Source organism: Lactuca saligna, chromosome 2 (assembly GCF_052625555.1).
Source record: "Lactuca saligna cultivar CGN05327 chromosome 2, ASM5262555v1, whole genome shotgun sequence".
NCBI classification, from domain to species: Eukaryota; Viridiplantae; Streptophyta; class Magnoliopsida; order Asterales; family Asteraceae; genus Lactuca; species Lactuca saligna.
Window position 1 is genome coordinate 90770503 of NC_136418.1, and position 72089 is coordinate 90842591.

At 39.7% G+C, this 72089-nt stretch overlaps 3 protein-coding genes across 3 annotated transcripts; 1 reads left to right on the forward strand and 2 right to left on the reverse strand.

Annotated features, from left to right (window-relative positions):
* The first annotated feature begins 21535 nt into the window (after positions 1 to 21535).
* VIP5 (plus-3 domain-containing protein) lies at positions 21536 to 24444 on the forward strand. The gene is made up of 2 exons (XM_078979679.1): positions 21536 to 21779; positions 22267 to 24444. Exon 2 carries the CDS (start codon positions 22308 to 22310, stop codon positions 24204 to 24206), a length of 1899 nt encoding a protein of 632 aa, XP_078835805.1. The 5' UTR covers positions 21536 to 21779; positions 22267 to 22307; the 3' UTR covers positions 24207 to 24444.
* Positions 24445 to 24684: 240 nt separating this feature from the next.
* LOC145031169 (SET domain-containing protein) lies at positions 24685 to 27048 on the reverse strand. The gene is made up of 4 exons (XM_078979680.1): positions 26287 to 27048; positions 25974 to 26170; positions 25662 to 25899; positions 24685 to 25538 (listed from the first exon to the last, which is right to left on the reverse strand). The coding sequence occupies exons 1-4, from the start codon at positions 26677 to 26679 to the stop codon at positions 24879 to 24881; spliced, it is 1488 nt and encodes a 495-aa protein (XP_078835806.1). The 5' UTR covers positions 26680 to 27048; the 3' UTR covers positions 24685 to 24878.
* Positions 27049 to 28084: 1036 nt separating this feature from the next.
* LOC145031170 (smr (Small MutS Related) domain-containing protein) lies at positions 28085 to 31497 on the reverse strand. Its single transcript, XM_078979681.1, has 5 exons — positions 31284 to 31497; positions 30127 to 30843; positions 28682 to 28992; positions 28527 to 28596; positions 28085 to 28430 (listed from the first exon to the last, which is right to left on the reverse strand). The coding sequence occupies exons 2-5, from the start codon at positions 30759 to 30761 to the stop codon at positions 28346 to 28348; spliced, it is 1101 nt and encodes a 366-aa protein (XP_078835807.1). The 5' UTR covers positions 30762 to 30843; positions 31284 to 31497; the 3' UTR covers positions 28085 to 28345.
* Between the last annotated feature and the right edge of the window lie 40592 nt (positions 31498 to 72089).

The following is a 72089-nucleotide window of genomic DNA, read 5'->3' on the forward strand; positions in this document are numbered from 1 at the left end:
AAGTTAAAACACCAAGAACATAACTAAAATTTTCTAACAGCTTTCATCAGAAAAGTTGGACTCCATTCACGGACTGTTTTGGACAACTTAAACATTTTATTTTTCAAAAATGTTTTAGGTTCAAGTAGTTCCAACTCTTAGCTTTAAAATGACTACTTTCACATCTCCACATGATTTTTCTACTATTTATGGTGATTTTTACAAAACAGCCTATCTTTTCAAACTCAAATCCGGACTAGTCTATGAATATGAGCGTTTTAATACAAGTTAAAGACTTCCAAAAATAATGATAAAAATTATGAGTAAATTAGACTCATTTTAGGAACTCTTAGAATTTACATATTTAGCTTACGACTTCGTATGATTTTTCTTTGACTTTTGTAAAACAACGCAGAAAGGTTAAAAACTAGATATCAGCTTACAACTTTCAAAACGCTTTGTAACATGTTGAGCAAAGTGTTAAATCTTTGGTGAGTTCATATATTACAAGTATTTCTTGTAGTGGTATAATTATATAATAGCAAACACTCACTGAATTGTAAGAATCCTCCATCATAACCATTAGTACAAAACAAAGCAAGATAAACATAGCTATATTGTACTATACATTTGACTTACATAGAAAGGGTTCTTATACACCACAAATAAACATACTAAACTATAATAGGTATAGTTTATGATCATTTACATTACAAAAAGGTTTTCTTTATTAAAATTGTTTTATCAAACCGTTTTCAAATCATTTTATAAACTGACCTCAAGTCATCTTTTCTTTGTTATTAAACTTTTCAAAAGTTTTACAAAACTTCTTTTATACTTTTATATTGTTAAATACATGCCTACATATGTATAGTTATATAAGTAATGTTTAAAGGACTTAGAACGGCTAGCTCGCCTTGTTTCCTCCTCGTTGAGATGTGGATTGATGGGTATCGATTATCCGTTCGAAGGTCGTCTAAATATCAGTTATATATTATGTATACATATATAGTCATAAATTTTCCATCAGTCAATTCAGTACCTTTGGGTAGCAAAGGCATACTTCCGATTTTGCTCGTACATTACTAGTAAATATAATAGGTATAGTTAGGTGATACTACTTGCCATTCCTAGTACAAAGAATCACACCATAGTCAGTTCATTCATAAGTTTAAATCAAAAGGGGTACATTACAAAGTACTAGGTTTTTATACAAAAAGGGGTACAGATACAAAGTACCGGGTTTTTATACAAATAGGGTACAGATACAAAGTACCGGGTTTTTATACAAAAAGGGGTACAGATACAAAGTACCGGATTTTTATACAAAAGGGGTACATATACAAAGTACCGGGTTTTTATAAAAAAAGGGTTACATATACAAAGTACCGGATTTTTATACAAAAGGGGTACAAATACAAAGTATCGGGTTTTTATACAAAAGGGGTACAGATACAAAGTACCGGGTTTTTATACAAAAAGGAGTACATATACAAAGTACCAGGTTTTTATTACAAAAAGGGGTACAAATACAAAGTACCAGGTTCACATAAAATAGTTATTATGATTTTAAACTATATTTCATCTAGAATTGTTAGACTTCAACTATAATCGCTGAGTGTATATGCTTGAGTCGTATAAGAATTCAGTCTCGATTGGCTTAGAATTGGTGGGCCCGCCTCATCTCCTGTTCCTCGTTGGGTTGTGGACCTAGGGCAGACCTACTATATTCAACATTTTATCTAACTTAAATCTTATATAACTTATATACGCTGGACGATTATAGGAGAAATCTACGGGTCATTCTAGGGTTCATTAACACATCATATAGGAATATTTTGTTTACACTTAACTAAGAAAATATTGGATTTTCTGGAAATCAAACTCTATCGATTTTACAAGGAAAACGATTTCTTCCTCAAACTAAACTCTTATGAACTCACCAACTTAATTGTTGATACTTTTTCAAAACTACTTGTATTCTCAGGAAATCAGTGAAACAGGAAAACTTCAGTGCTTTGAGAATGGGACGTTAAACCGTCAACAATTTATTTTGTCATCATAATGTAATTGATTTTGAAACATGTAAACACATACTTTGGTGTAACTTTTTCAATTATATTTATGATGGTTGTATTTACTTTGAGTACTATTATACACGTTGTTGTGATACTGTACATGAAGTCCTCCACCCCCAGACGTTTTCGCCATCCTTGGTTTGGGGGTGTGACAAAATCTAGTTGGGTGAGACCCGTGGGTGAGGCCCGTGTATTTATAGCAGTGTAGGTGGGACCTGGTAGAGACCGTAGGGTCGAGGTAGGGGATCGAGGATCCCAGGGCTTATAGAGCCATAGTGGCAAGCTAGATAGAGCAGTTTTAGATAGTCGAAGCTTCCCTTGGAAGTCGTAGAGAGCGACTGAGAGATGCATTTTGAGTTCGGTAACTGGTGGGAGTCTGGTAACCAAGGTGATGGCAGATTAGTTGGGACCAGGGTGGTCTCGATTCACCCGGAAAGCAGATAAGAGATAGCAGGATCTTCAGGCAGGGGTAGCAATAAGAGAATTATTGTATGGAGCAATTAGTTGACCGAGTGGTGTGATGCCTCTCATAGCAGGGTTAAATAATCTCAGAGGGAAGGATTTGATTATGTTGCGCAGCTCTCGTCTGAGTCTAACCGTTGCAGGAATGAATCTTTTACTCAAACGATTATCTGACCCATTCGTTGGGTTGGGCGTTCAGCACTAAGGCGTGATAAGAGGAAGCATTCAGTGAGTAGCAGCAAAGAGACAACACTGGGAGTGACTGGAGATTAGTTGCAACGACGGATCTGTCCTTCGCAGAGATAGGAAAGGTTGTCACTTATGTACATTAGCCTTGGGAAGGCCATCGCAGGGTAATGGTTAGACCTCGGGAGGTCAAGTGTAGCGGTCTTTTGGGGATCGGATTGAGCATACAAGATTAAGCGTTGTATAAGGATGGTTGTAAGCATTCAGGCTAGCTTGGAGTGGCTACTATGACTGAGGAGATGTACCCGAGATAAGTATCCGTGGGAGACTTCGAGGACGAAGTCTAATTTAAGTGGGGAAGAGTTGTAACGCCCCATTTCGGCTCGTTTCCATTTCAGGGTGATGATCAAGGAGTGGGCATTATTTAAGTTAGAACCATACTAGAGTTGAGTTTGTGCATTTGGAGGTGGATAATGTATTTGGAATGATCCAATTATTCGGTATGTTTTTTGGAGCCCAAAGGTGTCGGCAAAGGCGTTGGTTCGGACCATTTATGGATTTTGGATTTAATTTCGGTTGGATTTCAGGTTAAATAAAGTTGATAGATGCGTAGGGCTTCTCGTTAGCTTTTCGTGGATATAAACAACGTCAAAATCGGAGTTACAACGAAGAAGTTAGGGTCATTTAAAGTTATAAGGGTTTGGGCCAAACCGGGTACGTGGGGCGTACGAGATATGTACACATGGCGTACTTGGGTGTTATGGACGTGGATGCACATAGGAACACCCTACGTTCGTCTGGGCAGACTAAGCCCTAATTTTCGGGTCTTGGACCCTATTTAAACACCTTAACTCACCTCCAACCCTCATTTCCTTCAGCCTCCATCCTATCTAACCTTAAGAACAAAACCCTAAGCCTCCTACATGCATTTTGAGTTTACCTTGAGCATTTTGGTGTTATTTGGGGTGATTTAAAGAAGAAGGTGTTTAGAGAAGAAGCAAGAGAGTGGAGAGCTTGTAGATCCAGAGGTTTTACATCATTTCCAGCATATTGAAGGTATAAAGTTTTCATCTTGGTGCTTCTACATCATAGATCTAGGTTCCCCTGGTTATTGTCCCTTTTTGGTTTCAAGAATGGATTTTTATGTTTCAAATCCGTTTCTGGACTTAGGGTTGCCACCCATGAAGCTATTTGAGTCCCTTAGGCAGGAAAGATGCCATATTTAAGGTCCTAATGGGTCCATGCAAGAGTTGTGTCCATCTTTATGGAAGTTGATCGCTAATTCTTTAGATTGGGACTTTTGGGTGCATGTAAAGTCATCATGTCCATGACTTTATGATTTAGGAGGTCTTAAACAGCTTGGATCTATGTTTGGATAGCATGGCTTAAGCATTAAGTGCTTAATGGCTAGTTTTTGGAATCAGGGCATGGACGCATTGCGTAGGGCTCGGGGAACGCGCTACTTTCCAGTTGAGACTCGCGACCAGGATTGCGAAGGAATGCCCAACATTCCACAAGGGAACGCCCTGCGTTTGTAAGTCAGTGGTCCTTCTTGGGTCATTTCCTTGGACTAGTTGATTATGGGGCTTAATGGACCATTCGGTTGGATTGTTATTAGGCTATATTATATGTTGGGCTTAAGGGAAGGCCTATTAGATAAGTTAGGCCCAATTTAGAAAATTGGGCCATAAGTGGGCCATTAGTGGGCTTGGAAAGACTATATGGAATTGGGCCCTTCATGTAATGGATTTGGGCCTAGGTCATGGACCAAATTAGATCAGGGGTAAGATTGTCATTTTACCCTAAGGAAACTTAATGGTTTTAGACTAAGTGTTATGTTGGTATTGATAGCTCGGGGAGTCGAGAGATCAATAATTCGAGGATCTGCCAGCTAGCAGCGAGGAGTTATACACAGTATTCTACAGTCATCTTTGCGAGGTGAATTTTCCTCCAGTAGGAACGGGTCTAAGGCACCAATGCCAACCCATTTAAGTAGTAGAGTATGACGGGGTTAGCCCGATGCAGTTTATGTGTTTCCGGACTTCGGTCCGATGTCGGGGCGGTCCCGAGAAGTAGTTATAGATGCTTGAGTCTTTGTGATTCATGCATGTTTATGTGTTTGTGATTCATGCATGTTTATGTGTTATGTGCTATATGTACCGGGCTTCGGCCTGATGTCAGGCAAGCCCGATGCAGTATATATGATTATGTTTTATGTTATCTACTCCGAGGTAAGCCCGATGTATGTTAGTCATTATGCCATGTATTTGTAACACCGTAAATTTCAAAACAAATTTTTCAATGTTTATAAAACATAATACCATCAATATTCATCAAACAACCATTTTAATTATCCAAAATAGGTCAATACAAAATCCCAAGATCACAATGTAAAAACTCCGAGCGTGTGTGTGTACGGATCAAGTCGGTGCCTTCCCGCGATCGTCACTAGTACCTGAAACAATAACATCAAACATTGTAAGCACAAGGCTTAGTGAGTTCCCCAAAATACCACATATAACAAATATTAGCCACTCGAGGCTATAACTCTGTGGGTCCGCGCACCCAAACTCTGTGAACCCTCAGGTTCTAGCTCTGATAAACATGCACTACATAAATCACATAGAAATAATGCAGTACAACACATAACATGCATAGCATACGATACTATATCACATAACTCAGGTTACCTACTCAAGGTAATATAGTATAGTGAGAAGACTCACCTCGCGTATCTCGGTATCTCACGAATCCTGGAAATCCCTCGTGCTCGATCCTCCGAGCTCTAATCCTCCTATAACATTATATGCTTCTAATTAACACTTTATATCTCTAAGGTTGACTATCAATAAGGAGTCAACACAGGTCAACTCTGGTCAACGGTCAACGGTCAACTCTGATCGGACTCGGCGAGTACCAAGGCGACTCGGCGAGTCTAGACGTTTTTACCAACCCTCTGAAATCCTCTTACTACACGTCGAGTATCCCCCCCTTTACTCGACGAGTTTCACCTGAATGAATCGCGGGGCCACCCCGACTCAACTCGTCGAGTCTCAAGGACAACTCGGCGAGTCCAAGGTTGACTCAGTCCACCCGTCACCCTCCTCCAACTCACCCTGACTCACTGAGTCTACCCATGACTCGATTGGACCACTCGCTGAACAGTCCCAAGGCAATCTTCAAGATACTCGCCGAGTCGGATGAACAGACTCGGCGAGTCCATGCCATGCAACCACTCCAACTCGCTTCTAAGGTCAGATCTGCTTCCAAAAACTATAGATCTGGCCTCCCTCGACTGATTCATCATGTAAAGTTCCCATCTTGGTGCTCATAACACCCCCTATAGCTCCATAATGGAGTTTTTGACCAAAGGCATGAGGATTCCAATCCAAAGCCTCCATTGATCCCCAAAAAGCTTGGGTAAAGGGACACTCTGGACCTCTAAGGGTCCAGATCTAAGGTTCCAACCTCATAAGGGACCAAAAGGGCACCAAATCTAGCCATGAAAGGGTTCAACAAACCCTAAATCTAAATAAACAACAACAAACAAGAAGGTAACTCGGATTTATTACCACAAAATGATGCTCTGGACTCCTAACCCACAGAAATGGCTGCTTCTTGCTTTCCCTTTGGCTAGCTCTTCTCTTCCTTGCAAAAATGGCACCTCCAAGGTCAATAATGGCCTCCTACTTAGCTCCAAGTGCTCACACACGATTAGGGTTTCACTCAAGGGGCTGGTGGGCACAAATGACGGCCATTAGGCCCTTTAAATAAGTCTCAAACCCGAGAAATTAGGGTTTCATTACACAGCGCGGACTCGCCGAGTCCAGGCGCGATCCTTCGTCCAAATCCGCGTCCCTACTCGGCGAGTCTGAGCTCCAACTCGCCGAGTCCCCCTCACAAATCAACAAAATGCAATTAGCATGATACCTGATAAAAGTCCGGATGTTACAACTCTCCCCCACTAGAACTAGACTTCGCCCTCGAAGTCTCGCTCTAAAAACAGCTCCGGGTGCTGCTCCTGCATCATACGCTCTGGCTCCCAGGTCATCTCTGATCCCCTCCGGTGTTGCCACTGAACCAACACCAGAGGTACCTCCTTGTTTCTCAGAACCTTGATCTTCCGATCCCTGATGGCCACTGGTCTCTCGACATAATTCAGGCTTGCATCTACCTGAATATCCTCTAGCGGAACCACTGCCGATTCATCGGCTATACACTTCCTCAACTGCGATACATGAAAAGTATTGTGAATCTGTCCCAACTCTGCTGGCAACTCCAATCGATAGGCTACCCGGCCTACCCTTGCAATCACACGAAATGGACCTATAAACCGGGGCCCCAACTTGCCCCTCTTCCTGAACCGGATCACCCCTTTCCAAGGAGAAACCTTCAGGAGAACGAAGTCGCTGACCTGAAATTCAAGCTCGGACCGGCGTCTGTCCGCGTAACTCTTCTGTCGGCTCTGGGCGGTCAATAACCTCTGTCTGACCTGCTGTATTTGCTCTGTCATCTGAATCATGATCTCTGTACTGCCCATTACCCTCTGCCCAACCTCACCCCAACAAATGGGAGTCCGACACCTCCTACCATACAACAGCTCAAAGGGCGACATACCGATGCTCGAATGATGGCTGTTATTGTAGGAAAACTCTGCCAAGGGTAAATACGTATCCCAACTACCCCCAAAATCCAATACACATGCTCGAAGCATGTCCTCAAGCATCTGAATCGTCCGCTCACTCTGGCCGTCTGTCTGGGGGTGATATGCGGTACTAAAATGCAGCTTAGTACCCAACTCCTCATTAAATTTCTTCCAGAATCGGGAAGTGAAACGCACATCGCGGTCCGAAACAATCGCGATCGGCACCCCATGCCGAGATACAACTTCCCTCACATAAATCTCCGCCAATTTCTCCGCCGAAGAACTCTCACTGATGGCAAGAAAGTGAGCGCTCTTTGTCAACCTATCCACAATCACCCAAATTGCATCGACTCCTCTGGCAGTCCTTGGCAATTTGGTGATGAAATCCATAGTGATCTGTTCCCACTTCCACTCGGGAACCTCCAATGGCTGCAACTTGCCATGCGGTCTCTGGTGCTCGGCCTTCACCCTTCGACAGGTCAAACACCTCTCGACAAACCATGCGACGTCCCTCTTCATACAAGGCCACCAATACTCTTTCCTCAAATCCAAATACATCTTTGTAACCCCGGGATGGATCGAAAATTTTGATCTATGAGCTTCCTCCATCAATGTAGTACGCGTACCGCCCACAAACGGTACCCAAATCCGGCCCTGATAAGTCATAAGCCCTCAACTATCCGACACAAACTCAGAAACCAAACCAACGACCCGTTCTCTCTTCTGCATCTCCGGATGCACAGCCTCGGCCTGTGCCCCACGAATGGCGTCCAGAACTGGAGCTATCACGGTCAATCTCAAACATACATTTCGATGTGGAGTACTCTCCGCCCTGCGACTCAATGCGTCGGCTACCACATTAGCCTTGCCCGGGTGGTACAAGATCTCGCAATCATAATCCTTGACTACATCTAACCACCTCCTTTGCCGCATATTTAGGTTAGGCTGATCCATCAAGTACTTCAAGCTCTTATGGTCCGTGTATATCGTACAACGAACCCCATACAAGTAGTGCCGCCAAATCTTGAGAGCGAACACCACTGCCCCCAACTCCAAATCATGTGTGGGGTACCTCGTCTCATGAGGCTTCAACTGCCTCGATGCATATGCTATCACATGTCCCTTCTGCATCAGCACCGCTCCCAGCCCTAAAATCGATGCATCACAGAATACCACAAAATCTTCCATCCCTTCCGGAAGAGCTAATACCGGAGCTTCACACAACCTTTGGCGAAGCGTCTCAAAGGAGGTCTGCTGCTCGGGACCCCATAAAAATGTAACACCCTTCCGGGTCAATCTGGTGAGTGGCACTGCAATCTTGGAGAAATCCTTGATAAACCTCCGATAATACCCCGCCAACCCAAGGAAGCTCCTGATCTCAGAAGGTGACTTTGGCACCTCCCACCTCATCACCGCGTCAACCTTGGCCGGATCGACCAATATCCCTTTCTGATTAACGAGGTGCCCCAGAAACTGGACCTCCCGCAACCAGAAATCGCACTTGGAAAACTTTGCATAAAGTTTCTCCGATCTCAAAACTCCAAGAACCTCCCTCAAATGCTCCTCGTGTTGCTCTCTAGATCTCGAATATACCAAAATATCATCGATGAACACAATCACCGACCGATCCAACATCGGCCTACATACCCGGTTCATGAGGTCCATGAACACAGCCGGGGCATTGGTGAGCCCAAAAGGCATCACCACAAACTCATAATGCCCATAACGCGTCCTGAATGCTGTCTTCTGGACGTCCTCGTCCCGCACTCTCACCTGATGATAGCCCGACCTCAAATCGATCTTGGAGAACCAAGATGCTCCCTGCAACTGATCGAATAAATCGTCGATCCTCGGCAACGGGTAACGGTTCTTGACCGTCAGCTTATTCAATTCTCGGTAATCAATACACATGCGATGCGAGCCGTCTTTCTTCTTCACAAACAGAATGGGTGCTCCCCACGGCGAGCTACTCGGCCGAATAAACCCCTTCCCCAGCAGCTCCTGAAGCTGCGAGGATAACTCTTGCATCTCGGGAGGTGCAAGGCGATAAGGCACCTTAGCGATAGGCGCGGCTCCCGGAACCAAATCGATACCGAACTCCACTTGCCTCACGGGAGGCACACCTGGTAACTCTTCGGGAAAAACATCTGGAAACTCACGCACCACCGGAACTTCATCCACTGAACTCGGTCTCTCGGAGATCACTTGCGTATCCATCACATACGCCACGAAACCCTTACAGCCCTGCTGTAAACACTGCCTCGCCCTAGCGGGCGAACAAAAGGATGATCCAGAACGTGTACCCTCGCCGTAAACCGAAAGAACTCCCCCACTAGGATCGCGTATGGTCACCAGCTGACGCTCGCAATCGATAACCGCGCCGAATCGGCTCAACCAGTCCATGCCCACTATAACACATACATCACCCATCGCAATAGGAATCAGGTCGATCGGGAACTCAACCCCAAAAATCTCTAACACGCATCCCGGAGGACCTCCGTGGCACAAATCACTTTGTCGGAGGCTATGGAAACCCGCAGAGGCCGACTCAATGCCTCACGACTAACACTGATATGCTGACTAAAGGCCAAAGATACAAAAGACCGACTCGCACCCGAGTCAAATAACACTAAAGCAGGCACAGAGTTCACAAGGAAGGTACCTATGCATAGCATAATATAAGCATAATATCTCAACACCAAAAATAAATATATAAAAGGAAACGTACCAGCCACAACGTCGGGTGCCACGCGGACCTCTTCCGCAGTCAGCTGAAAGGCTCTCCCTCGAGCTCTCGGTGCCTCGGCCTTCACGGGCCGACTCTCTGTAGCTCTGATGGCGGCGGGAGCAGATCCCTGAGACGCTCCACGCAGCAGTGGACACTCCGCCTTCCGGTGTCCGGTCTGGTTGCAGTGGAAACACACTGCAAACCCCTTGGGACAGTCCTTGGCCATATGCCCCTCCTTGCCACATTTGTAGCAAGACCCTGCTCGACAGACTCCATCGTGACCCTTGCCGCACTTCCCACAAGTGTGGCCCTTCTGGCTTCCAGGTTTGGGATCAGCGGGCTTGGCCCGCTTGGCTGCCAGCTGAAACTGTGCCAGCCGCCGATCCCTCCCTAGAGACTCCGCCTCCTCCCTAGCCTGAGTCTCAAGCTCAATCTCCCTCTTCCGGGCATTTTCCTGAAGCTCAGCAAATGTCCGATACGAGGAGTTCGCAGCGAACTCCCGAATATCCCGTCTCAGAATGCTCAGGTAGTGGCTCATACGTGTCTGCTCAGTGGACACGTGCTCAGGGCAGAACATCGCCCTCTCATGAAACATCCTCGTGATCGCTGTAACTGACTCGGTACCCTGCTTGAGGGTCAGAAACTCCTGTGCCAGACGCTCCCTCTCCACCTGGGAAACATACTCATCTCGGAACATGGTAGTGAACCTCTCCCAGGTCACTGCCGAAAGCTCAGTAGGCGTGAAGTGCGCCGTCACAAACTTCCACCAGTCCTTCGCTCCCAAGTGAAGCTGGTTCAGCGCGAACCGAACCTTCAAATGCTCAGGAGATGAGCAAGTGAAGAAGCACCCCTCCATGTCAGATATCCACCTCATAGCTGCCACCGGATCCTGTGTACCATCAAAATCTGGTGGTTTGGTGTTGCTGAATTCCCTAAACAGTGACGCATCACCTCCCTGGGGTCTCGCCGCAGCGATCGCTGCGGTAGCCGCTGCAACAGCAGCCTCAAAAAGAGCGGCATAACGCTCGTCAAATGTCTCAATCAACGCGGTCTTAATAGACCCGAACATCTCTGGTATCTCAGCTCTGATGACCTCAGCCACCTCCTCATGAATGATCTGTCGAATCTCCTCATCACTAGCTCCGGCATCCTCCGGCATATGACGTGTCCTCACTATGATCAACCTCTGAAATACAACATGCGATAAATTAGAATTCACTCGAACACTCTTACATTCGACAATCCACCCCTCCTTGATTCTTGGTATCCCAAGATTCTTATTTGGACTGTGTACCGCCCCGGTGCTTTTAGTAGTACGGGCCCAATACTACTGTCCACACCGTCTCAGTACACACCCCAAACCTTCCTCTTCGGATCCCAATCCCCAAGTACTCTATCATGCATAAACCACTTTCTAACAGATCTCTCATAAACCCCTAGCTGCTACCTACTCACTCTCAGCATCTTATAGCAGCTCACCCCTCCCTAGGCTAAGGCATCACAAATCAGGCCACTCTAGTCCTATTAGCAATACCTAGCCTACTCTAGCATGCAAACACATCATATTAATATTAATTATCACGTAATATAAAGGTATTTTGGGAATTCACCGTTCGGGCGCTGACTGATCGTACACACGTTTCTTCCTGGAATTTGTTTCCTTTTCAAGAAAATCTTTTACTCTTAGAAAATTTTGGTTTTTATTTTGAAAATACCTTTCCAATTCCTCAGTTTGAGTTCAAATACTCCCGAAGGTGTACCCGAATCCCTCAAACCAAGGCTCTGATACCAATTTGTAACACCGTAAATTTCAAAACAAAATTTTCAATTTTTATAAAACATAATACCATCAATATTCATCAAACAACTATTTTAATTATCCAAAATAGGTCAATACAAAATCCCAAGATCACAATGTAAAAACTCCGAGCGTGTGTGTGTACGGATCAAGCCGGCGCCTTCCCGCGATCGTCACTAGTACCTGAAACAATAACATCAAACACTGTAAGCACAAGGCTTAGTGAGTTCCCCAAAATACCACATATAACACATATTAGCCACTCGAGGCTATAACTCTGTGGGTCCATGCACCCAAACTCTGTGAACCCTCAGGTTCTAGCTCTGATAAACATGCACTACATAAATCACATAGAAATAATGCAGTACAACACATAACATGCATAGCATACGATACTCTATCACATAACTCAGGTTACCTACTCAAGGTAATATAGTATAGTGAGAAGACTCACCTCGTGTATCTCGGTATCTCACGAATCGTGGAAATCCCTCGTGCTCGATCATCCGAGCTCTAATCCTCCTATAACATTATATGCTTCTAATTAACACTTTATATCTCTAAGGTTGACTATCAATAAGGAGTCAACACAGGTCAACTCTGGTCAACGGTCAACGGTCAACTCTGACCGGACTCGGCGAGTACCAAGGCGACTCGGCGAGTCTAGACGTTTTTACCAACCCTCTGAAATCCTCTTACTACACGTCGAGTATCCCCCCCTTTACTCGACGAGTTTCACCTGAATGAATCGCGGGGCCACCCCGACTCAACTCGCCGAGTCTCAAGGATAACTCGGCGAGTCCAAGGTTGACTCAGTCCACCCGTCACCCTCCTCCAACTCACCCTGACTCACTGAGTCTACCCATGACTCGATTGGACCACTCGCTGAACAGTCCCAAGGCAATCTTCAAGATACTCGCCGAGTCGGATGAACAGACTCGGCGAGTCCATGCCATGCAACCACTCCAACTCGCTTCTAAGGTCAGATCTGCTTCCAAAAACTATAGATCTGGCCTCCCTCGACTGATTCATCACGTAAAGTTCCCATCTTGGTGCTCATAACACCCCCTATAGCTCCATAATGGAGTTTTTGACCAAAGGCATGAGGATTCCAATCCAAAGCCTCCATTGATCCCCAAAAAGCTTGGGTAAAGGGACACTCTGGACCTCTAAGGGTCCAGATCTAAGGTTCCAACCTCATAAGGGACCAAAAGGGCACCAAATCTAGCCATGAAAGGGTTCAACAAACCCTAAATCTAAATAAACAACAACAAACAAGAAGGTAACTCGGATTTATTACCACAAAATGATGCTCTGGACTCCTAACCCACAGAAATGGCTGCTTCTTGCTTTCCCTTTGGCTAGCTCTTCTCTTCCTTGCAAAAATGGCACCTCCAAGGTCAATAATGGCCTCCTACTTAGCTCCAAGTGCTCACACACGATTAGGGTTTCACTCAAGGGGCTGGTGGGTACAAATGACGGCCATTAGGCCCTTTAAATAAGTCTCAAACCCGAGAAATTAGGGTTTCATTACACAGCGCGGACTCGCCGAGTCCAGGCGCGATCCTTCGTCCAAATCCGCGTCCCTACTCGGCGAGTTTGAGCTCCAACTCGCCGAGTCCCCCTCACAAATCAACAAAATGCAATTAGCATGATACCTGATAAAAGTCCGGATGTTACAACTCTCCCCCACTAGAACTAGACTTCGCCCTCGAAGTCTCGCTCTAAAAACAGCTCCGGGTGCTGCTCCTGCATCATACGCTCTGGCTCCCAGGTCATCTCTGATCCCCTCCGGTGTTGCCACTGAACCAACACCAGAGGTACCTCCTTGTTTCTCAGAACCTTGATCTTCCGATCCCTGATGGCCACTGGTCTCTCGACATAATTCAGGCTTGCATCTACCTGAATATCCTCTAGCGGAACCACTGCCGATTCATCGGCTATACACTTCCTCAACTGCGATACATGAAAAGTATTGTGAATCTGTCCCAACTCTGCTGGCAACTCCAATCGATAGGCTACCCGGCCTACCCTTGCAATCACACGAAATGGACCTATAAACCGGGGCCCCAACTTGCCCCTCTTCCTGAACCGGATCACCCCTTTCCAAGGAGAAACCTTCAGGAGAACGAAGTCGCTGACCTGAAATTCAAGCTCGGACCGGCGTCTGTCCGCGTAACTCTTCTGTCGGCTCTGGGCGGTCAATAACCTCTGTCTGACCTGCTGTATTTGCTCTGTCATCTGAATCATGATCTCTGTACTGCCCATTACCCTCTGCCCAACCTCACCCCAACAAATGGGAGTCCGACACCTCCTACCATACAACAGCTCAAAGGGCGACATACCGATGCTCGAATGATGGCTGTTATTGTAGGAAAACTCTGCCAAGGGTAAATACGTATCCCAACTACCCCCAAAATCCAATACACATGCTCGAAGCATGTCCTCAAGCATCTGAATCGTCCGCTCACTCTGGCCGTCTGTCTGGGGGTGATATGCGGTACTAAAATGCAGCTTAGTACCCAACTCCTCATTAAATTTCTTCCAGAATCGGGAAGTGAAACGCACATCGCGGTCCGAAACAATCGCGATCGGCACCCCATGCCGAGATACAACTTCCCTCACATAAATCTCCGCCAATTTCTCCGCCGAAGAACTCTCACTGATGGCAAGAAAGTGAGCGCTCTTTGTCAACCTATCCACAATCACCCAAATTGCATCGACTCCTCTGGCAGTCCTTGGCAATTTGGTGATGAAATCCATAGTGATCTGTTCCCACTTCCACTCGGGAACCTCCAATGGCTGCAACTTGCCATGCGGTCTCTGGTGCTCGGCCTTCACCCTTCGACAGGTCAAACACCTCTCGACAAACCATGCGACGTCCCTCTTCATACAAGGCCACCAATACTCTTTCCTCAAATCCAAATACATCTTTGTAACCCCGGGATGGATCGAAAATTTTGATCTATGAGCTTCCTCCATCAATGTAGTACGCGTACCGCCCACAAACGGTACCCAAATCCGGCCCTGATAAGTCATAAGCCCTCAACTATCCGACACAAACTCAGAAACCAAACCAACGACCCGTTCTCTCTTCTGCATCTCCGGATGCACAGCCTCGGCCTGTGCCCCACGAATGGCGTCCAGAACTGGAGCTATCACGGTCAATCTCAAACATACATTTCGCAGTGGAGTACTCTCCGCCCTGCGACTCAATGCGTCGGCTACCACATTAGCCTTGCCCGGGTGGTACAAGATCTCGCAATCATAATCCTTGACTACATCTAACCACCTCCTTTGCCGCATATTTAGGTTAGGCTGATCCATCAAGTACTTCAAGCTCTTATGGTCCGTGTATATCGTACAACGAACCCCATACAAGTAGTGCCGCCAAATCTTGAGAGCGAACACCACTGCCCCCAACTCCAAATCATGTGTGGGGTACCTCGTCTCATGAGGCTTCAACTGCCTCGATGCATATGCTATCACATGTCCCTTCTGCATCAGCACCGCTCCCAGCCCTAAAATCGATGCATCACAGAATACCACAAAATCTTCCATCCCTTCCGGAAGAGCTAATACCGGAGCTTCACACAACCTTTGGCGAAGCGTCTCAAAGGAGGTCTGCTGCTCGGGACCCCATAAAAATGTAACACCCTTCCGGGTCAATCTGGTGAGTGGCACTGCAATCTTGGAGAAATCCTTGATAAACCTCCGATAATACCCCGCCAACCCAAGGAAGCTCCTGATCTCAGAAGGTGACTTTGGCACCTCCCACCTCATCACCGCGTCAACCTTGGCCGGATCGACCAATATCCCTTTCTGATTAACGAGGTGCCCCAGAAACTGGACCTCCCGCAACCAGAAATCGCACTTGGAAAACTTTGCATAAAGTTTCTCCGATCTCAAAACTCCAAGAACCTCCCTCAAATGCTCCTCGTGTTGCTCTCTAGATCTCGAATATACCAAAATATCATCGATGAACACAATCACCGACCGATCCAACATCGGCCTACATACCCGGTTCATGAGGTCCATGAACACAGCCGGGGCATTGGTGAGCCCAAAAGGCATCACCACAAACTCATAATGCCCATAACGCGTCCTGAATGCTGTCTTCTGGACGTCCTCGTCCCGCACTCTCACCTGATGATAGCCCGACCTCAAATCGATCTTGGAGAACCAAGATGCTCCCTGCAACTGATCGAATAAATCGTCGATCCTCGGCAACGGGTAACGGTTCTTGACCGTCAGCTTATTCAATTCTCGGTAATCAATACACATGCGATGCGAGCCGTCTTTCTTCTTCACAAACAGAATGGGTGCTCCCCACGGCGAGCTACTCGGCCGAATAAACCCCTTCCCCAGCAGCTCCTGAAGCTGCGAGGATAACTCTTGCATCTCGGGAGGTGCAAGGCGATAAGGCACCTTAGCGATAGGCGCGGCTCCCGGAACCAAATCGATACCGAACTCCACTTGCCTCACGGGAGGCACACCTGGTAACTCTTCGGGAAAAACATCTGGAAACTCACGCACCACCGGAACTTCATCCACTGAACTCGGTCTCTCGGAGATCACTTGCGTATCCATCACATACGCCACGAAACCCTTACAGCCCTGCTGTAAACACTGCCTCGCCCTAGCGGGCGAACAAAAGGATGATCCAGAACGTGTACCCTCGCCGTAAACCGAAAGAACTCCCCCACTAGGATCGCGTATGGTCACCAGCTGACGCTCGCAATCGATAACCGCGCCGAATCGGCTCAACCAGTCCATGCCCACTATAACACATACATCACCCATCGCAATAGGAATCAGGTCGATCGGGAACTCAACCCCAAAAATCTCTAACACGCATCCCGGAGGACCTCCGTGGCACAAATCACTTTGTCGGAGGCTATGGAAACCCGCAGAGGCCGACTCAATGCCTCACGACTAACACTGATATGCTGACTAAAGGCCAAAGATACAAAAGACCGACTCGCACCCGAGTCAAATAACACTAAAGCAGGCACAGAGTTCACAAGGAAGGTACCTATGCATAGCATAATATAAGCATAATATCTCAACACCAAAAATAAATATATAAAAGGAAACGTACCAGCCACAACGTCGGGTGCCACGCGGACCTCTTCCGCAGTCAGCTGAAAGGCTCTCCCTCGAGCTCTCGGTGCCTCGGCCTTCACGGGCCGACTCTCTGTAGCTCTGATGGCGGCGGGAGCAGATCCCTGAGACGCTCCACGCAGCAGTGGACACTCCGCCTTCCGGTGTCCGGTCTGGTTGCAGTGGAAACACACTGCAAACCCCTTGGGACAGTCCTTGGCCATATGCCCCTCCTTGCCACATTTGTAGCAAGACCCTGCTCGACAGACTCCATCGTGACCCTTGCCGCACTTCCCACAAGTGTGGCCCTTCTGGCTTCCAGGTTTGGGATCAGCGGGCTTGGCCCGCTTGGCTGCCGGCTGAAACTGTGCCAGCCGCCGATCCCTCCCTAGAGACTCCGCCTCCTCCCTAGCCTGAGTCTCAAGCTCAATCTCCCTCTTCCGGGCATTTTCCTGAAGCTCAGCAAATGTCCGATACGAGGAGTTCGCAGCGAACTCCCGAATATCCCGTCTCAGAATGCTCAGGTAGTGGCTCATACGTGTCTGCTCAGTGGACACGTGCTCAGGGCAGAACATCGCCCTCTCATGAAACATCCTCGTGATCGCTGTAACTGACTCGGTACCCTGCTTGAGGGTCAGAAACTCCTGTGCCAGACGCTCCCTCTCCACCTGGGAAACATACTCATCTCGGAACATGGTAGTGAACCTCTCCCAGGTCACTGCCGAAAGCTCAGTAGGCGTGAAGTGCGCCGTCACAAACTTCCACCAGTCCTTCGCTCCCAAGCGAAGCTGGTTCAGCGCGAACCGAACCTTCAAATGCTCAGGAGATGAGCAAGTGAAGAAGCACCCCTCCATGTCAGATATCCACCTCATAGCTGCCACCGGATCCTGTGTACCATCAAAATCTGGTGGTTTGGTGTTGCTGAATTCCCTAAACAGTGACGCATCACCTCCCTGGGGTCTCGCCGCAACGATCGCTGCGGTAGCCGCTGCAACAGCAGCCTCAAAAAGAGCGGCATAACGCTCGTCAAATGTCTCAATCAACGCGGTCTTAATAGACCCGAACATCTCTGGTATCTCAGCTCTGATGACCTCAGCCACCTCCTCATGAATGATCTGTCGAATCTCCTCATCATTAGCTCCGGCATCCTCCGGCATATGACGTGTCCTCACTATGATCAACCTCTGAAATACAACATGCGATAAATTAGAATTCACTCGAACACTCTTACATTCGACAATCCACCCCTCCTTGATTCTTGGTATCCCAAGATTCTTATTTGGACTGTGTACCGCCCCGGTGCTTTTAGTAGTACGGGCCCAATACTACTGTCCACACCGTCTCAGTACACACCCCAAACCTTCCTCTTCGGATCCCAATCCCCAAGTACTCTATCATGCATAAACCACTTTCTAACAGATCTCTCATAAACCCCTAGCTGCTACCTACTCACTCTCAGCATCTTATAGCAGCTCACCCCTCCCTAGGCTAAGGCATCACAAATCAGGCCACTCTAGTCCTATTAGCAATACCTAGCCTACTCTAGCATGCAAACACATCATATTAATATTAATTATCACGTAATATAAAGGTATTTTGGGAATTCACCGTTCGGGCGCTGACTGATCGTACACACGTTTCTTCCTGGAATTTGTTTCCTTTTCAAGAAAATCTTTTACTCTTAGAAAATTTTGGTTTTTATTTTGAAAATACCTTTCCAATTCCTCAGTTTGAGTTCAAATACTCCCGAAGGTGTACCCGAATCCCTCAAACCAAGGCTCTGATACCAATTTGTAACACCGTAAATTTCAAAACAAAATTTTCAATTTTTATAAAACATAATACCATCAATATTCATCAAACAACTATTTTAATTATCCAAAATAGGTCAATACAAAATCCCAAGATCACAATGTAAAAACTCCGAGCGTGTGTGTGTACGGATCAAGCCGGCGCCTTCCCGCGATCGTCACTAGTACCTGAAACAATAACATCAAACACTGTAAGCACAAGGCTTAGTGAGTTCCCCAAAATACCACATATAACACATATTAGCCACTCGAGGCTATAACTCTGTGGGTCCATGCACCCAAACTCTGTGAACCCTCAGGTTCTAGCTCTGATAAACATGCACTACATAAATCACATAGAAATAATGCAGTACAACACATAACATGCATAGCATACGATACTCTATCACATAACTCAGGTTACCTACTCAAGGTAATATAGTATAGTGAGAAGACTCACCTCGTGTATCTCGGTATCTCACGAATCGTGGAAATCCCTCGTGCTCGATCATCCGAGCTCTAATCCTCCTATAACATTATATGCTTCTAATTAACACTTTATATCTCTAAGGTTGACTATCAATAAGGAGTCAACACAGGTCAACTCTGGTCAACGGTCAACGGTCAACTCTGACCGGACTCGGCGAGTACCAAGGCGACTCGGCGAGTCTAGACGTTTTTACCAACCCTCTGAAATCCTCTTACTACACGTCGAGTATCCCCCCCTTTACTCGACGAGTTTCACCTGAATGAATCGCGGGGCCACCCCGACTCAACTCGCCGAGTCTCAAGGATAACTCGGCGAGTCCAAGGTTGACTCAGTCCACCCGTCACCCTCCTCCAACTCACCCTGACTCACTGAGTCTACCCATGACTCGATTGGACCACTCGCTGAACAGTCCCAAGGCAATCTTCAAGATACTCGCCGAGTCGGATGAACAGACTCGGCGAGTCCATGCCATGCAACCACTCCAACTCGCTTCTAAGGTCAGATCTGCTTCCAAAAACTATAGATCTGGCCTCCCTCGACTGATTCATCACGTAAAGTTCCCATCTTGGTGCTCATAACACCCCCTATAGCTCCATAATGGAGTTTTTGACCTAAGGCATGAGGATTCCAATCCAAAGCCTCCATTGATCCCCAAAAAGCTTGGGTAAAGGGACACTCTGGACCTCTAAGGGTCCAGATCTAAGGTTCCAACCTCATAAGGGACCAAAAGGGCACCAAATCTAGCCATGAAAGGGTTCAACAAACCCTAAATCTAAATAAACAACAACAAACAAGAAGGTAACTCGGATTTATTACCACAAAATGATGCTCTGGACTCCTAACCCACAGAAATGGCTCCTTCTTGCTTTCCCTTTGGCTAGCTCTTCTCTTCCTTGCAAAAATGGCACCTCCAAGGTCAATAATGGCCTCCTACTTAGCTCCAAATGCTCACACACGATTAGGGTTTCACTCAAGGGGCTGGTGGGCACAAATGACGGCCATTAGGCCCTTTAAATAAGTCTCAAACCCGAGAAATTATTTCATTACACAGCGCAGACTCGCCGAGTCCATATCCTGGACTCGCCGAGTCCAGGCGCGATCCTTCGTCCAAATCCGCGTCCCTACTCGGCGAGTCTGAGCTCCAACTCGCCGAGTCCCCCTCACAAATCAACAAAATGCAATTAACATGATACCTGATAAAAGTCCGGATGTTACAGTATTATTCATTCGGGGCAAGCCCGGTGTATGCTAGTTTATGTGTTATATGTTCCGAACCTCGGTCCGATGTCGGGGTAAGCCTGATGTAGATTATATGATTATGTTATGTGTTTATGATATATGTTATGTTGTATATGTGTCGGGGTAAGACCGATGTCGGGGTGAGCCCGATGCCCGATGCGGTCGGATGCCGGGGTGAGCCCGATGCCGGACAGGAGTCCAATGCCCGGTAAACCGATGTCAGGATTCATCCCGATGCAGTTAGGAGTAGTCCCAGAGTGATATAATTGTTATATGTGCTTGTATGGTATGTGGTAGTTTGGGGGAGCTCACTAAGCTTCGTGCTTACAGTTTCAGTTTTGGTTTCAAGTACTTCAACTAGCAAAGGGAATAACTCAAGTTGATGGCATGACACACACCATAGTTTTTCCTAGCATGAGAGTTACTCTGATAATTTATATGAGACTGAGATATGTTGACAGATTTTATAAGATTTTGGAATACATTTTTATGATTTTATACTATGGTGATGATATTTATGTTTGTTAAATGATTTTGAAAACGAAATTTTTGGCTTGTATACTTTGGATGTTTTAAATACTATGGTTGGTGTTGTCTTTTAACTTTTGCTATGAGACCATTTGTACTGTCATACCCCGTGTTTCCGCTTTAGCGGGGTGCAACATGAATGCCCCATTTCGGACCAAATAATTATTTTGCCAAAAATATATTTTTTTTTTATTTTTTTCAAATCCACACTAAAATGTGGTTAGATTTCTTAGTTTCCCTTTAAAAAAAGTAGTAGTATTTTTTCATTTTTTTATAAGTTGTCCTCTTGTAATTACTCAAAAACTAAGACTATACGGTATTGACCATTTTTTGGTCTTGGTCGCGTGATGGTTTAGATAGCGGTCATAATACCGTCTTAACGCAATGAACACCACCCTCCATTCTCGTTAAAGGGGTGTTATCTTATATCTAATTGTAACGAAGACCGGATAAAACACTTATTTTCATCGGCTATTCGTTCATCCCCAATCAATTTTTTTTCGTTTCATGCCCTTGCCCATTACCAATACTCTAAAGAGTGGATATAAAACATTTATGAAAGTGATGTGCCATTTTATGAATTTAACAACTTTATCAGCATCCTATAAAACTCACTTCCATCTCCGACGTACAACACAGATCACCTCTGCACCTGCCGGACGGCTGCTGATACTATCTCAGGCAACATCTTCTTCACACGGAGACGCGCTCCTACCGCTATTCGTTCTCTGAACTCCGTTCTCTTAAAACCAGGTAACGCTCTAACCCTAAATCCCCAATCCGGCAATCCCTCACCTGTACCTTTTTTCTTTTCCTTTGTTGCTCCGTTAACCGTCAAACTATGACTTAATGTATGAATTGGTGATTTGAAACTTTAGTCGGTGTTATTCGAACAGCTAAATGTCTCGAATCCTAAAGAGTAATCGTGTATCTGTTCTGATTTAGGGTTTGTGATTTGTTTTTTTTAGCTTTTCATTTGTTTTTTGCGGTTAGTCTGTATATGATTCAGATAGTGGTATTCAACTATTTCTTCTTAGAACGTATTGAATCCGCATGATTTGGTTATACAATCCATGTGATTTTATCCTTGAATTTCTCTTGTGTATGCAATTTCTGTTTTCTAAAGTTATCATATGATTCATCCCTTTGTTCATGTGTAAAAATCCGCTCTCTTTTCATCGATGAGATTTGCAGCAATTGATTCTAAATGCAAAGTTACAATTTGCTACAAACCATGCAGGAAATTTAAAAACAATCAGTCTTTGTAACTGATCAACAATCATGGCGGATTTAGATGAGTTGCTTCTAGAAGCAGCAGGAAGAACAGGAAGAAACCAGCATTCCACAGCACCATCAAGAAGACAACGAAAGGGTTCATATTCCGATGACGGAAGTGATTCAAGAGATGATGATTCAGATGATGATCGCGGGTATAATAGCAGAAAGCCTTCTGTCTCTCAAGTTCCTTTAAAGAAACGAATAGATTCTTCAGAACATGATGATGAACACAGCAGCAGCCGTGAAGACAATGAAGATGATGATGATGATAGATATGATCGTGAAAGAGACAGTGATGATGACTCAGTTGGAAGCGATCTTTACAAAGGCGAAGAAGACAGACAAAAACTCGCAAAAATGTCAGAACTCGAACGAGAACAGATCCTCGCTGAACGCGCCAATAAAAAAAACGATAAAGACTTGAAGAACAGAATCAAGAAACAAACGGAGAAATCCAATCAGAGAAAAGACAGCCCCCCAACTCACACGGTCAACCGGGCAGTCCGGTCATCTGCCCGGTCAGCCGACCGGGCAGCTGCAAAAGACGGCGCATTGAACGAACTCCGTGCCCGGAAACGACTCCGCCAGCAGGATCCGGAATCTAACTGGAAACGAAGAGACACAGAGTCTACAGTCAAACGAAAGACCTTCACTCCAGCTCCTTTAAGCAACTCCAGCCGTAGTGACAGCGGGTCCCACAGTGAAGATGAAGACTCAACGGGCGAAATGGGCGATAGTGATGACGAGAAAATGTCAAAAGAGTCCTCGATTCTTAAATACGAAGACGTGAAGGGAATCACAATCCGAAGGTCAAAACTGGCAAAATGGTTCATGGAGCCGTTCTTTGAGGAGTTAATCGTCGGTTGTTTCGTGAGGGTCGGAATCGGAAAGTCCAAATCCGGTCCGATTTACCGCCTTTGCATCGTTAGAAACGTGGATGCCGCTGATCCCGATAAACAATACAAATTAGAAAATAAAATGACTCATAAATACTTAAATGTCGTTTGGGGAAATGAAAACTCAGCCGCCAGGTGGCAGATGGCGATGATTTCGGATTCCCCGCCTTTGAAAGAAGAGTTTGACCAGTTGATCCGGGAGGTTGACCGCCACGGTGGACGGATGCCTAGCAAACAGGAGGTGTTGGAGAAACGTGAAGCCATTGAAAAAACCAACACTTTTGTATACTCTGCTGAAACAGTCAAACAAATGTTACAGGAGAAAAAGTCAACGATAAGAAGACCGTTGAATGTTGCAGCTGAAAAGGATCGATTAAGGAGAGATATAGAAGTGGCTAAAGCGAAGCAGGATTATGCGGAAGTTGAAAAGATTGAAGCAAAGCTTCTAGAACTAGAAGCTTCCAGACAGACACAACAAAAGGATAAAAAAGCGATAAGACTCGCGGAAATGAATAGGAAAAATCGAGTTGAGAATTTTAAAAATGCTTCTGAGGTGAAGCCGGTGGCTACGGGTTTAAAAGCGGGTGAAGCGGGATACGATCCGTTTTCGAGGCGGTGGACCCGGTCGAGGAATTACTATGTTCCGAAGCCTGGTGAGGGGGCGGGTGAAGGGAATGGTGGGCAGGCGGCGGAGGCGGTGGTGGGTGGTGGTGTGGTGGCGACGGTGGCGGCACTGGAGGCGGCGGCGGATGCTGGGAAGTTGGTGGATACGAGTGCTCCGGTGGATCAGGGGACGGAGTCGAATATGTTGCATGATTTTGAGCTTCCGATTTCTTTGGCTATGCTTCAGAAGTTTGGTGGGCCCCATGGGGTACAGGCGGGGTTTATGGCACGGAAACAGAGGATAGAGGCGACGGTTGGGTGCCAGGTGCCGGAGAATGATGGGAGGAGGCATGCGTTGACACTGTCTGTTAGTGATTACAAGAGACGGAGAGGTCTCCTTTGATATGGTAGTAAAATGGTTTATGTTCTAAAAATTTACGCCTTTATGAACTTGAATTATGCTATAGCTATGGTTGTGTTGTTTTTCTTTGGGCTAATTGCAAAAAATAGCAGCGTACTCTCATTTATTTGTAATCTGAAAAATGTACCAAATTATAGCATTGTTTTTCCCAATGTTTTTTTAGGATATTGTACTTTGAAAACTCTACCACATTATAGTTCATGATATTTGTACTTTGACACATCATTTTGTTTCTGATTATGATCATGTACCTCTTTTTGTTAGTTTGGATGGTATTTGGTACATAATTGCTATTTGCATCAGCCATCATGCTTTACTTTTTTTTTTTGGCAACTGATGGTTGATATGAACTTGAATTATATACTTTGGTTTTTGGATGACATTCTTAGATAGAATGTTCAAAGTATAATAATGTTGTAAGGATAAAAATAGGCCAAACCGAAAATAGAATTGGAACCTGTTTGTTTAAAACAGAAAGGATTTATAAATTAAAAATAAGTCCTAGTCGTATGACCAAAATTCATCATCGAAATTATCAGTTCAATAAAAAAAAAAATAAATAAATAACAAAACTGGAATACACTGAAAAGCTAGCAACCACTTTAACTTCCTAAATTCCCTCCATAAACACCAAAAATGGCTCTGTCATCTCTTTTATACATTCTTCTTCATGGTAGATCCATTACAACCATTATTAATCCACCTTCCACCTCCACCTCCACCCGCATACCCCCTAAGCTTCTCCAAAATCCGCCTCTCACTAACCCGCAACACCAACGAATGATACAACTTTTTCTCCAAAACATTATCACAACACTTCCTCAATGCTTCAACATCATCTTCCATTGATCTCAACCCATAACACCTTTCCCTAATATCCGCCACTGACAACAACCCACCTCGCACATTCTCGGTCAACAAAACGTCCTTATTCGTTTCACTCACCTCACCCAATACAATCCTTGACTTACCAAATTTCTGACCATTTGAAACCCCGTGATATAACTCGTTGTACTCTTTTTCAGGTAGTAAGATTATGAATATCAATTTAAGCAGCTCGAGTTCAGGTTCACCATCGTAAGATATTTCAAAATATTCGATTTGCTGGTTTTGGGATTCGGGATGATGTAAATGTAATAATGATTTCCAAAATGAAAGACGAGTTCTGGTGTGACGAGATGAAAATAGAGATGAACTCCATTGGAGAACCATGTCTAGATCTATGTTTATGATGTCGTATGGGTTATCTGGCTCGGTGAATCCGTATCTGTGGAGCAATGCAGCATTACCCATTGATCCGTATGTGTTGAACACCTGAAAATGAATTCGGTTTGTTTGGTTGGATGGAATGTAATGGAGGGGGTAATGGAATAAGGAAAACTAGGGAATGAATTATTACATAATGTTCTATGTCACAAGTATGAGAAAGATGCTAACCTCTGCTCCAGCTTTAACATCCCTCACCATAATCATTTCCAGAATTTCAGTGGTTGGGGAAACACCATCATCATCACCACTAAAATCACTTTTTGGTGAGGCAACATTTGATTCCCTTTGAGGATCTCCATCCCTATCATCATCATCATCATCAACCTGTTCCTCCATGTTTTCAGAAGTATCATCATCAGATACAGAGGTGAAGTGTACATCCTCAGCATTCGTTTTGTGATTGAATCTGAAGCATCATGAAGAAAATAAGAACAGAGAACTATAAAACTAAAAGCCACACAAACAGATTCAATAACTTACAGGTCTGCCAGAGGAACCATCCCAAATCCGTAATGATCATCTATCTGAAATGAACGTGAAGAGATCAAACTTTTTGCAGCAAAGTACTGTTCAACACTAAAATCTTCTGGATTTAGTTCTATAGGAGCCGATTCCACAAAAGGCACAATACATGCTTTCCAATCATCGTATACAAGAGCTTTATCTTCCTTAACTGTCTGTCTACACATACCCCACAGTGATCAAAGGTTAGTCTAATAATCTAAACTCGATCAAAATTTGAGGCATCGATAATCTAGAATTGGAGAGTAAAGCCTAAAACCTAAAACCTAACCTTATGAAGCTCTGTGCCCATTAGGAGGTGATCAATTTCATCGAGAGACCAAAGCAAGGGTACGTCGGGGTTGCAGTCTGGCATGAGGTGGAGATAATCATACCAAGGGGAGTTTTGGCCCAAGCTTTTCTCGAACATTAGAGCAACGGAAAGTGCCATATAACCTTCGAGACAGAAATCTTCGATGAGGCGGCAGGCGGCGGAGGATTTGACAGTGAGGCAACTGCGCTTGGGGATGGTGGCGATGAGGTCGCCTTCGTGTAAATCACACAATGCCTTCACGGACACTTGTTGGTCTTCTTGTTGAATTATGAGGTCGAGCGCGTCGCTGTATTCTATTGATTGATATTTCATCCACCGCTTGAATGCTCTCATTCGCCGGCTGCTGGCCATCGCCGGAGGCGTGGTGGCGGTCGTTTAGGCCGTTTTATTTTATCCCCACATCAACCATGATGTTATAATGTCATATTGTCATGTAGGTAGTTAGTGATGTAGCCATGTAGGTTTAGAAAGTAAGTGGGCTCTTTACTCTTAAGTCTTAGCATGCCTACTATTTTGGCCCATTTCTAATTCATCCAGTTAAACCTGTTTGGGCCCATTAACTTTCTCTCCAAAATATGTAAATATCACCTTTTGTATTCAGTTCCCTGTATTATGTTTAATATTTGCATAAGTAAAATGTAAATATCACCTTTTGTCAACAAAGTTTCGATGTCCGATTGGTTGTCAATATTTGTGTATATATCAATATCCAAATCTATAAGATGGGATAAATGGAACAATCTATTTTGTATGTTTGTCCTAACAATAAGGAGATAAGAATCTATAAAAATATATGAAGTTAAAACATGAATATTTTTCTTGCTTTTTTTTTTGAACACATTGATTGTGAGACCGGTTACACAAGATGGACTTATAGATGTTAAGTCAGTTACCATAATGACTACAAGATACTATGAATAATGATACAATATCTTTCATGTTTTTTTTCACATGACAGCCTCCTTTTTCCTCCTAGTGTTCTCTCCAGCCTCTTAAAAATTCAGATTTAAAAGTTAAGGCTCTCAAAATTCAAATTCTAGCAAATAACCACTAACACATAAAAGTTTGAGATAATTTTTAAGTAAAAGAATATGATAACATCAAATTCAGAGATAGTTTAAAAATGAGATTTATAGTGGGGTTGGAGATGCCCTCCTTGAGGCAATGTTTCTTTTTATTTCATTAATAAAATATTGTCCGGATAAATGATGTATGTATGAAAAAAAAAATGTTGTTATGATCAGACTTTTTTAGACCAAATAAACCTATGTTGGTATTTTGACTTTTTTTTTTAAACGTAAACCCAAATAAATAATAATAGATGACCATTTTAACCATTTACACATATAAACCCTCTATTCTTTCACTTTATACATCAAGTTTTTTTTTTTTTTTTTTTTTTTTTTTTTTTTTTTTTTTTTTTTTTTTTGTATTAAGTCAAAAAGCAACGAACAAAATTTAAGTCCATTAGGTAAAAAAAACCAACTATTAATGCATCACGTCACCACTTTTTTTTTTTTTTTTTTTTTTTTTTTTGGTATTAAATCAAAAGGCAACGAACAAAATTTAAGTCCATTAGGTAAAAAAAACCAACTATTAATGCATCAGGTCACCACATTTTATTTAACAAAGTCATGAATACATCTTCAAAGCCATAAAAGTTTTGACTTGACAGCTCTTCACACATATAAATGCCACTCTTTTCCCCCTTTTAACACTACAAAATTTGTGTTAAATCTAAAATCCACATGGTGTATTATCCTTGCAATATTTTATTTATAAAACGTCAATACATAATCAATATCGTACACAATTGACCCAATTTTAAATCTCTAATGTCAAGCCTACTAATTCCCAGAAACATAAATTATACAAATGAATTACCACACTTCTAACACCAATTGTTCTATGTTTTTAACGTTATCATATAACTTAAGAAAAATAAACTTTTTAAATGAATCTAAAGTTAAAAAGTAGTCCATCTGTCCCCAAATAGTCAACTAGTAGTACAAAACCACTATGTACTTGATAGAATAGTTGAGAGTTGACGAAATTTAGGTTGCACTGTTATAACCCCAATCCTTGCCTCATATGAATAATACCTGTTGTCAATAAAAAGGATATTATGTTGTTTTTTTTTTTTTTTTACTTATTTTTATTAACTCCTAAAACTATATAAAAAGACGAAGAAAACACACCCTTTTTCAGTGAGAAAGCTTTTTATTGCTATTGGAAGTGCTGCTTGTCCTCGGCTATGACTACCTTTCCCTTCACAATCACAATTAAATTACATCAATCATTGCTTTTTAACTTCCTAAACAAGTAACATAACACATGAATTTATGTTACTTACCTGTAATGACTTCTAACACTCTTCGCTTAGATAATTGTTGTTTAGGGTTTGTAGAGCTCAAATGAGATTCTATCTTGAGTAAGTGTTGTTGTAAAACTTGCACTGCTTCTGATGCATGAAGACCATGTAAATCCAATTTCCAATCATCATTTTCAGAGTTTCTGATTGCTAAAATTTCATTTGCTGCTTTTGCATTAAGTTTTTCAGAAGCACTCCATTCTTCTCTAGCCTTTAAGGAAAACTCATGTGCAGCTGCATGATCTCTTCTTAGATACGCCTCTTTAGCTGCTTTTGAGTATCGAGAGGCTGACCTGGCGATATAATTATTTTATTATTTGTTTTAATAAATAGATCATCTCTCTTCCTTTTTTTTGAATTATTTTGTGTATGTATCTCAAATATATATAAATTATGCAAGTGATTTTAAATACCAAAATGAGAAAGAGACCAAAAATGTAACTTCCTAAATTAAAAACTATAGGGACGAAAAATGTAATTAATCCATTTCATGATTTTAGAATTAAAAACTACACGGAACAAAATGTGTAATTTCCTAAATTCAAAACTACAGGGACAAAAACTGTAATTAATCCATTTTCTTTTAGCATTGAAAACTATAGGGACCAAAAGTGTAGTTTCCTAAATTAAAAACTACAGGGACCAAACTTGTAATTAATCCATTTCCTAGATTAAATATTACAGGGACCAAAACTGTAATTAATCCATTTCCTTTTAGAACTAAAAACTACAGGGACCAAACCTGTAATTAATCCTTTTCCTAAATTAAATATTACAGGGACCAAAACTGTAATTAATCCATTTCCTTTTAGAACTAAAAACTATAGAGACCAAAAGTGTAGTTTCCTAAATTAAAAACTACAGGGGACAAACCTGTAATTATGGAATTTCCTGACAATTAAAATGAAATTAAAAACTACAGGAACCAAAAGTGTAATTTTCTAAATTAAAAACTACAGTGACCAAACCTGTAATTAATCTATTTCCTGAAGTGAATACTACAGGGACCAAAACTGTAACTAATCCATTTCCTTTTAAAACTAAACACTATAGGGACCAAAAGTGTAATTTCCTAAATCAAAAACTACAGGGACCAAACCTGTAATTAACGCATTTCCTGACAATTTAAAGGTATATATAATGTAATATACAAAAATCATTGATGTTTAAAAAAAAGGGCAATGATATGTCCAGATGAAATGCTTAACCCATTAAGTCAAAAAAAAAAAAAAAAAAAAAAAAAAAAAACATAGCCCCTAAGTAGATGCACAATCGAATAAGAAAGTAGAGCCTAAAAAATATATCATTTGAGTTTAAAAAAAAAAAAAAAAAAAAAAAAAAGTAAAGCATATTTTCAAAAGATCCTAAAGCCCTAAAAAATTGTACAAAACCCTAAAAGGCTAAAGGCCTAATTATTATAAGCATACCTCATAGCCTTGATGGCCTCTTTCCGATGCATTATGTACACGTCATCATCTTCTTCCCATTCAGGTTCCACTGGAATCATACTCAAGCTATCAATAATAAGCCTTAGGGCTACATTATCATCAACAACCACCTTCCCAGAAAAACCATGTTCCTCAATATTCTCTTCTTCCTTCTTTTCCTGCAAACTACCAGGAGAAGTCATCTCTTTCAGTAGAGACGAGGCTTTGTCAATATCATTATCTACAGCTGCTACTATATCCTCTATCAACTTCTCATCAGCCCATGGATGAAGCTCCTTGAGCTTCTCATAAACTTGAGAAATATTGATTTCCTTAGACTTGACAATCACCCTTTCATTGTGATTATTTTCCATTAAACTACTTGGAACATTTTGAATATCATTAGATATCATATCTGGAAGACTTGACGAATGAGTGAGAACAGAGGAGAAAGATCTCCCATTAAGATCAAGATTTCTTGAACGATTTTGACTTTGATGAGATTTAGGAATATTGGTTGAGATAGGTGGGTATGGGTCATTGTGTGTTTCATCATTGGTGACTTGTTTTTGTTGCTTATTAGGGTCGAATGCAGCCCATCCAGGAGTTTTGGCCCTCTTCCAAGACATATTCATGTAGCTTTAACTTTCAAAAACACTCTCATGTATATCAATGCAATTCCTCTCCTGTTTGAGCTTCTAGAACACAGTGGAAAACCTGGTGTAATAAATACCATAGAAAAGGAGAAGATATGAGTTTGATAGACGATATCTGAACATGGAGAGTTATTTAGATTAATGCAACGATATACACACAAGGTGATGAGAAACGCCTTTTATTAAGTTCCTGAGACGCAAAATTCAACATAAACAATATCAATCGCGCTAGCTGCTAGCTTCATAAGTAATCACCAACAATTTAGCTTTTTGGCACTTAAACAAAAAAAATACTTGGTTCCTTATCCGTTTCAAACAAGTCAGCGCCGCAAAAAATAATCATCAACAAATTACATGAGCAATTCATTTAGCTTTCGATAGCAATTTCAATTGCCAACAGTATACGTTTAGGTGAAAAAAATCAAAAAATCAAAAGCTCCGAAACATTTGGAATTGAACGAACTTCTTGTGCAAATCGATAAACAGATTGAAGGAGATTACCAAATTAGGGCTCGTAAGTAGTTGGAAGTTGATGTTCGTCGTCCGTGGGTTGTGGCCGTGAACCTGTGCCTCCCCACGTTCGGTCGTCGGCTGCTTTCGCTTTGTTTCTTCTCAATTTCTTTTGCGCGTTCGTTTGGGCCATTAGGATTTTACCCTTTTCGGTCTGCGGCTATGGTGACGATCACCTTCAATAAAAAATTATCAATATCGTTCGCCCGCTGTCAATCGGAACCTATATAAATGGTAAGTAATTGAAATGCGCACCGAATTGAATATGTTAGTTTACCTAAGAAGAGTATATTTCAATTTTTAGTATAAACTTATTTTTATGTGGATAACAATGGACTAGTTCGGTTTGGTACTTTTTTTTAATCAGATTTTGGTCAACATTTATCAACTTTTTGAAAACCAATCCATAATAAGTTTTTTTTATCAATGGTTTTAAATGTTTAATCAGGCCAAAAAAAACTAAGGACGAGCATCGAAACTAGATATTGTTTTCGGAATTGAAACTTCTGTTTCGATTTTGGTTTTAATTTTTGTACGAAACCGTTAACTGATGGGTATACGTCGGAACCTCTCTCTCTCTCTCTCTCTCTCTCTCTCTCTCTCTCTCTCTCTCTCTCTCTCTCTCTCTCTCTCTCTCTCTCTCTCTCTCTCTCTCTCTCTCTCTGATACATTATTGAGACTAGAAGATATCATGAACAGTGAAGAACATATTGACACAGACCCAGGATCACCAGTTTCTATTGACAGTATTCATCGGGATTTTTAGCAAGTGATGATTTTCAACGGAGGATACAAAGAGATAAGTATGAACAAATTTGAGGGCCATTCATTAAATTATAGCAGCAGTATAGAATTATCATTTCCTACTTTTACAGATGTACAATCATTTTATTTCAAATATGTAATCATTTTATAAGATGTGTAGTCGTTTTCTACTTTATATAATTTGTACTATTTGTCGATCGAATATTTTGTAATTGTAAATCTTACGCTACCCTTGGCCTATATAAAGGGTTGCAGACGATTGTAAAATGCATCGAATATCCATAATAAAATTTTGGTTTTATCAAAATCCTCCATGTTTCTCTAAACACTCTCTTTCCGATTCTCTTAGTCTGTCTCTTACATTCCTAGTTCTTTATATATATATATATATATATATATATATATATATATATATAAAGAAGTTACTACTACACATATAACTCTGGTTGCTTCTCCTAGCCTTGTAAGTCTACTTTTCTTGATTTTATTTCTTATTCATATTTCCCGGAAAAAACCGTCATATATAAGGCTAGGTTATAATGTGGATGACATCTATTGTGTGGACGTAAGGATAATTTTGGACCAAACATTTTGGAGTAATATACATTTTTATATCATTATTTTAGGCAATTAATTAGTCAAATCCATAAATTTAGAAAACTATCCAAATCAAATTAATTATATTAATTATTATTTATAATACTTAAAGAATACTTGTATATTTTTCTGGTCCCCTCCAAGAACATAATTTCAAATTGAAGAGCATTCTTAAAGAATATTTATAAATATTCTTTCAAACAAAACATAATTCTAAAAAAATTACAAAAACAATCGAGTAAATTTTTTCAAAATTTGAAATAATTCTTAAAAGAAAACTATTCATTTGATGCGAGGACAATATAATAATGAATAATTACAGCAACATCAAAATAAAGAATGAAGAATCAAAATCATTCTTATTGGAAAACTATATCAAAAGAATTAGAATTCTTAAAGAATATGCAATATTCTTACAGAATATGGTGTATTTTTTTAGAAGAATTGAATGTATTCTAAAAGAATGTATAACATATTCTTCACGTATGCCTCTAAAAAATGTAAAAAGTATAGCAGAATAAACTTGATCTTCTTTATTGGGCTATAGAATTGAGTTTATCTACATCTGTTTGAAATTAAAAAAAAAAAAAAAAAAAAAAAATTGTTACAAGAATTCTTGCAAAATGAAAATACAAAATATGTTAGGAAGTTTTTGCATTGATTTTCCATGTGGATGTCTATCTTTCAAATTTAGATATTTTCCGGATGACATTTTGTGAAGGAATATTATCAACTCATCTTTAAAGATTTTTTTTCAAGAACTACCATATCTAGCAACAATAAGACATCGAAGTTTAAGTTTACAAGCTAAACATGTCAACCATACATACTCTTGTTGGATTAGATGTATTTTACTGTTGGTAGCATCATGGAACTGTATTTTACTGTTTGTAACATCAGGGAATTGTATTTTTCATTACACATGCTATATAATTATTGCCTTCAAAACATATCGTCAATTTGATCGGTCCAAGCAGAATGTCTCTATGAAGAGTAGAAACATGATGAAAAAAAACCACAAAAACTACATCAATGTATGTGGAATTATAGCTCCAATACAAGAAAACCACCCATTTAATTTATGATATGCCATTTAATAGATTCAGAAAAAATGAAGACAATAAGGACAATTTCAATAATAAAAGACAAATAAAATCACCAATTTCAATAGGAAAATGAGATAAAAATACATTTCAAAATAAAAATTGAACACGGTCAGAACATTTTAGTACAGAGATGAACAAAATTACCAATTTCAGCAGGAAAAAGAGAGAAAAGAAACACTTGCAGTAAAGAAAAATATATTACTGAGTTATATTCAGAGCAGGTGGCAGGGATGGAAGATGCAACAACAATAGAATCTAATAGCAGCAAAACACCTTCGTATTTTCTTCGAAACAAAATATCCTCATCAAGGGTTTAGTGACAACTCCTTGAAAAAACAGTGATGGAAGATGGTAGTGGTAGTGTTGATTTTACCGATGAGACCTTTAGTGAACCGATGATGGTGAGAACCGATGGTGCGATGGTAGGGTTGTGGGAAAGGGCTTCCAATCTAATGAAGTTTGGTGGTGGCTGCGATGGAGAATATAAGAACGTGGGAACAGGTCAATGTTTTCTTGATGAGGATAGGGTTTTAAATCATTAAACTAATTACCTAAATAAAAAGGATTGAGGATTTAATTATTTATTTACCAAAATTAATAATTTAAAATAATGGGTCCACACTAATCCCTACATCCACACAATAATTGTACATCCACATATGAACCTATATATATATATATATATATATATATATATATATATATATATATATATATATATATATATATATATATATAATTTAAAATAATTAGTGATAAATACAGATGAGATTTTCAGATAAGATTAAGCATATAAGTTTTAATAAATTTAAATCGATAATTGGAGTTGATATAAATAAACACCGTTAATGTGATAAACGAGTTTTTTAGGCCGCGCGTTGAGGCGGAATTAAAGGCAATATTTTTTAGGTTTAGGTCATTTTTTGTCACTTAACTTTTGGTTTTGTGCTCATTTTATCACTTAACTCTTCTTAAGTTTTAAAAGGCCATCAACCTTTTGGCTTTGTTTTTATTTAGTCACTTAACTTTTGGTTTGGTCACTTAACTTTTGCATTTGTGCTCATTTAGTCACCTAACCTTTTAAATTGTGTTCATTTAGTCACTAAACTTTTAAAAATATTTAAAAGTTTTAAAATTATACATTGGGCGTACTTCCTAAATGGGTAACCTCTAATTTTTTGGGTTTTGCTAGTATTTAAGCATCCTTAAGTCTCATTTTTTTTCCCCATTTTTCAGCCTCCATTAGCAGAAAATGTGTTACCTTGTAACCCTAACCTCATTTAAGTCCTTGGAATCCACAAGAAGAAGTAGGTGGTGGTAAAGCTTGGAAGCTTGAATAAAAGCTTGGATCTGGAAGTTTTGCACCTTTCTCTAACATTTCAAGGTATAAAGTTCATACCTTGATGGTTAGTTTTCTAGATCTTGCTTATGTGTTGTTTTCATGTGCTTTTTAGTCCCAAATGTCTCATCTTGAGCATGACATGTTCTTGACAAGTTGATTTGTCCTTTCAGACCCTAGAATGGGCCCTAAGTCATAAAAATGAAGTCTTGTTGGTTATTTTTGCTCCATGCACCTTGTAGAAGGTCTTAATGGGTTAAGACCTTCAGTTTAGCTCTTAATAGGCACGTAAAGTCATAAAGTTGGAAACTGTAACACCCATAAAATCATGCCAAATTAAAACTTTTTCAACACACTTAAAAAAACATTTAATCATTACATAATTTGTTTTCAAATAATAATCATTAGAGTATCCCAGTTTCCAATCATAAAACATAGCAGCAGGAGGAGCAGTACGATCAGGTCTTCGCCTTCCCTCGATCACTAGAAGTACCTGCAACAACAAACTGAAACTGTAAGCCCGAAAGCTTAGTGAGCTACCCCAAAATACCAACGCCATACCAATATAACCATAACATATCACAATTTTAGAACAGCATGCATAATGAGCCTTCAGCCTAACTGGACCGCCTCGCAGGGCCTACAGCCTATCTGGACCACTCCCGAGCCTTCGGTATGACTGGACCGCCTCATAGGGTCTACAGCCTATCCGGACCGCTCGCCGACCTACATCACAAAGCAGGACCGCCTCAACCAACCCCTAATCAAACAAACATGTGCACATAAATATTGTACGCTAGCTCATATCATATAACAGTCAAACCGATCTAACAGATCACTAATCATAGTAACATCCCAAAGACTAGGATATAGACCTAACCGTCACTAACATAGCATCATTCTATAATTAGGACACTGACCTAACCAGGTCACTAACATAAGCATATCATCATCCTAACTACCAGTATGTAAACCAATAACATATCATGCCATAATCTGGATAAAATCATAAAGGGTCGGCCTTGGTGCCTTAGACCTTATTGATATAGTGAGGATAACTCACATCGCAACTGTCGACTCATAAGATAAGCTCAAACTCTCGGATCACTGCCACAAACTCCACCACCTATATTCATTGTGAACCATACTTGTAAATTTCCAATCTCCCAAAATATCCCCAGAAGTCAACTGGTCAACCCTTGTTCAAAGTCAAAGTCAACTATCAAGGTTAATAGTCCATGTTGACCTCAACTCGTCGAGTACCCTCAGCTACTCGCTGATTTCCATGTATAACTCACCAACTCGCTGAGTCACTAGAGTGACTCGTCTAATTCCTAAGGTTTGCGGCCGTAAACTCCTTGGCCGACTCGTCGAGTTTCCCTTGTAACTTACCAAGTTCATATATGTCCAACAGTTAGGAAAACCCCATCCGACTCGCTGAGTCACTCATCCGACGCGCCGAGCCCACGACAATCTTCATCGAACTCATCGAGTCCCTTCAGTACTTCATCCATACAGATGATTTTTAAGCCATGTAAAGGCTCCATATTGCATATCCAGCTTCCCAAGGCATGCTTATCATGTAAATTTGTTAACTTTACGTGTATGAAAAAGCTCTAAAGCCTTAAAATGACAAAACTAAGCTTGCAAAGGAGTCTTGGACTTGAGGGAAGGTTCATACTTGCCAAAGCTGGCAACTTCATGGACTTAGAGACCAAAAAGAGTTCAGATCTAAAGTTGCAACTTCAGATCTTAGCTCAAACACAAGAAAAGCTTTCTAAGAACTCTCTAAAGGAGATCTAGAAAGAGATGAGCCAATGTAACAGCTTAATACCTTCAAAAAGGGTGCCCAAGGAAGTAGATCTCTGATTTCCCACAAATTCCTTTCTTCTAATCACTTGTTTTTCCCAAGCTTCTCACCAAAATCCTTCTTTAAAGCTTAACACACTAAGAAAGCACACACACACACATAAATTTAGGGTTTGGAATGACAAGAGGCTGTAGTGGGGAGGCCAATAATCCTTTAAATAGGGTGCAAAACCCTAGAAATTAGGGTTTCATCCTCTAGTTTCTACTCATCGAGTCCATCCTTGGACTCAGCGAGTAGATCACTTAATACATGGACCAACCCGTTGCTACTCGACGAGTCGAGTAGCACACACACACACACACATGGACCAACCCGTTGCTTCTCATAAAAATCCTTCTTTAAAGCTTAACACACTAAGAAAGCACACACACACATAAATTTAGGGTTTGGAATGACAAGAGGTTGTAGTGGGGAGGCCAATAATCCTTTAAATAGGGTGCAAAACCCTAGAAATTAGGGTTTCATCCTCTAGTTTCTACTCGTCGAGTCCATCCTTGGACTCGGCGAGTAGATCACTTAACACATGGACCAACCCGTTGCTACTCGACGAGTCGAGTAGCACACACACACACACATGGACCAACCCGTTGCTTCTCACAAAAATCCTTCTTTAAAGCTTAACACACTAAGAAAGCACACACACACACACACATAAATTTAGGGTTTGGAATGACAAGAGGCTGTAGTGGGGAGGCCAATAATCCTTTAAATAGGGTGCAAAACCCTAGAAATTAGGGTTTCATCCTCTAGTTTCTACTCGTCGAGTCCATCCTTGGACTCGGCAAGTAGATCACTTAACACATGGACCAACCCGTTGCTACTCGACGAGTCGAGCAACCAACTTGTCGAGTAGACCTTGAAATCTAAAAAGATCTTATAACAGCATAAGTCAATACCTGGGAATCGGGGCGTTACAATTTTCCCCCACTTGAACTAGACTTCGTCCTTGAAGTCCCCTGAGGTGAACAATACCGGGTAGTGCTCCCGCATCTTTACCTCTAGCTCCCACATCCACTCGGATCTCCTCTGATACTCCCACTGCACCTTCACCAAAGGTATCTCCTTTTTCTGTAGAATTTTATTATTCCTCTCCAGAATGGCCACAGGCCTCTCCACGTAATTCAGGCGCTCGTCGACCTGAATATCATCCAACGACACCACTACCTCCTGATCCATAATGCACGTTCGCAACTGCGAAACGTGGAAAGTGTTGTGAATCCGGCTAAGCTCCTCTGGTAGCTCTAGCCTATATGCTACCTTGCCAACCATAGCAATGATCCTGAACGTGATGAAACAAGGAATAGAGTATGTAATGAATCAGAGTAACAAATGATCAAAAGTAATTTTGCGAGATTTGAACACCGATGTAAATATGATTTCTGGTTCAGCTCTATTACGCTCTTATGATTTTACAGAGTACAAGAGATAATTCTGACAAAAGACCTTTCTAACCCTAGTAAACACTCCTATTTATATGAAAGAAAAGCTTACAAAAAATATACTAAGGACTAAACATTAAGCTTCAAATACAATGCCTTAGTAAAATATATTATAATCCATACGAAGAGTACAAAAGACTTCGACTCATTACAATCCCTAACTCTTCGTATTTCTGTGTACCAACTTATTATCTTCTTAAGCTCCTTCTTGTCTCCCTCATTATTCTTCTTGCAATGATTCATACGAATAATTAAGTACGTATATTGCGAAGTCGAATATCTTTCTACTTCAACATCTTGAAACAAAAATTTCTTCGATCTTCCAGACTTATCCTTCCCAGAAAAGACTAAACCAAAAGGTTTCAAGCAGATTTCTCTATTAGCATATCTTTTAAGTTCTGCTTGTGTCTTTGAAGGATTCATTGGAGCAGTAATTTCAAGACCCTTTGTTGTAGCCAACTCCACATCTGTCATTGCCAGACATTCATAATAATTTTCAATGAAGATTTTGATGTGAGTAAATCCCAACTTAAACTCTTCCGGCTCAGTGTTTTGCAAATAAGAAAATGACCTTTCCTTCAGAATTAATGCAACTTGTATAAGATCATACAAGTTCATCAATAGAAAGTCAGCAATTGTGAATTCATGTACACTGCCATTTGCCCTCACCACTGTATATTTCAAATTTTGGACTGTGTCTTCGAAAACCACATCCTTCTTTATACTTATCACTTTCTTGATCTTTGTTAAAGACCACACTTCCTCAACACGCTTTGCAAGAACAACATGAAATCTGATCTTCATGTGTGTTCCTTCGTCCTTCTCTTTGAATTTGCTTTCAGCTTTGAATTGGGGCATGATAAACATCATTTTGTTTATAGGGAAATCCAGCTGGCCTGCATCTGTATTTGTGACAAGATAACTTTGCTTGGGCTTTTTCTCAAATGAGTACATGTGATTGAATGCAACTTTAGCTTCACTTGTTTCATAATTGTAATGCTTCGAAGGATCTCCTTTGTTCAAGCCAGGAGGGTCAATGGCCCTTTGAGTCATAATACTCTGAATCATTCTCATTTTTTCAACCTCAACCTCAACCTCTGCTTTCTTTTCCTCCTTAGATTTTTCAATCAAAATTTCTTTACCTTTTGATTGTAAGCCAAACACAACATCATCAACTTTTGGCTTTGAAGCACTTCCTCCAATGTCAGCAGATTTACCAATCACTATTCCTTCCGGTTTAGTAATTGGTACAGTTGTTACAACTGTCGAGGTGATTGGACCAACTGTTGTCATTAATGGTTTTGTTGTTGGGATTTTCGAAGAGAATACCTTCCCCACCACTTTCGAATCTCCTCCTCTAGTCTACGATCCTGTAAATATTTTTTCTCCCCCTTGCACCCCTGTGCTAGTAGGTGGGGCATAAGTAGTTGGAAGAAGACTGGAGATGTGTAACGCCTGTGTTTCCGGGCTTGCCAATTTTAGCAATGTAATGGTCTAGGTTTACCTTTGTAACCCGTTTTGAAATAATAAGATTGTATTATTTGAGTATTATGTGTTTTGTGCTTAATTGCTTAATTATGTGGTTTGATTAATTAAGAATAAAAACAAGCGTCAAAATTTAAGTGTAAAATAAACTTTATATCTTTAGATAATGTTGTAGTAGTTGAAACAAGGTTTCCGAAAATATAAAGAATGCCGAAATCCGAGTTATAACGAGGAAGTTATGACCTGTCGAAGTTTCGCGACAGAATCGGCACCGCTGATTAACGTAAAAAGTGAAATTTACGTTAGAGCGATATTTAGCCTTAGTGATCTAACCAAGAATCGAAGATCTCGTTGTTAGTATCAAAGCGATAAAAAGTTAGGCGAGAATGGACGTCAAACGAAGAAGTTATGAATTTATAACGAAATTTTCTGTCCCGGCCTATTAAAAATAAATAATAAAAATAAATTCAAAATTAGCCAACGGAGTCTAAATGAAAGTTGTAGAGCATAGTCTCACCTTTCCGTGGATATAAAGAACGTCGAAAACAGAGTTCGTATAAAGAAGATATGAATTTCCGAAGTTTATTAATTAATTTGTATTTATTTTTAAATCAAAATTCGGAGGCATTATCCAAAGGCGAGTCACAGGTCTGATCCGACTTACGTGCCGCGTAAGTGAGTACGCCCCGCGTACAGCCAAAGTGTTGACACTTTGGATGACGCATGCGATGACGCATTTCGGAAGCAGTACGAGCTGCGTACTGCTGTACGCCCCGCGTAACTCGGGCTTCCAGCCTCCTATAAATAGGATGCGAGGGGTCCGGGTTTAATTGCTAATTTCCTCTCGTTTTTGTGCCGAAGATCTACGTTTTTACCCCCGAAGTCCCGGTAATATTCCCGAGTCCCGAAGCAAGTCCCGAGATCCCGAGAAGTCCGGTTTCCGAGCCGAAGCTCTGCCCGCGAGAAGTTCGATTTTCGTAGAGATCTTCCAGATCTGCTGAGAATTACGACTTCTGCAAGCCGTAGTGCTGTCCGATCATCTTCTGATCAAGTGAGTGCATACTACCTTTCATAAACGCAATAATAATACAAGTATGGAGTATTTTATACGAGATACGTGTTATGTGTATATTTTGTTATTATGTGTGTGAATGTATATTCACTTTCTTCTATCTTACAGATATGATTATTTCTATATGAAATACGTGTTATGTGTGTGTGCCTCATCTGTTATATGGAAAATGTATTGATCAAGCATGCTATACAGGTTTTGAAAATATGTATGTATGTTTTTATCTACTAATATGTTGGGTAGAACATGGGTAGATAGTTGGTGTGTAATAAACAGATGAGAGGCCTCGTTGTTGTTTTGATCCAGTCATCTAGCGGAATTTAGATGACGACCACGGAGTTTTCTAGATAGTCCTGTGGAACGCTAGCAGGCTCATAACCTGTAGGTGTTAATGAACTTGGGTGTTCATTCGCTGTATTCCATCCCCCTCATGGTTGCCTTATTCGACTTATATTGCTGAGGAACCCCCGCAGCATGTGTTGTCACCCCGATGAAAATATTCTTAGATTAGGTCCCTTGTGTTAGTTATTTTAGGGACGTAAAGTGAGAATAATGGGAATGGGTAACTGGGTTATTGTTGGTTGATAATAATTAATTTAATTATTTATTGTGGGTTGAAAACCCTATATGCTCACCAGGCTCCCAAGCCTGACTCACTCAGTTTTATTTGTATTACAGGAAGTGGCGCAAGGGCGTAAGATGGATGAACCATCAAGTTGTTTTGTTTACAAGTCTGTATATGTAAATATTTGTTGGATGACTTGTAATGTTATCGTTTATGCTTGTTGGTCTATATCGGAACATGACACCCCGAGTTTTGATTATATAATGAAAAATACATTTCTTTTATGAAATGCTTTGGTAAACATTGTTTTATCATGTTTTGTTTTTGGGAACAAATTCTGCAACTCTTTCAAATCAAAAGTATTTACTCTGAATTTATTTTAAAAGCATAAATGAAAATCGGTCTTTTTTGGCCGAGATTTTGGGGATGTCACAAGATGCGTGATAGAGGAGCTAGTTGTTGGATAAGTAACTCTTCAAATTTAGAAAATTTTTGGATCAGATCTTCCGAAGATAGCATAGACGCAGTAGACTTGGAAGATAGACTTTTAAGCTCTTTCAAAAGGGCGAACAACTCTAGAAAATTTTTGTTGTCATTTGTTGAAAGCTGAGATATCTGAGGGCTCAGAATTTCGTATAACTTTGCAAACTTAGTTACTGCCTTACAAATAATGTCCACTTTCTTGTTGATGGAATCAAACTTCGTTCGAACAACAAAAATTTCTTTCTCCATATCTTCGCGTAACTCCTGAATTTTGAAATTTACATCTTCTCTCACCTTCTTTACATCCTGGACAAACATCACATGCCTCTCTTTTGCAACTGCCTTCAAATCTTTCAAGTCAGATGAAAATCCAGACTTCTGAGAATTCACTCTTAATTCATTATTTTGATCAGAATGATCAATCTTCTCCAATAACCTAGACTCTAAATTTTTCAGCATTCCAGAGACTTTTGTGGTTAATCTCCCTTCAAGTAATGTCAGCATGCCATCAACTTCAAGGCTAGATACAGAACGACCTCCCCCAAGATCAGCTTGAGATTGAATAATAGAGTTAAGATTTATATTCAAGATCTTGAATTGTTTCATCGTCAGGAGCATATGATTTGGGAAGTCAGTTTCCTCCTCATTAAATTCCAGATTCTCAAAAGTTTCCCCAAAACCTTCAGATTCATTTTCAGTATCCATGAATGAATCTTTTATTGGAGAAGTAGTGGTTTGAGGATCAGTTGATTGTGAAGGAAAAAGAGTGGTAAAAGGTTGTGAAATAATGTTTGCAAAAGTTGGAGAATCTGTTGTGGATGTTGTAGGAATGATAGGGGTAGTATGTGAAGGTAAAGAAATGAAAGAATCTGAAACCACATTCGAAGGGTTACCTTTTGTTTGTTTATTCGAATCGTCCTCACCCATGATGACATTTGTATCCATATCAAATATGTTTACAGGGATGTCTGAAGTTCGAGCCTCCACAGTAATTGTCTTGGCAAGCGAAACTTCGGGTGGTGTAATAACAGATGTATCCACGTGAGAAGAATCTTTAAGCAAATCCGCCTCAGGTGTCTCAGGAATAGTTTCACCCTCATCTGCAGTAGATTCTAAGGTAAGAATCACCCTTCGCTTTTTCTTCTTGGAGAGTTGTTTTGCCATATCAGCAGCCAATCGCTTTTTCGAAGAAGGAGAAGCAGGGGCAAGTATTTCTCTAAAAATCACTCCTTGATGAGAAACTTGGGGTTTACGAACAACTTTCGTACTAGATGATCGACGCTTATTCTTCGACTTCATCTTGATTCGTCTCAATACACCAGTCTTCGAAGGAACGACTTCTTTTTCAGTTACCTGGGTATCACGAATAATAGGCTCCGGCTGAATTGGCTCAGGTTCGATCATAGGAACCTGCTTCGTACTCTTTGATGTCGTAACCTGTCACACCCCCAAACCAAGGATGGCGGAAACGTCCGGGGGTGGAGGACTTCATGTATAGTATCATAACCACAATTTCAATAGTAATTTAAGCAACACAACCAACATATATATAATTGAAAAAGTTACATCACTTGTATGGATTACATGTTTCAAAATCAATTACAATATGTTGACAAAATATGAAAAGTTTGACGCCTTAACGTCCCATCCTCAAAAGCACTTGATAATCTGATTAGTGTTTTCCTGAGAATACAAGTTGTTTTAAAAAGTGTCAACACAAAGGTTGGTGAGTTCATAAGCTTTTATTAATAAACTTAGTAGAAGTTCTTCACAGGTAAATGTCGCGTTTGTTTCCGAAAAATCCGATATTTTTCCTTTAAATCCGAAAAATGTAACCTTATAACCCAAGACCAAAATGTATGAGAAATCATCCTTACTTAGTGGAAATGTCGTGAGTTGAAATGATATGGAAAGCAAAATTTTAAATCAACCTAAAACCTACTTCGGTTTTAAGAAATCCCGTAAACTTTATGAATTGTTATCTCCCTATGTGAGTCGCTATAATCGTACTGTGACTATGTGAACCTGCCACAACGTTTCTCAGGCGTCGCAAATATGAAATGACATTTGTCACCCGTAGACCTGCAGGTCCCACTGTAGCTAGCAGCAAGGTGTGGGGTGTCAAACCCAATATAGATCTATATACAAGTATCACGTTCTCCCTCAAGGAGATTCTGATTATAACTACCAGGAATTATATCCCGCACTCGGACGTACGGGGAGAGATAGAGTCTCACAATATAGGTTAACAAGTTTACGTGAAATGTGTGTGGATATAAATCTTTCTTGTATGAATGTACCCTTTTTGTACGAGTGTGTTGAGTGATGCATCATAAACTATACCTATTATAGTTTATCTAAAATGTATATAATATGTATGAATTCTTTTTATGGAAATGTATTAGTGTTGTGAATTTATCCAACTATACTTTTTATAGTTACATAATACGTGTTCTAAATGAATGAATAATATTTAATATGAATAACTTATTTTCAGTTCACAATAATAAACTAATAAGGAAACACATTCAAATATTAGAACTTATGATTATACACTTTGCTCAACATATTACAAAGTGTTATGATATTTACATGCTGTTGGCTAACTTTAGCAATTCTGCCCAGTTTTGTAAAAATCATAGAAAAATCATACGAAGTCGAAAACTAGATCCATAAATTCTGAGAGTTCAAAAAATGTGTCTAGTTTACTCATAATTTTTATCACGATTTTTAATGACCTCCAACTTGAGTGAATAAGTCCAAAATCACAGACTGGTCCGGATTGTTGTTTGAAATGATAGGCAGTTTTGTAAAAATCACCATAAATTGTAGAAAAATCGTATGGAGATGTGCAAGTAGCCATTTTAAAGATAAGAACTTGAACTAATTTCACCTTGTACAGTTTTGAAAACAAAAATGTTTAAGATACCCAAAACAGTCCGTGAATGGAGTTGAACTTTTCCGATGAAGGCTGTTAGAGAAATTTAGTTATGTTCTTAGTGTTTTAACTTGTATTCCCCCCCTTAAAACTTGAGAAAACATGAAAATGTAGGGGTATGAACTCACCTTAAGTGATTTCAGTAGGTAAGTGTTGAAGAAGATAAGTGTTCAACCCAAGAACACTTGAAGAATCACTTGAAGATTCGAAGATCTAACACAATTATGAGAGAGTTTGTGTAAGATATCCATGATTTGAGTGGAAATAATTGAGATAATCATAAAGAGAATGGATTATGCTTACCAAATGTGGAGGAAAAACTCAAGATCAGCCCTTGAATCTCGAATTTCTAGAGAGAGAAAGTGAGAGATGAAAGAGTTTGATCTTCTTGTGAAATGAGAGCAAATGAGAGAAGTGAGGAGAGAGGATGAATATTCAGCCCTAAAAAACGTGGGAAAGAGGGATAATTGAGTGGAAAAGACATTGATGTGACCTAGGTAAGGTGGGGGGTGTGGCTGGTCATAGAGTGGGTGTGGGAGTGGTTGCTTGTGTTAAAAGGTAAAGCAAAGTCAACACTCCACCTCTTTGTACTTTTCCCACTTGCTTTCATTATTTAAATAAATATTTTTTATGAAAATATGATTAAATTGTGAATATTTAGGGTTTATTATGTTAAAATATGATTTTGGGTGAAATTCCCACGTTAAAATAATTAAAAACGGGCCTTAAACGCAAAACTACGCGAAAACCGGGAGAAAATGAGTTCCCAGCGAGACCTCTCGATCCTAGGCCGAGGTTCGGTCCCTAGGCCGAGACCCGGTCCACGCTGAGGACTGTAGCCGGAAGCGAACAGAGGGAAACGAAAGGGGCGAGTCAGACGCGAGAGCGAGGGGCGAGGGTTCGGTCCGAAGGGTCATTGGGGTTCGGTTCGGGATAAGAGGCGAGAATGTCAGAACCGAACGTACTGTAGTGAACAGTAGTGAACAGTTCCTTCGGTTCGTTTGGTGAACAGTACTTTCGGTTCGGCTCAGGAGGTTTCGGTTCGGCATCAGGAGGTTTCGGTTCCGCATCAGAAGGTTTCGGTTCGGCTCAGGAGGTTTCGGTTCCGCATTAGAAGGTTTCGGTTCGGCTCCTCTTGCTCTCAGTCCCTAAGAGGACCTTCGGGTCCTAAGAGGCTTCTCTCTTGGTTTCGGTTCCTAATGTCTATTTTTCTCGTTTTCACCCCGTTTTAAGCTGTTTTTGACACGGTTAAGCGTCGGAATGACCCAAATGATTCTAAAAAGTGACGGGAACTATTTGAGAGAGATTCGGGAGAGATTTCACATACTTGGAGAGATTTGGGAGAGATTTGACATTCTTGGAGAGATTTCTCATACAAAGAGATATTTGCGAGAGTTTTCACATACTTAGAGGGATTTGGGAGAGATTTGACATTCTTGGAGAGATTTCTAATACAGAGAGGTATTTGAGAGAGATTTCGCATACTTAGAGAGATTTGGGAGAGGTTTGACATAGAGAGAGATAGTGTGGAAACGATTGAGAGAGGTTCCATGTGGGATAGTTGTGAGTGTCCAGCATCGAAATGTATGGTTCGTGAACCCTGTTAAGCCTTGTTTAAGGATCTTACACACTCCCGATGAGTATGCAACATTGTTTTATCGTTCTAGATCATTGATTAGAACTAGGGTTTAGGAAATTTTTAACACAAGACTTTTCTCAAGTGATGTTTCTCATTAATATAGCAAGTTATACAGTATGAACATAACACAAACCCTAATACACAAGGTTTAATCGAGTTGACCGGTCTTGACTTGGTGATTTGACTTGACTCAAGATTGACGATTGTCACATAACCTCTATCCCCGAAGACCCAACATCAACCTTCTTCGCCTTCTTTGACTTCTTTTCAGTTGTCTGTTGTAAGAGAATCCCAGTTTCCACATAAGTATCTATGGATTCTAAGTAAGAAACCAAGACTCGGTTTGAAGGATCATTCCTTTTTAACATGGCGTCAGGGATACGAGCAGCAAACGGAAATACATCTAAATCATCCGTTACATCCTTCAGACAACTATAAGTGTGAAACACAGCTTTCTCCTCTTCCGCTGGAACTAAAATACCTTCTTTTTCATAGAAATGCTACAAAATTAGACTTCAATATCGAGCACACGAAATGCCATGAACAACATTCATGTTTTCGATACTTTTCTGAAACTCCTTCCACAGTTATGTTAAGTAATCAACCTGAAGATCATAGTACAACCCAACAACCATGGCGTACACCTCCATTCTTCCCTTATCGAGCCCAAGCGTTCTGCTAGTGAAACATCGAAGAAAAATCCCAAACAGAAAATTCCATACACATGGTAACCTTGACTTTTTGAAGTCACTTATCTTTATCAATTGGGGTTGATGACCCATTTCATTGAACATGTGTACGATTTGTGGAAAGGTAAAAGTAACATATGGTGGTGAATTTGGTATGGCAAGGATTTGGCAGAAAAGCTTCTTTGATAACCTAACCTTTTTATCATTGATGAGGTTGAATGTAACAGCTTCCAAAGCTTTTGAATATGTTGTAGTTGAACTGGCTTAAGATAACCAAGAAAGAGGAACAGAGAATGAGTTGAACATGGCCTTTGATAATACCAAGGTTTGCAGAGCAACTACCAGCATTTTCAATTCTTCAGGATACAGAGAAACATTTGATTCAACCTGATAATTAGTACCCTGAATCTTCATGATCGGCAGAGAAGTAACATCATCAGTTGTATGAGAAAGAGTAGCATCAGGATTTTCAGTCGCCATTTTTAGGGTTTGAAAGCAGATGATTATCAGAGAAACTTTAGTAAGATGAAAGCGTAAACTGATAATGAACCCTTGAATCCCCTTTTATATGTAACTCTTCAATTTAAAATCAAAGCGGGATATGCATTTAATGCTTGCTGACGTGTCACCGAGAAAAGCGCATCATGATGATGATAAAGTAACCATGCGTCAAAAAGTAACTGTCACATCGCCTTGAAAACCGGAAGTAATATAAAATGTCTTCTCAAACAGCCTTTATTTATTGACCCAATGGAATTGTAACCGTCAGAACCCCTTCAGATGGAAGTTAGGCTCTTTCACTTTTGGCTTGAAAAGCGAAGTTATATACCGGATGTTTGAAATCATCAGCCTGGGTTGGTGTTACTTAGAACCTCAAGGATTTCGTGAGTGCAGTGAGTCAACATAATAAAGATAAGAAGCAAAGTAAAACAAAAAATTTGGTTATGTAGTGATGTCAAACCTACAATTTGACACGAAGGCAGATGAAATCCCGGGCAAAGATTGCTTCGTTAATTATCAACAGAGATAATCAACAGCTTGTGTATTTTCGCATGAATTACAATCGAATACTTGTAAATAAGTATCGAAGGGCTTCTTTTTCAAGGTTTCAATGGGTGGCATACGAATTTCGTTACATATCAGCCTTAACATAAGGTGAGTAACTGTAACAAAAATTACTTATTTGACCAGTGTAGTCGGTGACAAGTGTGCTTTAAAAAATATTGAATGTAACTTTTGGATTCGAAGTAAACTCACACGAAAATCATATTCATGGAAAACAATTGTCCTGGATCTTGTTGGGTAATAAACACCGTGGGTTTCGAATGTTTGATCAAGATCACTTATATGATTTGGAGTTTTGAAAATAGATACTGAAACAAAAGTTTCGTAAAGTCTGGAACATAGTTCCCCGTCAATTCCTTAATTTGCAAGAAATTTGGGTTTCACTTTCATCACGGTCTCATGATGTCAGATCATTAACACAGATTGTTGATATGTCTAAGTCTCGATTGGTTTGATCAAAGACCTCTTGGACATATGTCTTCGTGTGTCATTGTGAAAGAAATTTTAGATGAAAAAGATTGGTGAAGATCCGAAGTGTACCTGTGTTATATTTGGACCAAACAGAAAACTCTTAACTCATGTGAGAAGAGTAAGGTAGCTCATTGGACTCATGTGAATATAAGCCTTATTGGGTAGAAATCTTCGTATGAAAGTTTTCATCAAGGCTTTCAAACATCGAGTCAATTCAAGGCTTCGGACAACATGCAGCAGCATGCTTCTAGGGACATCTTAACTAGTTTTTTTAAAAAATTGAAATTCAAAGATTAGAAATTTATATCTGACCCTAGAATCTGCAAATATTTGCCTCTTCACATCTTCAAGAATAGCTACAAAAAAGTACTCAAAAGAAAGAAGAAATAAAATCTTTTTGTTGTTTTTGATTTTTGGAATATAAAGAACAAAATAAAACGAAAACATTTTTGATGTTTTTTATTTTTCAAAAATAAAGAGCAAAACAAAACGAAAATATTTTTGATGTTTTTGATTTTTCGAAAATAAAGAACAAAACAAAATAAACGAAAGTACTTGTTGTAATCCTACGAAGTTTTAAAATGTGATGAAAAATACCAATCATACGAATTTGAAGCATACGAAGAGTGACTTATGAACAGTAACCTTATCCGTTGATGATGTGTCGGTGAATTATCATTATCGAACCTTCAATCTCCTTTTTCGCATGAAATTGAATTACCATCAACCATTCCAAGTCCTTACCAGAATCCTCATAAACGATTTTTCATCTAATGCTTTCGTGAAAATATCAGCCAACTGATCAGTTGTTTTCACAAAATGAACTTCAATATTCCCATCCTTTATATGATCTTTTATGAAGTGATAACGAAGAGCAATGTGTTTGGTCTTCGAATGCTGCATAGGATTATGACAAATTCTTATTGCACTTTGTGAATCACAATATAAAGGAATCTTTTTCATATTAATTGCATAATCACGTAATTGATTTTGAATCCAAATTATCTGTGAAGTGCATGCAGCAGCAGCAACATATTCAGCTTCGGCCGTTGAGATAGAAACACATGTCTGCTTTTTCGATTGCCAGCTTACCAACTTCCCATCAAGTAATTGACATCCACCACTTGTGCTCTTCCTATCAAGGCTACATCCTCCAAAATATGCATCTGAATAAGCTTGAATAAAGAATCCAGTATTCGAAGGGTACCACAATCCAAGCGAAGATGTTCCTTTGAGATAACGAAAGATATTTTTCACAGCAGTGAGATGTGGTTCTCGAGGATTTGATTGATACCTGGCATAGTTACACACAGAAAACATGATATCAGGTCTAATTGTTGTTAAGCAAAGTAAAGATCCAATCACGCTCCTGTATAGAGTTAGGTCAACAGATGGTTTATCTAACGAAGGAGTTAGTTTTATGCCGATTGCCATTGGTACTCGTAACTTTGTGCTATTCAGCATCCCAAACTTTTCAAGCAGATTCTTCATGTATTTTTCTTGATTTATGAAAATTCCTTCTCTTTTTTGACGAATGTTTAAACCAAGAAAATTATTAATCTTTCCCATCATGCTCATTTCGAACTTACTCTTCATCAAGTCTTCGAAATCTTTAGACAAAACAGGGTCAGTTGAGCCAAAAATAATGTCATCAACATAAATTTGAACATGCATTAGATGATTCCCAACTTTCTTACGAAATAATGTGGGGTCAACTGATCCTTGTTTAAATTTAGATTGCTTCAAAAATGAAGTAAGAGTTGCATACCAGGCTCGTGGAGCTTGTTTTAACCCATAAAATGCCTTATCTAAGATATAAACATAATCAGGATGTCCTTCGTTTACAAAACCTGGATGTTGTTCCACATAAATTGTTTCTTCGAGTTCTCCATTTAGAAATTCACATTTCACATCTATTTAATATACATCAAAATCTTTGTGAGCTGCATAAGCAAAAAATATACGAACCGTCTCGAGTCTTGCAACAGGGACAAAAGTTTCTTCGTAATCAATTCCTTCTTGTTGAGAATATCCTTTAACAACAAGTCTGGCTTTGTTTCGAACAATATTTCCATCTTTGTCGGTTTTATTTTTGAAAATCCATTTTAATCCGACAATCGAAACATCATTTGGCTTAGAAATTAACCTCCAAACTTTATTTCGTTCAAATTCATACAATTCAGATTGTATCGCAACAACCCAATCTGAGTGTTCCATTGCAATCTTAACTGTTTTTGGTTCAATTTTTGAGATAAAAACGTTGAACATGCAAAACTCTTGATGAACATTTAATACCTCATTTTTCGCATGAATTTGAGCTCTTGTTAAAACTCCTTCTTGTGGATTACCAATTATTTGCTCCTTCAGATGATCTTTTCTCCATTTGTCCATTGGCGGATAGGCTGGATCGAATTCCAAAGGTGAATCTTCGTACATTTCTTCATTTTTAGATCCTGTAATCGAACAAACATCATTAATATCATGATAATTTTCATCATTTTGATTTAACTCCCCTTCAATATTATCATTTAATTGCTCCCCCTCAACATCATCATTTGCTCTCTCATTCTCCCCCTCGAAAGAATGCTCCCCCTTAATTAGAGTGTTTGACTCCAAGTGCTCCCCCTCCACTGGATCATTATGCATACTTTCGCCCATTTCTTGAGGAGATGAAGTTGAGTCATCAGTTAGTTTTGAAACTTCAGTGACATGATTATTAGTAGCATTGATTTCAGCATTTGCAGCATAATCTGAATTACCAAAAATCAAATCATAATCAACGTCCAATGATTGTATATCTTCAGAGTCAGTTTGATTTTCTTGTAATATTGGATGATTTTCAAAATGTTTATCAGATTGTTTGACATAATAATCATCAAAAGTAATATTGAATGTTTCTTCCACTTTTCGAGTTCGTTTGTTGAGCACACAATAGGAAACAGAGTTATGCAAATATCCATGGAAAATCCCTTCATCAGCTTTCGCTTGAAATTTAGAAAGATTATCCTTAAGATTCATAACAAAGCACCTGCATCCGAAAACATGGAAAAATTTCACATTAGGTTTTTTGTTATTTATGATTTCATAAGGAGTAATATTAAAATGACGATTGATGAAAGATCTATTCTGAGTAAAACATGCAGTGGATGTTGCTTCAGCCCAAAGATATTGTGGAAGATTCGCATAGGCCAACATTGTTCTTCCAGCTTCGCATAGAGATCGATTTCTTCGCTCAAAAACACCATTTTGTTGTGGTGTATATGGAGATGAAAAATTATGCAAAATGACTTTATCAACCAAAAATGAATCAAGAACCTTGTTCTTAAACTCAGTTCCATGATCACTTTTTATCCTTCGAACCGTCTTCTTCAGCGTTTTTTCCATTGGTTTGATAAAGCCAATCATGATTTATGCAACTTCTGATTTAAGCCTGAGAAAATAAACCCACATGAATCTTGAAAAATCATCAACAATAACTAAGATATATCGTTTATGGTTGAGTGTTGAAACTGCCGAAGGACCACATAAATCAATATGTAGAAGCTCTAGTGGTTCAACAATCTTTGAATCAATTGTGATTGGATGACCTTGTTTATGTTGTTTGCCAACTTCACATGTTGCACATAAAGATTCATTATCAAATTTGAGTATTGGTAAACCTCTTACCAGATCTTGAACAACAAGTTTATTGATGTTTTGAAAGTTGAGATGTGAAAGTCTTCGATGACATAGCCAACCTAGTTCAGGTGTTGCTTTCGAAAGACGGCATACAACAGGCTTGCCTACAAATGGATTGATGTCCAAAGTAAATATATCACCCTTCCGTTTGGATTTCAGCAAAACTTCTTTTGTATTCACATTCGAAATGATGCTTCCTTCTTCGTTAAAAAGTACTTGATTTCCAGTGCCTACCACAAGTTGTGATACACTTATCAAGTTGTGTTGTAAGCCTTCTACATATGCAACACAATTCACTGTGAATTATCCATTTGTGATCTTCCCATATCCCTTGACCTGGCACTTCTGATTGTTTCCAAACTTGACAACTCCAACATTTTGTAAGCTTCGAAAGTCTCTTATATTCTCCTTCTTTCCAGTCATGTGACGAGAGCAACCACTATCAATATACCATTTGTTATCGTATTGCTCATCACATAGTATCTGCAATCATTGAAAGAATTTAGGTACCCAAGACTTTTTGGGTCCTTGGAAATTAGGTTTCAATAAAGAAAAACTGTTGACAAAATCACAAACTTTAAATTTGAGACTATTAATAATATTGATATTTTCACTTGCATAGATTGAAACATAAGGTTTTGTATGTTTCGTATGTATGCTTACAACACCCTTCACATTCTGAGTTTGTGATTGTTCGGTCTTCGCTTTTATGACTGGTTTCCAGGCTTTTACCAAGATATTCAAATCTTTTGATGACGAACTGCCATTTGAAGAAGTATTGACATACTTATCATATGCTTCGTTGATTTGGTCTTTCGAATATTTGCTTGATTGATAAATTTTGCCTTTCTCTTCGAGCCGGTGATCAATATTCTTTCGTGACGTTGTGCCTTTTTCGTACGAAGCTTTCATTGTTTGTTTGTTCGTAAGATTAGGAAAACTTGGCTTTTGAGGACCAAAATCAATTTTTGGTTTTGAAAAATATGATTCAGCATAGGAAGTATCAATTGTTGATTTAAAAATGTTGTCTTTGAGAAAACTTTGATTTCGATTTTTCTTCAATTTTTGAATTAGTTTTTGGATGATAAAATTGTTCTCTTTTTGAAAAAGATGAATTTTTCATTTTGAAAATAGACTTTGGTGATTTTGATTCAGACACATGTTTTCTTGAATGAACAAGATTTTTCTTTGTGTCTGAATTTCTTTCTGAATGAACAAGATTTTTATTTGATGGTTTTCTAGATTCGATTGTTTGCCAAAATATTTTCTTTCGAGCTTGTCTCTTTGAAACTTGATTTTATTTTGAAAAATTTTCAATTTTATCTTTGAATTCTTTTGAATTTAATTTTACTCCATTATTTATTTCTTCAAAAGTTGATTTATTGACTTGTTTTTCAATTTTTGATTTTTCCACCCATTTTCTCTGAGGTTTTTGTCTTTGAAAAACATAAGAATTCTTTGTTAAGTTGTTTTGAACAGCGCTTTGATTTGAGAAAAACCCTTCTTCTGATGTTTTCAAATTATCTTGTTCCACCAATTTCTTGAATTCTGGTTTGACTTTTTCCACATTTCCAGTTGTTACGAATACTTGATTTGGAAACACGACATCATCCGAACACTTGAAAATTTGATACACCACTGTATTTGTTTCAAGATAATGAGCATCTTGTTCTTTCATCACTTTTTCATATTGTTGTGTATCACCATACACCTGATCAACTACAATTCGAGGAATGTTGTCATCTTTGAACAATACCTTTTCCTTCGAAAGTTCCTCATCTTTTTCATCATCACTATCATCTGTTTGACAGTCTCAGATTTCCACAAAGTCCAAATCACAAACTTTCGAAATTGAGGGTTGTTTCGTATCATTCTTAACAAACAAATCATTATCATTTTCTTTCCCTTTAGATGAAGATGCAATATTAATAATAGACAACTGAGAACAATCAACATCCTCAAGATCACTAACTTCACTAATATTGTCAAAATTATCTTCAATATCAGCAAAGTTAGATTGAGCATTGGATGTTGAAGCTTTAATCTTTTTCAAAATTTGAATTTGTTCCGACTTGGTGAAAGTATCATTTACAATTTCAACTAAATCATCAGTATCAAGATTTTCATTTACTTTGACAATTCCATATCTATATCTATCATCAGGAACTTTGTCAAATTCAACTATTTCTTTCTCACAATCATACGCAATGTTATCTACCGTAGCTCTTTCATAAGCTAGAGATGGCAGTAATTTCCTATGTTGTTCTTTACTGATTTCGCATGAATGATGTAGTTCAGTTAATTTCCCATCCAACCTTTTAGCCGAATTACAGTAAATGTTCCTCTGTGCTAACAAAAATTTAGATTCACTAGATAAGTTATCCCTATCAACCATGATATTCGTTATTTGAAGTTCTAAACAATCTATCTTAGCAATTTTTGAATCTAGTTTCTTCTGTGTCTCTAACAATTGAACAGACAACTTCTTTGCCTCATTTCTAGCAGATACCACAATTGAATCAAAATAAGTAACAGTTTCATCGAAAGATACTAATTCAGAATTATAAGCATGAACTGGAATATTAAAAGATTCAAGAATATTACGTACCTTTGTGGTCATCGGGGATTTGTCAGCGGCTTTTGATACGAAGAATCTCCCACAAACTTCGTATTCCTCCTTATCTAATTCTTCCTACATCTTCGCATACATTGCTCCATGGGTCGTATTTCGCATCTCCTCATCATTTGATCCAGATGACCAGATTTGATAAGTTCCATCTTCTTCTTGTTCACCATGAGCAACTAATGAAAGATTCTTTGCCTTCGCATGCAACTCCTCCAACTTTTCCACATAATACGCTTCATACTTCGTCTTATCCTTTGTCTCATCTTTCTTCCTTAGCATGCAATCATTAGCTAAATGATTAGCCCCATTGCAATAATGACAGTCAATCCCAACATCTCCCTTCAACTTCTTCTCTGTTTTTCCCTCAACAACCTTCACATCTTTATTCTCTTCCTTCTTCTTTTCATCCTCAACACTTTTACTCACAAAATTCCCTTTTGTCTCAGATGACTTTGCCTTCAGATTGAACGAATTTTTGACGAACTTTTTCACACGATTGTTTGAATAGAAAGCAATTGCCTCATCATCTGAGTTCACGATAAACCCTTCGTCTTCATCTGACACATTTTTCTCAGCTTCCCTTTCAGAAATCTTTGAAACCAATGCTAGTGGCCCTCCCAAACCAGCGTTCGATTCTTCGCCAATTTTGTTCACTTCACTTTCATGTGACTTCAGCTGATTGTACAAGTCATTCAAAGTTGACGTATCAAAGCTCTGTTGGTTCTTAACCATCATGCTCACACTATGCTATTCCTTACGAAGACCCATAACAAAAATTAAATTGAATTCCATGGCTGATCTGGTGATTCCATATCGATTACATCGATAGATTAATTCATTAAGACGATCATAATAAACATCGATTTATTCACCATCTTTCTGTCTGAAGTCCTTAAGTTCCACCAAGCATTGTTTCACAGAATTAACTTTTGTCTTCTCACTCCCTTGAAAATTTTCTTTGAGATTGTTCCATATCTCCTTTGCAGTTTTACAACTCCTTACGTAGTTGTAAACAACAGGAGGCAAAGCTTCTCTCAGCTCTCTCATGCATCTCTTCTCCAGTTTTTTAAAACGATCGATTGATTCTCTACCTCAGAATTTCCAGAAGAAGAACCAATTGGTTGAACATTTGACGGTGGATTGCGATCTCCAGAAATACAATTCCACAACTTTTCATCCAAACCATTGAGATAATCCTACATACGATTAGCCCATTGATCGTAATACTCAGGAATTAGCATAGGAATTTTGGTGGATGAACCTAAAAGATGAGAGAATGAAGTCATGGAATTAAGATTGAAAGACGCCATTGATGTACGGAAGAAAACCTTGAGAATTTTTGAAAACCTTTAAGAATTTGACAACAAACTATATGATTCAAGTTAGAATCACTAGTAGAACACTCGATTTAATGATTCAAATGCAGAATCGAATCACAGACTTAGATCTAATGAATTTTTCACTTTCAAAAAGTGTGGAATTTCTTAAATCAAAAAGTTGATTTAAAAACTCTTGAAAAGATGAAAATCAGATCAGAGATATGATTCCTGCTCTGATACCAATTGATGAAACAAGGAATCGAGTATGTAATGAATCAGAGTAACAAATGATCAAAAGTAATATTACGAGATTCGAACACCGATGTAAATATGATTTCTGGTTTAGCTCTATTACGCTCTTATGATTTTACAGAGTACAAGAGATAATTCTGACAAAAGACTTTTCTAACTTTAGTAAACACTCCTATTTATAGGAGAGAAAAGCGTACAAAAAATATACTAAGGACTAAACATTAAGCTTTGAATACAATGCCTTAGTAAAATATATTATAATCCATACGAAGAGTATAAAAGACTTCGACTCGTTACAATCCCAAAATACCCTTACAGAACAGACCAATATAACGGGGACCCAATTTCCCCTTTTCCTAAAGCGGATCACACCCTTACAGGGTAAGACCTTCAGGAGTACCATATCACCCACCTGAAACTCTAACTCAGATCGGTGTCTGTCAGCGTAACTCTTCTGCCGACTCTGAGCGGTCTGCAATCGCTGCCTAATATGATGAATCTTCTCAGTAGTTTGTAGAACTACCTCCGTCCGTCCTATCACCCTATGTCCGACCTCACCCCAAAAAATCGGGGTGCGATATCTCCGCCCATACAACAGCTCAAAAGGCATAACACCAATGTTGGAATGATAGATGTTGGTGTAGGTGAACTTCGCAAGGGGTGCGTGGAAATCCCAACTCCCATCGAAGTCAATGACACACGCCCTCAAAATATCCTCGGGGGTCTAGATGGTCCGCTCGCTCTGACCATCGGTTTGCGGATGAAATGTAGTACTAAAATGCAGCCGTGTGCCCAGTTCCTCGTGGAACTTCTGCCAAAAACGGTAGGTAAACCTAACATCTCGGTTGGAAACAATGGAGATCAGAACCCCATGGCGAGCAACAATCTCGCGAACATACACGTCGGCCAACTTCTCGGCTGAAGAACTCTCCCGTATAGCCAGGAAATGGGCACTCTTGATCAATCGATCTACGATGACCCATATAGAATCATACCCCTTCGCCATCCTCAGAAGTTTGGTAATGAAATCCATCATGATCTACCCCCATTTCCACATGGGAATCTCCAGGGGTGCATCATACCATGCAACCTCTGATGCTGGGCCTTGACCATCCTACAGGTCAAGCACCTCTCAACATACCAAGCGATTTCTCACTTCATACATGACCATCAGTAACTCAAACTCAGGTCTCTAACATCTTGGTGGCCCCCAGGTGGATAGAAAAATGAGACTTATGAGCCTCCTCCATGACTGTCTGTCTGATCCCACCAGACATCGGAACCCATACCGACCGCATCAGGTCAATAATCCTCAACTATCCTGCACAAATCAGGTATTCTCACCCCTGATCCTCTCCAACTTCCAATTCTCAAGTCGCATGCCTTCAACCTGAGCATCCCCGATCAAACTCACAAGCGGAGAATCCACCACTATCCTCATACATATCGATGGGGTGGATGACCCAGTTGACTTGCGGCTCAAGGCATCCGCCACTACATTCGCTTTACCAGAGTGGTAAAGGATCTCACAATTGTAGTCCTTGACTACATCCAGCCACCTGCGCTGCCTCATATTCAAGTTCGGCTGATCCATGATATGTCTAAAGCTCTTGTGATCTGTGCATGTGGTACAACGTACCCCATATAGGTAATGTCTCCATATATTGAGAGCGAACACCATTGTTCCCAGCTCTAAAACATGCGTAGGGTATCTCGTCTCATGTGGCTTCAGTTGTCGCGATGCGTAGTCTATCACTCGTCCTCTATGCATGAGGAGCACCTCAAAGCCTGTGATGGATGTATCAAAGAACCCCACAAAATCCTTGACTCCCACCGGGAGATTCAAAACTAGAGCCTCGCACAAACGCTGACGGAGGGTCTAAAACCCCTTCTGCTGCTCAGGGCCACGCAGAAAATCCACCCCTTCCTCATTAGACGAGTAAGGGGTACTGCAATTTTGGAGAAATCCCGAATAAATCTCCGGTAGTACCCTGCTAATCCCCAAAAACTCTTGATATCCAATGGAGATCTCGGCACATCCCACTACATGACTATCTCGATCTTGGCCAAGTCGACCAAAATCCCCTCCTAGTTAACGAGATGTCCTAGGAACCGGACATCTCGTAACCAAAACTCACACTTCAAGAACTTAGCATACAGTCGTTCGCGTCTAAGAACTCCCAACAACTCCCTGAGGTGCTCCTCGTGCTGCTCTTGGGTCTTGGAATATACCAAGATATCATCAATAAACACTATGACCAAGAGATCAAGCATCGATTTGCACACCCGATTCATCGGGTCCATAAATATTGTTGGCACATTGGTGAGCCCAAATGGCATCACCACGAACTCGTAATAACCATAACGAGTCTGAAATGCGGTCTTCTCCACATCCTCCTCTCTGACCCGGACCTGATGATACCCTGACCTCAAATCTATCTTGGAGAACCAAGATGTACCGTGTAACTGATCAAAGAGGTCATCTATCCTCAGGAGTGGATAACGGTCCTTCCCCGTCAACTTGTTAAGCTCCCTATAATAAATGCACATCCAGTGCGAACCGTCCTTCTTCCTGATGAATATGATCGGTGCTCCCCATGGAGAACTGCTAGGTCGAATGAAATGCTTGCCCAACAGTTCCTGCAGCTGTGAAGACAACTCCTGCATCTTGGGTGGTGCTAACTAGTACATCGCCTTGGCGATAAGGGCCACACCAGGCACCATGTCGATTCAAAACTCGACCTGCCTCTCCGGAGGTATCTGTGACAACCCAATTTTTTTTGCTTTATAAGTCCAGTCAAACGAGAGTCAGACTTGTTTCTGCTATCTTTTGGCCTTGTTAAGAGACTGTCCGAGTGTTCTAAGCCTCATACATTCAAGGAAGGAGTGTTAGGATATAGCTACTGAAGTTCAAAACCATCAAACAAAGCCATAAAATCCAACACAAGGAGTTCACGGCCGCAAACTAGGAGTTTACGGCTGTAAACTCTTGGCTGGCCGTAAACCCCTCCTATATATATGAGGGCACTTAATTTCTTCATTCTCTTCCTTCCTTGGCCGAAATCTCCTCAAACTCTCTCAAGTATCATCAAGTTCTTCATCCAAATCCTCCAAAATGTAAGTGTTATTCCCTCTAGTTGTTGTTATCCTTCTTAAACATGCATCATTCTTTGATTCATCCATGAAAACACCCCTTTTTGTCTAGATCTTCAAATCTTCATCTTTCACCAAGAACACACACTTGTTCTTGGTGGCCAAAAATACCTTTGAAGGATTCCAAATCGTGAGTATTCCTTCTATCAACTTGTTAGCTAGTAAAATCACAAGCCTTACTGCCTGGAACAAGAAATTGGTGGATGATTCCCATGAGTTTACGGCCGTAAACTCCATGGCTGTAAACTCCCTGGCCATAAACTTCCCTGGACATGAACTCCCTGACCGTAAACTCTAGGGTCATGAACACCCTTGTGTGGTTGTAAACTCCTCCTTGTGGCTGTATACTTCCCTTAGATGAATCACATGTGATTCTAACACTTGGTCCAAGTGTTTCCTTGCATGTGGTTGCTTCTAAAAAATAAATTCATGCCAATATATGCCATTATATGTCATTTAGGACTTGTATGTGTCTCGAGAATTCACTAGTGGAGTTTCTCATCCTTACGCGCAAATTCGTTTGAATCAACCACATAAGGTGAGTTCATACCCCTATAATCAATCTTTTAAACTGTTTTAAATGCTTTTAAGGGGGAAATACAAGTTGAACACAATGTTAATTGTGTAAATGTTTTGTTATAAACATCTTTTAAAGGATTGCTTATGTATTAATAAGCGATCAAAACGTCTCAAAAAGTCTTTTAAAATTTTGTTACCTTGTAGTTTATAAAACTCCGTTTTTAAAGTACAATCATAACTTAGTAGATAAAATGAGTATTTTCTTCAAGTCAGTATCAGTTCAAGTAAACATACTAGTAAACTATAATAGGTATAGTTTAGGGGTTTAATTCATACTATAACAAGCACAGAGTAGAACATACTATAATAAGTACAGAGAAGAGCATATTATAACAAGTATAGGGAGGAACAAACTATAACAATAACAAACGAACAATTCTAGAATTACACACTTATATGATGTTCCTAGTACTCTAAGAAGACATCATATCTGTAATTCACTGTTTAGAACAAATTAAGATGTTAATATATCTTTCTGGGTTTGCGTTAACACTAGTACGATTACACGTACCTAGTTTAGCAGGCACGAGGTGATAAAACATAATAATATATCTTTCTGGGTTTGCGTTAACACCAGTACGATTACACGTACCTGGGTTAGCAGGCACGAGGTGATAAAACATAATAATATATCTTTCCAAGTTTACGTTAACACTAGTATGATTGCACGTACTTGGGTTAGCAGGCACGAGGTGATAAATCTTAATAATGTATCTTTTCGAGTTTGCGTTAACACTAGCACAATTTCACGTACCAGGGTTAGCAGGTACAAGGTGATAGCAATATATTAAATCGAAATTATTTATACAGATTTACATAACTTATTCGTAACATGAACATTAAGTGCAAAGGGACCTACAATGCTAACTTTATGATTCTTTAGTGTGTACATCAAGGATATATATATATATATATATATATATATATATTAATCGGGTCTAGGAGATAGTAGGACGTGTGCTTTCCGCCGTACTTCCTGTTCCTTGTTTGGTTGTGGGCTTAGGGCGGATACACCCAGTCTACTATCTATCTGTACTTCTTAGTTGTATATATATTTTGTATACACCAAGTAATCATAAGGAGTACTAGGTATAGGTCAGGTCATAGTATACTAATTCAAATACACCATTTTCTAGTACAAGAACATACTTTTCAGAAAGAACACGAAGTAGACAAAACTAGAAACTTACCAGTAAAGGGTTTAATCCATTTTATTAAACCAATATAACTTAAAGCACCTTAAGTGGTTAACTCTATAATACCTTGGTTTACACATTGGGTTTATATATAATTAATAACCGATAGATAGTTGGATGTGTGCTTTCCGCATTACTTCCTGTTCCTTGTTTGGTTGTGGACTTAGGGCAGATTTACAAAACTAACTATCTATTCTTTATTAGATTATATATAGCTAGTATATACCAAGTGATTATAGAAGGAACCATTGTGGTTACCATTTTTACTAAAAGAAATAAGCGTTTTCTTAAAGAATGTTTTCATCAAATATAAAGTAACTATTGCAATTAACTCTGTGAGTACCAAGTGAATACGCCAGGGTTATATACAAGGATGATCTAACAAACAATGGGAGGTGTGTATTTCGCCTCATTCCATGTTCCTTGTTTGGTTGTGGGATTAAGGCAGATACACACAATCAATTGTTTGTTTACTCTGGTTTTTATATAACATGTATCCACTTAGTACTCATATAATGGATTGTAGAGTCATTTTTACTTATCTTTCATCAAAGCAGGAAATATATGATTTTCTGGAGAAACATGCGAACTTTTCTAAACAGAACTTACAACTTAATACAAATTTCTTACAACTTACTTACATCACTAAAATCTTATGAACTCACCAGCTTAAATATTGATCAACTCTTTCAAAATAACTTGTATTCTCAGGAAACTAGTAGACAGGTACTTGCGTTGGGAATTCAGAAGATGGCGCGGTAAAGCTTCATGTCTTGTTTTGTTATTTACTTTTTGTTTATGTTATGTAAACCACATACTTTGTAAACAATTTCTTTCAAATGAAATGGTTGTTTATTACTTTTATTACTATGATGCATGGCTTGTGATGCTAAACATGACGTTCTCCACCCCCGAACGTTTCCGCCGTTCCGGTTTTGGGGTGTAACAGTATCCCAGGCAACTCCTACAGAAACACATCTGCAAACTCCCTGACTACTTGAACCTATGAAACTGAAATTTGATCCCTGGCTCATGTATCCACCACATACGCCAGAAAACCCGCACACCCGTGTTGAATATACTGTTGAGCCCTAGTAGTTGAACAGAACCCTGATCCCACTCTGGTGCCCTTGCCATATACAATCAGTTCTCCCCCACTTGGGTTCAAACTACCACATGCTGACCCTCACAATCTATCATGACACAAAATCGACTAAACCAATCCATCCCCACAATCACACATACTTCCCCCATGGGAATTGGAATCAAATCTATCGGAAAGGACACTCCGAAGATTTCCAACTCGTATCCTCGGTAGACCGAAGAAGCAGAAACCCCGTGTTCGTTGGTGATAGAGACTCGCAACGAACACTCTAGCTCACCTACTGGCACAGTGAACTCCCTACTAAATGTCTGAGATACAAAAGAACGACTTGCCCCCTAGTCAAATAAAACCAATACAGACAAAGAGTTCACTAAAAACGTACCTAAACACAGGTACAACAAATAAGCATAACATAGATATAATAAATGAGATAAACAATAGAAACATACCAGCAACCACATCCGGTTCTGCCCTGGCCTCCTCGGCTGTAAGCTAGAAGGCACACCCCTAAGCCTAATCTATAACATACGAGGAGGATTAGCACCAACGCTTACTCATAAAACCTAATCTATAATAAAATTTTGAATAGTAAAGTATTACTCGTGGCGTATAGGGTCCTCGGGTCCTCGTAGAGTGACCATGTGTGCCTGCATTGCTCTAGTCTCCGCTCTAGCTTCCGCCGCTTGGTACTCCATCTCAAACACATGTCTCTCCATTGTGGCTTGATGTTCTCGAAACCCCTAATCTCGGCTCGGGTCGTGGTAACCTCCTCCTGAAGGGCCTCGGTGTGATCTCTGGTTCGATCATGATCTTCTTCTGGACGACGAAGACAGACTGCGGTGACCTCGGTGGCGGTGCCAACCTCGTTGATCTGGTTGGTGGATTCCCTCGGTGTGATCTCTGTTCACCATGGCGAGCGATGCGACGAATCATGATAGGGAGATCCCTATCTACTGAACCCCCTCTGTCGAGGTTGTAGAAGCCTTGTTTCATACCATAAGGAAGGCGATGACTCTGTTCTTGGCTCCATCTCCTCAAATCTACTACCCATCGGGGCGTCAGGCCCTAGAAGTTCCATCCGGGGGCGGGGTTTTGGGCGACATGGGGTGGATTATATACCTCGGGTTCTGAATCGGAATCTTCCTCAACTTCCTCCTCGTCCTCGTCCTCTTCCTCCTCTGGATCCTCTTCGAGATCCTCCTCGATCCAACCCCCATTTCCCAGGTTGGGAAAGTAAGGGTCTTCGGGGTGATGAAAACCTGCCATGTTGATTGTGCAATGATAGGGGTATAAGGGGCACATAATGATTCTAGGTGTACGATTCTATAGTATTATAAAATACTCCTATAGTATTTTAAACTTTATGTTTGGTTCTTAGTGTTTCTTTGTATGGGGTATTGGTAAGTATTTAGATTTGTCGTTCACCACGACTATTCCCAGACACATGTTGGTCATATCTTGCATAAATATAGTTGACCATGCTATATTTGTGACAACCCAAACCTTTTTCAGTTAACGTTAGCCGATTCCGTTAAATAAATTTGGAATTTTATTTTGTTCAGTCAAAATTCTTATGGTTTGGAAAACCGTTTAAGTTATATAATGAAATTTTATATAACAATCGGAACCAAAAATCGCGCGAAAACCCGAGTTACTTAGAAAATCAACGAATCCAGCCTGACTGGTGTTCACAATTGTAAACCCGATCACGGTCATGAACCTGCTCACCACTGGTGGCCCCCATCACTTGTCACACCCCAAAACCAGGAACGGCGGAAACGTTCTGGGGCGGAGGACATCATGTATAATATCAACAACAATGTAAAGTAGTAAACAAGCAACAACATCATCCATTGCATTAATAATATAATTATTATACAAATGTGTTATGTCAAATTTTGATAAACACTAAAGCATAAATCAAAATGAAAGATAAGTCTTGAACAAGCTCCATCTTCCTTTCTCCTTGCATCGGTACCTGTCTATGATGACCTGAGGATACAAGTAATTTTGAAAGCGAGTATTAGCTTTAAAGCTGGTGAGATCATAAGTATTTAGTGTCTTATTTTGAATGTAAGAATATGTAAGTACATGTATTGTAAGTATTGAAAGTGTATATGAACTGTAAATGTTTGAAAAACCTTAGAATCCTTATGATTCCTACTAGTATATGAAGGTGTCTTCTACCAAGACCTAACTGTTCTGAATGTAGTCTTCTACCAAGACCTAACTGTTCTGAATGTATGTTTCTTGTAAGAGTATGTATTTTCCCAAATATAACTATCATTATCCAAAAATATAGTTTATACATTAATGTGCGTGGTGTGAATGTTCACGAAGTGAATGTAATTGGAAAATGAAATAGTACTATGGTGTAGTGCTGTAAGAACTACAACCGTACCTATTACCTTAAATCTAGGGTAATATTTCCAAGTACTGTAGTATTTAATATAAATAACTACATCGGTACTCAACTGCCTTATTTGAGGGATAAGGTATAATATGATGTCTAGATCCCAGACTATACGCTCCCCTATCAAAGGGATTTTGGGACCTACCCACGACCCCTGCATGAATGCAAGCCGTGAGCATCCACATTACTGAATGATCATGTATACTTGATATAACTATCACACTTGCGGTGTGATTCATCAGTATAGTTAGATCCTGAACTGGTTCCGTGCTATAGCACCTAGTGACGTCTGTTCTATGTATATGTAAGTGTACTCATGTAATTGTACTCAAGTAAGAGCGATCATGTAATAGTACAGTAGTGTACTGTAATGTTCTACGTGTTCTAGCTGTAATGTGTGTTCTCTCTATCTAGCAAGTATAGTAATGTAATCATTCTAGTATAGCTGTATATGTTCTCGTTCTAATATAGTTGTATATGTTCTCGTTCTAGTATAGTTGTATATGTTCTCGTTCTAGTATAGTTGTATATGTTCTCGTTCTAGTATAGTTGTATATGTTCTCGTTCTAGTATAGTTGTATATGTATTGTACTGAAAAGTTCTTGAAAGTATTGACTCATGAATGAACTGACTCATTGTATGATATTGCGTTCTAGCAATGGTTCTAGTATCTTCCTGAACTACCCATATGGTAGCTTTCTAGTAATCTAAGTGGTACGTGTAGACGTGGGTGTATACCCTTGCTACCCAAGGGCATAGGATGAACTTGAAGGATCTTTTATGACTATATATGTACACATGATATATAACTAATATTTAAACGACTTTCGAACGAATACCCAATGTCCCACCAGACCACATCTCAAGGCGCGAAAAGGAAATAGGGTGGATAGCCTTCCTAAGTCTTTTAAACATTTCTTATATAACTATACATATATAGGCATGCAATTTATAATATAAAAGCATAAATAAGTTTTGTAAGACATTTGAAATATAAGTATTATTTTAAGAAAAGATCGGCTTGATGTCAATCTATAAAACAATTTGAAGGCATAAGTTTAATAAAACAGTTTAAGTATAAGGAAACATTTGTTTGTAACACAGTTGTAAATAAGTTTGAAAGGAAATGTATAGAGTAAGCTGTACAGTGTAAAAAGGAGTTTAAAACATATAAAATGTTTATAAAAAGTCATTTGAAGGAAACTGTTTGGTAAAACGGCTAATGAGTAGCCAAATCATTTGAATGCTGTATATTAATCACATGTGATTGATGTAATAAGTAATATAATCCTACTTACTAATCACATGTGATTGACATAATAAGTAGCAAGATTCTACTTGTATCCCCCCCCCCCCCCATAAAACATTTAAAAAGAGTTTAAAACATTAGTTAAGGGGTATGAACTCACCTGCGGTAAGTGACTGGAATTGAACGGACTGTTATCGTACGGAAGGATCGGACAAGTGCTTGGTGTCAAGTGGAGACTTAGACACACACAATGATCCTAATTACATATGAAAACATATGTATATAAATAATTATTGATTTTAACACTAATTATACAAGTAATAAACACTTTTGGTCAAGTGCTAGGAGGCTAAAGGGTTGCAACAAAGGAGTGCAATGCCCCTAATGTGAGTTTAAGGTCAAAAGACCATATTCTTTGGAGTTTACGGCCCAAGAGAGTAAGCTCCTGGCCGTAAACTCCTAACCAAGGCTTGGGATTGTACTTTCAATTACTACAACCTTAGTGGGAATTGTTTCAAGGCATAAACAAGTGTTTGGGCACCATATTGACTCCTTTGGGGAGTTTACGGCCCAAAGACCCTTTTTCCTTGGAGTTTACGGCCGTAAACTCCATTGGGAGGGTGATTATGGTGCCTTCAAGTCTCAAACATTTCTAGCAACAAGTCTAGGCTTTAGTACTTGGCTTTAGGAGGATTTATGGCACCATTTGGTACCATTTCTTGGAGTTTACGGCCATAGAACATCTTGGGCCATAAACTCCCTCAAACATGGGGTTCTAAATGTTTTAGCTAGTCCATAACTCATCTAGGTACTTGTCAAAATTGTCCATTGGCCTTAGGAAGTGTTTAGGGTGTCCTTTGACCCCTTTAAAGGAGTTTACAGCCCAAGAATTACTCTTGGCCGTAAACTCTTCAACACATGTGCTTTCCTTATGTTTTCTAGGTCCTAGATACTTTAGGGTATTTGTCTAACATGAAGTCCAAGCTTTAGGTGCCTTAAAAACACCATTTGAGCATGTTTTAAGGGAGTCTACGGCCATAGAACATTTTGGGCCGTAAACTCCTAACTTTTGGGTGTTTCTTGGCTGATTTCTTGTACCTAAGACACTCCTATACATGTCCAAGGTAGTTACTAAGCACGGGGGACAATCTAGGCTCGGTTTCGGGAGTTTACCGCTCAAGAACACCTTGGGAAGTAAACTCCTAAATCGGATGATTTAGCTATGTAATCTATGTTATGAACACATTTAAAGCTTTCTAACACTACTAGAAAGAGTTACTCACAATTTGGGATAAAAACCCGAAGATCTATCATAGAGAAAATGGCTTTTCTCTAGTTGGAATTGTGAATAATGAATGAATTTGGTTCAGAAAACTATTTATAGTCCTGAAATATTTTGGCAGAAAATATTCCTATTCTCGGAATGGATTCTAATGATCTAGGGTAATGGAATTTACAGTGTTGCACAAAATCCTAGTGCAACCACTCTCCGAATAACCCTTTTTGGTGTAAAACCATGAAACTGCCAAACTTATATTCTAAGCCTGAATTTTCACTGTAACTGATCTACATCTATTGGCTTGATATGGTTTATTCAGAATGGAAATTTTGGGTTGTCACATCACTAACCATGAACCCAACCCATAAATATGTGCTCCTACCCCTCATTTACACTTTTCTGGCCGAAAACACATCCCTTCTCTCTCTAACTTCTCAACCGCAAACACAAAAATACCCCCCCCCCCCTCTTTTCCTGCCCATTTGGGTAAATATCGATGAATTGACTAAATCCACCCACTTCCTGCCAATCAAAGAAGCCTTCAAGATGGAGAGACTGATAGGAATCTACATTCAAGAGATAGTCTGTCTGCATGGTGTGCCTGTGTCCATTATCTCCGATCGGGATAGTAGATGTACCTCGTGATTTTGGCAGTCAGTGTAGAAGGCTCTTGGAACTAAGTTGGATATGAGCACATCTTACCATCCACAAACCGATGTGCGGAGTGAGAGGACCATTCAGATATTGGAAGACATGTTGAGAGCATGTGTTATATATTTTGGTAAGTCGTGGGACACCCATTTCCCCTTGGTCAAGTTCTTCTACAACAACAGCTATCATACCAATATTAAGGTTACGCCATTTGAAGCCCTTTATGGCCGTAAGTGCAGATCCCCTTTGTGTTGGGCTAAGGTGGGTGACACATAGCTAGCTAAGGGTCAAGTCCCCGACAGCACTCTCACATGCCCGGAAATCATTCGCGAAACCACAGAAAAGATCGTACGAATCAAAGAACGACTGAAAGCCTCCAGGCATAGGCAAAAGAGCTACACCGACAGACGACGAAAACCCTTGGAGTTCCAGGTTGGTGAGCGTGTTATGTTGAAGGTCTCACCCTGGAAGGGCGTGATACACTTTGGGAAGCATGGAAAGCTAAATATGAGATTCATTAGGTCGTTCAAGATCCTCGCTAGGATCGGTCCCGTCGCATACAAACTTTGTTTACCCCAAGAGCTTAGCAACATTCATCCCGTCTTCCAAGTGTCGAACCTTAAAAAGTTTCTATCCGACGAAACCCTTGTGATCCCTCTTGATGAGATCGAGATCAATGAGAACCTTAATTTCGTGGAAGAACCAGTCGAAATCATGGATCGGGAAGTCAAACGAATAAAGCAAAGTCGCATATCGATAGTGAAGGTCCGCTGGAATGCCAAGCGGGAACCTGAATTCACTTGGGAGCAAGAAGATTCAATGCAAAAAAAGTACCCTCATCTTTTTCCGAGTCCATGATTTGTATTATATGTTAGGATTTTGGGACAAAATTCCCTCTATCGGGGGGATGATGTGACAACCCGAACCTTTTTATGTTAAAGTTAGCCGATTCCGTTAAATAAATTTGGAATTTTATTTTGTTTTGTCAAAATTCTTATGGTTTGGAAAATCGTTTAAGTTATATAATGAAATTTTATATAATAATCGGAATCAAAAATCGCGTGAAACCCCGAGTTACTTAGAAAATCAGCGAATTCGGCTTGACTAGTGTTCACGGCCGTGAACCTGTTCACGGTTGGTGGCCCCCACCACTAACCGTGAACCCAGCCTATAAATATGTGCTCGTACCCTTCATTTACACTTTTCTAGCCGAAAACACATCCTTTATCTCTCTAACTTCTCAACTACAAACACAAAAATACCCCCCCCCCCACCCCCATTTTCTTCTAGAAATCATCAAAAATCACTTGTGGGTGTTGTTGGGGAGCCTCTAAAATGCATTTTTCATCGGATCAAGCATCGTGTTCTTGAGTTCACGGCCACAAACTCTTCAAATCTTCAAATCTTCAAGGACCGAGATCAGTTCATGGTTGTGAACCCTTCAAAACCTTCATATTTTCTTCAAGAATGCCATTCATGGCCGTAAACCATTCAACGACTATTCAGGGTCGATAACAGTTCACGACCGCAAACCTTCCCAAGTTGTGAACTTGGCTGAAAACCTGTTTTTTCCTATTCAATCGAGTCCCGGTAACATTTCTAAATCAAAAGCAAGTGTTTTTCCAACACTATAATTAATGGTTTCGCTAATAAAATGTATATATGTATTTAATTGTTATTAGGATCCCGTTAAGTGTCGTGTACATTAACCTAGGGATCTTCATTTCCAGTCTCGTTGTCCGACACTTTCACGCAACTAACAGTGAGTTCATACCCCTATGCTTTTACTATTTTAACGTTTTCAGGGGGGATACAAGCCAAACACGAATGATTTTTTGAATTTATACAAAATAATTTAACATGTTTAAAACTTATGCAATTGAGATGACCGAACGATTTCCACATTTTAAAAAAAATATTTAGATAAGTTATTCATTTTGTAACAAGCTGAGCATAAGAGATGTTTTCAAATTAGAATCATAATTGCATAATTTTCAGATCAATACACGAACCAACTATATAACATTCATGCATATAAACTATGGCAGACTTAGTTTATGATATTCAATGCTATATTTCGGATAACAAGAACACATTGCTAAATAATTATTTAAGTAATGAAACTACTATACATACTGGTGGTAACCAGAGTTTTCAAACAAAACACTCTATACATTACTGGTGATAGTTAGGGTTGTTCATACAAAGGGTTTTCATTAAAAGCAACGACATACGATACAACGGGTAGTAATCAGGCATGCAAACTAATACTTTGTGGAACACAGTAACAACCACATATGTTAGAAAAAATTGGATTTTCTTTCGAAACATACAAACATTTTTATACATATTCAATGACAGATTTTCATTACAAAAATGACCTTATGAACTCACCAGCTTAATGCTGATACTCTTTCAAAAATCGCTTGTATTCTCAGGAAGTCAGTAGCCAGGTACTCCAGCAGGCTTTTGAGAAGACGGAGCGTATAGAGTCACGTCTTTTATATTTTGTTATACTTTTGATGTATACAAACTATGTAATAAACAGATGTATATACCTATATTTCAATGTAATGGTTGTGCTTACTTTGATTACTATGATGCAATTGTTGTGATACTGTACATGACGTCCTCCACCCCCAAACGTTTTCACTGTTTCAGCTTGGGGGTGTGACAATATTTATTCCATATATGATTACATAACCATCTAGGCTTAATTGTAGTGTTCAACTCATCTTTTTTACTTTTGTATTTTTCTTGTTATGACACCATTATAGTATTTATGTATGTACTTTTACTTTTATAAAAATATTATTATGTTTTAAAGTATACTTGTGCGGAAATGTTTAGTAAGAGAGTTTTAGTCCCATTTTATTTATAGTTGTATATCTTACGTGGTTTGATATACTTAGTTCACTATAAACAATGCTATGATACCAATCTGTCACACCCCCCAAATCATGATGGCGGAAATGTCTGGGGGTAGATGACTTTTATGTATTGTATCATAACATAAATAATAATAGTGACCAAAGTAAACACAACCATCAAAAATATAGTTGAAAAAGTTACATTGTTGTAAAAACTGCACGTTTCAAAATCAATTACAATATGATGGTAACATATTTGTATGACGCCTTAGCGTCCCATCCTCAAAAGCTTGTAGTTACATGTTTTAGTGATTACCTGAGAATACAAGTAGTTTTTAAAAAGTGTCAATAATTAAGTTGGTGAGTTTATAAGAGTTTTTATGAGTGAAATGTAAGCCTTCCTTGTAAAATGATAGTGTTTGTTCCAAAAAATCCAATATTTTCCTTAAAATGAATTGTAGTCTTAGAAAAACCCTAAGACTGAAATGTACAAGTATTTCCATACTTAAAGTAGTTATATGCAGTTTTAATTTATATAAAACTGTTTGAATGTATGTTTCCTTGTAAACTAAATGTATCGTTGTTTCCCCATGTGAATTATTATAACCGTGCTAAAGACATAGATGTTCTGTTATGACGTTCTTCAGGCGTCGGAATGTTATGACATCTATCAACCCAGACCTATCGGTCTAGCTGTTGCAAGCAACTTAGGTGCAGGATTTTCAGTCCCGTATAGATCTATACACAAGTATCACGCTCTCTTACGGGAGATTCTGGTTAAAATACAGGACTTTTGTAGGTACATTGATATGTACATTTGATTCAACGAGTTTACGTATAGTGTAATGAAAACCCATTGTAAGTGGAAATATTACATTTTCATAGAAATTTCATAGTGTAGAAT

What these genes read in the sequence shown, in the direction of transcription:
- VIP5 (XM_078979679.1), top strand. Translation starts at nt 22,308, where the DNA reads ATGGCGGATTTAGATGAGTTGCTTCTAGAAGCAGCAGGAAGAACAGGA.
- LOC145031170 (XM_078979681.1), bottom strand. Translation starts at nt 30,761, where the DNA reads ATGAATATGTCTTGGAAGAGGGCCAAAACTCCTGGATGGGCTGCATTC. An exon ending in GAGGCCATCAAGGCTATGAG is followed by an intron (nt 28,993 to 30,126) that starts GTATGCTTATAA and finishes TTATATCGCCAG; the next exon opens with GTCAGCCTCTCGATACTCAA. An exon ending in AGTGTTAGAAGTCATTACAG is followed by an intron (nt 28,597 to 28,681) that starts GTAAGTAACATA and finishes GTGATTGTGAAG; the next exon opens with GGAAAGGTAGTCATAGCCGA.
- LOC145031169 (XM_078979680.1), bottom strand. Translation starts at nt 26,679, where the DNA reads ATGGCCAGCAGCCGGCGAATGAGAGCATTCAAGCGGTGGATGAAATAT. An exon ending in TGGGCACAGAGCTTCATAAG is followed by an intron (nt 26,171 to 26,286) that starts GTTAGGTTTTAG and finishes ATGTGTAGACAG; the next exon opens with ACAGTTAAGGAAGATAAAGC. An exon ending in ATGTTAAAGCTGGAGCAGAG is followed by an intron (nt 25,539 to 25,661) that starts GTTAGCATCTTT and finishes ATTCATTTTCAG; the next exon opens with GTGTTCAACACATACGGATC.